Source organism: Hemitrygon akajei, unplaced genomic scaffold, assembly GCF_048418815.1.
Source record: "Hemitrygon akajei unplaced genomic scaffold, sHemAka1.3 Scf000058, whole genome shotgun sequence".
Lineage (NCBI taxonomy): Eukaryota > Metazoa > Chordata > Chondrichthyes > Myliobatiformes > Dasyatidae > Hemitrygon > Hemitrygon akajei.
In genome coordinates this window covers 5,764,834-5,836,922 of record NW_027331944.1, presented here as the reverse complement: position 1 = coordinate 5,836,922, position 72,089 = coordinate 5,764,834, and the positions used below count along the sequence as shown (strand labels likewise).

Sequence of the window (72,089 nt, the reverse complement as noted above, 5' to 3'; positions counted from 1 at the left end):
TATAACTGCATCGATACGTTGGGACCAGGTTAGATCCTCAGAGATCTTGACACCCAGGAACTTGAAGCTGCTCACTCTCTCCACTTCTGATCCCTCTATGAGGATTGGTATGTGTTCCTTTGTCTTAACCTTCCTGAAGTCCACAATCAGCTCTTTCGTCTTACTGACGCTGAGTGCCGGGTGGTTGCTGCGGCACCACTCCACTTGTTGGCCTATCTCACTCCTGTACGCCCTCTCGTTACCACCTGAGATTCTGCCAACAATAATTGTTTCATCTGCAAATTTGTAGATGGTATTTGAGCTCTGCCTAGCCGCATAGTCAAGGTTATAAAGAGAGTAGAGCAGTGGGCTAAGCACACACCCCTGATGTGCGCCGGTTTTGATCGCCAGCGAGGAGAAGATGTTATCACCAATCCACATAGGTTGTGGTATCCGGTTAGGAAGTCGAGGATCCAATTGCAGAGGGAGGTACAGAGGCCCAGGTTCTGCAACTTCTCCATCAGGATGGTGTTGAATGCTGAGCTATAGACGACGAACCCGCCCTGTTGCTGTTGGAATGAGTTAAAAATTGTCCCACGTTCCTCTCCCAGTGGAGGGGAAATACAGAAATCGGAGGTGCGGAGGGCCTCGTGCCGGATCCCCTAAAGATTAACTCGCAGGGTTGAGTCGGTGGCGGTGAAGGCAAATGGAATATGAACGTTCATTTTGTTAGGGGTAATGTTAGGGTTAATTCGAGACTGCCATTACAGGTCAGTAGTGGCTCACGTAATGCGAGGGAGGGGGAAAGCGAAACTGGGGACTCCGCTACACCGAAACTACTAGTGTCACGCGATTCAGTAAACAAAAGAAACAGGTAACTCGTGGGTGTATGGCGTCGGGCCAATAAGATGGACACAAGTGCCCGATATTACCTAATATGTAGCGGGGGGTTGTGCTGGGGGGGAAAAGGGATATAAATAAGAGCAGATTGTAAGGGGAGGTCGGAACGCGCCTTCTCCAGCGACTCCGTCGATTCGCTGTGCCAGTTACGAATTCTGCAATAAACCCAAGTTTTGTAATATTCCGGTGTTGGTTGTCTCTCTTCCTAAACGGACACAGGGCAGAATTTCAAGCCCAACAATTTCCAGAGCACTAGAATATAAGGCAAGGGTGTGATCACAGACACGGGAAACCCCGCGGATGTTGGAAATCCAAAGAAACACACAGACAAAATGTCGCAGGGACTCAGCAGGCCATGGAGCATCTGTGGGAAAGAGGAGACAGTCGATGTTTTGGGGGCCGAGACCTTACATCGGGACTGCGTGGGGAGGGAGCTTCCAGTTATAAGCTGTGGGGTGAGGTGAGGAAGAACTGGCAGGTGATTGGTGAAACCGGGACAGGGTGAAGTAAAGAGCTGAGAAGTTGATTGGTGACAGAGATACTGGGGCTGGAGAAAGGGTGATCGGATTGGTAAAAGAAATGAAGGAGATGGCGAAGGGGGAATCTGACTGGTGAAAGAGATAAAGGGCCAGAGAAGGGGTGATCTGATTGGTGAAAGAGATACAGGGCTGGAGAAAGGGTGATCTGATTGGTGTAAGAGATGAAGGAGATGGCTAAGGGGGAATCTGATTGGTGAAACAGATGAAGGGCTGGAGAAGCGGAGATCTGATTGCTGAAAGTGATAAAAGGCTGGAGTAGGGGTCATCTGATTGGTGAAAGAGATGAAGGGGTTGGTTAAGGAGGAATCTGATTGGTGAAAGTGATAAAGGGCTGGAGAAGCGCTGATCTGATTGGTGAAAGAGATGAACGAGATGCAGAAGTGCGGATCTGATTGGTGAACGAGATACAGGGCTGGAGAGGGGCGGGATCTGATTGGTGAAAGAGATACAGGGCTGGAGAAGGGGTTGATCTGATTGGTGAAAGAGATACAGGGCTGGAGAAGGGGGTGATTTGATTGGCGAAAGAGATAAAGGGCAGGAGAAGGGGCTGGATCTGATTGGTGAACGAGATACAGGGCTGGTGAAGGGGATGATCTGATTGGTGAAAGAGATGCAGGGCTGGAGAAGGGGCGGGAACTGAATGGTGAAAGAGATACAGGGCTGGAGAAGGGGCGGAATCTGATAGGAGAGGACAGAAGAGCAAGGAAGAACGGAAAGTGGGAGGAGCACCAGGGAGCGGTAACAGGCAGGTAAGACAAGGTGAAGGGGGGAACAGGAAAGAGGAGTGGTGAAAGAGAGGAAGTAGGCAATTAACCGGCAGGAGGAATCGATGCTGATGCCACCAGAATGTTTCCTATAGTGTGGGAGTCTAGGACCAGAGGACACAGATAGAGTGGTTGTGGAGAGGATGTTTCCTATAGTGGAGGAGTCTAGGACCAGAGGACACAGATAGAGTGGAAGTGGAGAGGATGTTTCCTGTAGTGGGGGAGTCTAGGACCAGAGGACACAGATAGAGTGGTTGTGGAGAGGATGTTTCCTGTGGTGGGGGATCTAGGACCAGAGGACACCGATAGAGTGGAGGTGGAAAGGATGTTTCCTATAGTGGGGGAGTATAGGACCAGAGGACACAGATAGAGTGGCTGTGGAGAGGATGTTTCCTGTAGTGGGGGAGTCTGGGACCAGAGGACACAGATAGTGGATGTAGAGAGGATGTTTCCCATAGTGGGGGAGTCTAGGACCAGAGGACACAGATAGAGTGGATATGGAGAGGATGTTTCCTATAGTGGGGGAGTCTAGGACCAGAGCAGAGAGATCTTGTGATCCAAGTTCACAGCTCCTTGAAAGCGGCCACGCAGGTCGATAAGGCGGCTAAGGAGGCTCGCTTTTGTTAGTTGAGGTTTTGAGTTCAAGAGTCAGCGGGTGATGTTGCATCTTTATCAAACTCTGGTCAGGCTACACCTGGAGAATTGTGGACAGTTCTGGTCGTCCCAGTACGGGAATGACGTTGCGATTTTGGGGAGGGTGCAGAAGAGATACACCAGGGTGCTGTTCATTTAGAGGGCATGTGCCCTCACGAGAGGCTGGAGAAACTTGGGTTGTTTTCGCCGGAGGCTGAGGGGAGATCTGAGAGAGGTTTACAGGATTATGAGAGGCATAGATAGAGTGGACAGTGGGTATCTGTTTCCCAGGGTCGTAACGTCTAATTCCAGAGGGCAGGCACTGAAGCTGACGGGCGGGGATGTGAGGGGTAATTTTTTTTTTACTCAGAGAGTTGTGGATGCCTGATCTGCCGGTAGAGGCAAATACATTAGGGGCTTTTGAGACGTTTGGAGAGGCACGTGGAGATTAGGAAGGTGAAGGGATTGGTGTTGTTTTTGATTTGAGTTTCAGCTTGGACGGTACGACATTGTGGGCCGAATGGCCTGTTCTTGTGCTACGTTCTATGGTCTATGACACGGGGAGGGGAGTATAAGATGGACTGAGGGAGGGTTTACCGGACAGTACACCGGTCAAAGACCCTCTTCTCCTGTCCTACCTCAGCCTCTCTCCATGATGCCGATCCCGGCGAAGGCGGGCACAACGTTCCTGGTGACGGAGCCCTTGTGTCAGATCCCGGGATTCCCGCCATCCCAAGCCAGAGCGCAGCTCCCGACGGGGACCTACGTGACCCCCGGCCTCGAGGAGGAGGCGACCAGGAGGAGACCAGGAGGAGACTGAGAAACCTGGCGGTGGGTGGCCGGGGGATCCGCCGCGGGGCCGTGCCAATATCGGGAGGTGGGGAGGGAAGGGACACTCCCTACCGTTCACTGTCTGTATCCTACCCTCATACACCGAGGTCCCCCCGTCCCTCGACACTCCCCACCGTTCATGGTCCGTGTCCGACACTCATACGCCGAGGTCGCCCCGTTCCTCGACTCTCCCCGCCGTTCATGGTGCGTGTCCTAACCTCGAACGCCGAGGTCCCCCTGTCCCTCCACACTCCGCACCGTTCGTCACTACTATGTAGCTGAACGACCTGTTCACTGCCTGCACTCTTTGTTGCTGTGTCTACCCCGTCTCGCCCACTCATACCCGCACCCTGCCCCCTCTAACACCCTGTCTCTGTCAGTCCCCACTCATCCCCGTCCCTGCACCTCCCTGCCCTCACTCCCACACTCTCCCTCTCACCCACACCCCCCTTTTCCGCTTCATCTCTCTCTCCCCATCTCCCTACCGCCCTCCCCGTCCCTCACACTCCTCTCCCCCTCCCTCATCTCTGCCCGCTTCTCCTTCCGCCACTCCCTTCCCCCTCAAGCTCCCTCCTCCTCTCTCACCTCCCTCCCTCCGCTTCCTCTCTCTCCTTCCCCCCTCTCTTTCTCCCGCAGTTCGGGCAAATGGCCTTGGGGATCTCCAGCGCTCTGCTGGGACTGCTGATCCTGTTCCTCGCCCACTGGCAGCTGGGTTACGCCATGCTGGTCGGCATTCCCTTGTGGACGGGCGTCATTGTGAGTGCGGCCCCCCGCGGGCAGGGCCGGGTCAACGAGGAGGGAGGCGGCCACGAGGGAGAGGGGCGGAGGGGGAGGCGAGAGGCGATGGAGAGGAAGGGAAAGGAGTGGAAGAGGGGGCGGTGAGGAGGGCGGCAGGAGGGAGTTGATCAGAATTGATCGCCTGACACGGTTTATTCAGTCCACAGTGGCCGGGATGTTAATCAAGGCTGTTCACAAGTCTCCAAACAAATCCACGGTGAGTTTGCAGTTCCCTGTCTCCGTATCCTTCCCCCGTCCCTCTCCCCTTCCCCGCCTCTCTCTTTCTCTCCTTCAGCATTGTCTCTCTCTTTTTCCCACTCTCCCTCCACCACTCTCTCCTCCCCTGCCTCTCTCTTTCTCCCTCTCTCCTTCCCCCTTTCCTCCTCCAGTCTCTCTCCCCTCCCCTTCGCTCTCTCTCTCCTCCTCCTTCTCCCTGTCTCCTCCCCCTCTCTCCTCTTCCTGTCTCTTTCCCCCTCTCTCCCCTTTCTACCTCTCTCCCTCTCTCTCTCCTTCACCTTCTCTCTCTCCCACTCTCTCCCCTCTCACTCTCCTTTCCCCTTCTTTATCTTTCCCCGCTTCTCTCTCTCTCCCTCTCTCCTCTCTCTCTCATTCCACCACCCTCTCTCTCACTTCCCTCTCTCTCTTCTCCCTCTCTTTATCCCCCATCACGGTGTCTCTCACATTTCTCTTCCTCCTCTTCCTCTCTCTCTCTCTTTCTCCTCCCTTTTCCCTGCTCTCCATCTCTCCCGCTTTCTTCATCTCTTCTCTACACCCTCTCCCTCTGTCCATTCTTCTCTCTTCGCCCTCTCACGCTTCCCTTCTCTCTCTCCTCCCTCTGATCCTCCCCGCCTCTCCTCCATTTTCACTCTCCGTGTCTCTCTCCCTTCTCTTTTCCACTTTCCTTCCATCTCTGGGACTACCAATCCGCTCCCCCTTCTCCCTTACCACTCTCCCTCTCTGTCTATCTCCTCGCTCTCTCTTTCTCCTTCTCTATTTTCTTTCTTCCTCTCTCTAGCTCTCTGTCTGCCCCTTCTCCCATTCCACCTCCCTCGCTCCCCTCCCTCTCTATCTCTCCCTTCTCTCTCTCTCTTTCCACCTCTCCCACTTCTCTTTTTCCACCCCTCTCTCCCTCCCGTTCTGTTTCCACCTTATCTCTCGCTCACTCTCTCACTCGCCCCTCTACATTTTGTCACGTACACGCAACCCTGTCAATAGAACAGAATACAGCCGGAGCCCGGTGTTGCTGTTATCAAATCACTATTTTAATCGTAACTACCAAATATAATAAGAAAGTAAACCAAGAGTTAGCAATATTATGCATATATAGAGGTAAAAATAAAGTTCTCAAACTCATTCAAGCTCAGTTGGCAGGAGTCACAGTCCAAAATGGAGGGTTACGGGGTAGTGTGGGTTTAGTACTAATTTTTAAGGATTACATGGGTCGGCACAACATGGAGGGCTGAAGGTCCTGTACTGTGCTGTAATGTTCTATGGTTCTATTCAAAACAAGCTGCAAAACAAAACATTCATTGTCCATCAGATAACTCCACCTCCCTCACCATAGTAAACAAGTCTTTCTTTCCCCCGCCCACCCCACCTCCCTTCCAATTTCTCTCTCTTTCTCTCCCTGTTCCTATCTCCTCTTCCTTTCGACTTTCTGGCGCTCTCTCTCTCTCCCTCGCTCTCTCTCTCTCTTCATCCCCCCGTCTCTTATCTCTCTCCCCCTCTCTTTCTGCATCCCTCTCTGTCTCTCACTCCCTCTCGATTCTCCCTCGCCTCCCTTTTCAATTCCTCTCCCACCCTCACTCTCTGTGTCCCTCCTCCCGCACCGTTTCCCCACACACACTCCCTGTTTTCCCTGCTCAGTTGGTCTCCCCCCATCACTTCCACTGTCCCTTTCAAACTTATCTCTCACGCACTTTGTCTCTTCCCGCTCCCTCACTCTCTCCCTCCTACTCCCCCCTCCTCTGCCTCTTCTCAATTTATCCCTCGCTCCGTCCTCCCACTCTCTCTCTCTCTCTCTCTCTCTCTCTCTCTCTCTCTCTCTCTCTCTCTCTCTCTCTCTCTCTCTCTCTCTCTCTCTCTCTCTCTCTCCTCTCTCTCTCTCTCTCTCTCTCTCGCAGACCATCGCCTGCCTGGTTGCGAATGTGATCTGCGCCCTCGCCTGCACTCCCGCCGTCATCCTGTACTCGCTGAACGTCCGCATCTTCGCCTGCATCGGGTACTGCTACACCCGATGCCGGATGGTCAGTGTTCCGCCCGCCCCCTAACACACACACACCGCGCACACGCTAGTGAGCCAGCCCTCATCCACACACACCCACCCCCACTCACGGCCTTCCCCCTCTCCCGCGGCGCTACCTTGCTCCCCTCACTGTAGCGCTCTCTCACACCACGCAAAAGCCTCCTCCGAACCCTCCTTCCCCTCTGTTGTAGCGGACCCTCTCTCCTCTCCTTCCCCGTCCCTCATTCGACCACTTTCTCCGGCAGCTCCTTCCACAGACGGACCACCTGTATCCCTCTAAACCTTTCCTTTCCGTGTCCCTGTCCGAGTGCCGTTAATGTACCTGCCTCGACCACTTCCTCTGGCAGCTCCTTCCACAGACGGACCACCCGTATCCCTCTAAACTTTTCCCATCCGTGTCCCTGTCCGAGTGTCGTTAATGTACCTGCCTCGACCACTTCCTCCGGCAGCTCCTTCCACAGACGGACCACCCGTATCCCTCTAAACCTTTCCTATCCGTGTCCCTGTCCGAGTGTCGTTAATGTACCTGCCTTGACCACTTCCTCCGGCAGCTCCTTCCACAGACGGACCACCCGTATCCCTCTAAACCTTTCCTATCCGTGTCCCTGTCCGAGTGTCGTTAATGTACCTGCCTCGACCACTTCCTCAGGCAGCTCCTTCCACAGACGGACCACCCGTATCCCTCTAAACCTTTCCTATCCGTGTCCCTGTCCCAGTGCCGTTAATGTACCTGCCTCGACCACTTCCTCCGGCAGCTCCTTCCACAGACGGACCACCCGTATCCCTCTAAACCTTTCCTATCCGTGTCCCTGTCCGAGTGTCGTTAATGTACCCCGCCTCGACCACTCCCTCCGGCAGCTCCTTCCACAGACGGACCACCCGTATCCCTCTAAACCTTTCCTATCCATGTCCCTGTCCGAGTGTCGTTAATGTACCTGCCCCGACCACTTCCTCTGGCAGCTCCTTCCACAGACGGACCACCCCGTATCCCTCTAAACCTTTCCTATCCTTGTCCCTGTCCGAGTGTCGTTAATGTACCAGCCTCGACCACCCGCTCTGGCAGCTCCTTCCACAGACGGACCACCCTCTGTGTGAAAGAGTTTCCCCTCGGGTCCCCTTTTTAAATCTCTAAAATCTGTCCCCTCTGGTTCAAGATTCCCTGACCCTGGTGTTACGGACTCAGCAACAATAAATATATGAGTGAGGCAGGGATTTTTATAACAAATAAAATATTTATTAAATACTGAAAAACAAACTCCCCAAAAGTAAACAAATCACTAACGTAACCGGAAATCAGCTGCTGTGCGGCAGCTTGAAAAGTTCTTAAAACAATAAAGCTTAAACAGTTCTTAAAGTGATGTTGAAAAAAAAACAGTTCTTCAAAGTAGTACTGCAAAAGTTCAAAATGCTTACAGTTCATTAAAGGAGATACTTTTTAGACGATTTAAATTCTCTTTCACGTCGTGTCGTTGCAGTTCCCAGTCGAACTATACTTTTTCCACGGAGAAGTTACGAAGATGAAAATGTAACGGCTTAAAGGCACTAACCTTTCCTTTATAACACTGTACCCAATCCTTTCTGCTACCATTTGCAGGGATTAACATGGGGACAGCCAACGAATTCCTTCCGAATGAGGATCAAACAAGGTCGAACCTGTTTCACAGTCGAAATCGACTTTCCTCGATCTTTCAGCTCCCGAACTCCAATCTTCACACTCCACTGATTTTTAACTGGCAGTATTATAAAGAAACTGCCGGCAATGACCTTTTAAACTTTAAGCATTAAATAAAACTCCATCTTTCAACTAAGCTGCGTCATAATATTGGACTACGCAGTGGCATGAATTCGAAATGGCAAATTCAGCCACGAACTGCCCCTCCTCACAGGGAGGGGTCCTCCTTTGATATCCTGTAAAAAAAAACCTGTCACATAACCTGTACTGGCGGGAAATGACGTCACTCTACAATCACAAGACCACTACCTTAAGTCCAGTATAGCTTCAACACCACTGTCACGTGACAAGTACACTACTGTTACGTGTCACGGGTACGTAACACCTCCCTCCAAAAAAAATATTGATCTGTCAAGAACAAAAATTTTAACAAATATTTACAAGTAAAAAAACAAATGTATAAATTTTATAACATATACAGTATACATAGTATCATTATATAACATCTTACAACTTACAATACAGCAGGATTGTTAGAATTGTAAAAAAAACACTCCATAAAACAATTACATTGTACATTCAACATCGAGACAGACAATCAGCAAACACATTATCTTTACCTTTAATGAGTTATCACAATATTGTACTCTGTAACATCAAATTCCAATTTAATAACCTTCTGTTTTTGTTTTTCAGCTTACTCAGAAACACTAACGGATTATGATCAGTGTAAACAATAAGTGGTTTTTGAGTTGTACCAACGTATACGTCAAAATATTCCAACGCTGAAACAAGAGATAACAATTCCTTCTCTATTGTTGAATAGTCTCTTTAATGCTTATTAAATTTCTTCGAAAAGTAAGCTACTGGATGATCAACCTCATCACCCTCAGTCCTTTGCATTAATACTGCTCCTGCAGCCTCATCACTAGCAACTACAGCTAATGAAAAAGGTTTTTCAAAGTCAGGTGCCTTAAGCGCAGGTTGTTGACATATCATAGTTTTTAATTTCTCAAATGTTCTTGACCAGGCACTGTCCACACAAACTTCTCATTCTTCTGCAAAAGGTTAGTTAATGGAAGGGCAACATTAGCAAAATTCTTACAAAAATTTTTGATAATATCCTACCATTCCCAAGAATCTTCTGAGAGTTTTTTCCCCCCGTTGGAGTGGGAATCTTTAAAATTGTCTGAACTTTTGCCTGAATAGGAGCTACCTTACCTTGACCCACAACATAACCAAGGTAAGTCACAGTGGCATCTCCGAATTCACTCTTAGCTAAATTAACAGTTAAGTTAGCTTTTGAAAGCATTTCAAACAATTTCTCCACCGCAATAATGTGTGCTTCCCAAGTATAATTTCCTGTCACTAAATCATCAATATAAGCATCAGTATTTTTCAACCCCTGAATCACAGAGTTAATCATCCTCTGGAAAGTACCGGGGGCATTCTTCATCCCAAATGGAAGAACGTTATATTCATACAACCCAGATAGAGTTACAAATGCAGAAATCTCTCTACCTCTGTCCGTTAGTGGGAAGACACCAATACCCTTTCAATAAATCAATCTTTGTAAGGAACTTTGCTTTTCCAACTTTATCTACACAATCATCTACTCTAGGAATGGGATATGCATCTGTTTTCGTTACAGCATTCACCTTCCTATAGTCAGTTCAAAACCTAATACTACCATCTTGTTTTGGCACCATAACACAGGGTGAACTCCAATTCGAGTTAGAAGGTCTAATAATATTATTCTCTAACATATATTTAATTTCTTTCTCAGCAAGTTCACATTTTTCTATGTTCATCCTATATGGGTGTTGTTTAATAGGTTTGGTATCTCCAACATCTACATCATGTGAAGCTATAGTAGTCCTTCTCGGAACGTCTGGAAACAAATCCTTATATTTAAAAATTAATTTCTTCATCTGCTGTTTCTGCTCTGGCTGCAAATGTGCTAATTTCTCATCAATATTTTCAAAAATGGTTGAATTTGTTAACCTGACAGAAACAATGTTGGAATTAAAATGAAATTCTGATGAATCATCTATCATGTTCCTAGTTAAATCAAACTCATTATCATTAACCACAACAGTCACAGTATCAGATTGTTTCTCATAATATGGTTTTATCATATTTATATGGCAAAGTTGTGTTGGCCTTCTACGATCTGGAGTTTTTATCACGTAATCCACATCATTGATTTTAGACACAATTTCATAAGGACCATGAAATCTAGCTTCTAAAGTATTCGTTTGCACTGGGAAAAGAACCAGCACCTAATCTCCAGGCTTAAACATCCTCATCCTAGCTTCTTTATCATATCGCGTTTTCATATTCTCCTGAGCCAATTTTAAATTTTCCTTGGTTAAGCTACAAGCTTTATGTAACCTGTCCTTAAATTTCAAAACATAGTCCAAGAAGTTAGTGTGTACTTCCTTACTAATCAACTGTTCTTTTAATAAAGCTAAAGGTCCTCTAACTCTATGCCCAAATACAAGTTCAAAAGGACTGAAACCTAAAGATTCTTGTACCGATTCCCTTACTGCAAATAAAAGTAAGTTTATACCCTCATCCCAATCACTTTCATTTTCCACGCAATATGTCCTAATCACATTCTTGAGGGTAGAATGAAACCTCTCCAAGGCACCTTGCGATTCTGGATGGTATGCAGACGAACTGATTTGCTTAGCTCCCAATTTATAAACTATCTGTTGAAACAATCCAGACATAAAATTACTGCCTTGATCAGTTTCTATTTCCTTACGTAATCCAAAATAAGTAAAGAATTTTATAAGAGCCTATGTCACAGTTTTAGCTGTTATATTCCAAAGTAGTACTGCCTCTGGAAACCTAGACGAAGTACACATGATAGTCATCAAGTACTGATAACCAGTTTTTGTCTTTGGTAATGGACCAACACAATCAATAACAACTTCAGAAAACGGTTCACCAAATGCTGGAATACATTGTAATGGAACCACTGCAGTAACTTGATTTGGTTAACCCACAATTTGACAAGTATGGCACGTTTTACAAAACATCGCCACATCTTTTCTTAGACCAGGCCAGTAAAAATGTTTTAAAATCTTGTCCACAGTTTTCCTTACCCCTTGATGTCCACCTAAGGGCACACTATTGAGCTAAAGTCAAAATCTCATTTCGATAAATTTTAGGGACAAATACCTGGTAAACAATATTCCATTCATCACTTGCAGGAATTGTAGGTGATCTCCACTTCCTCATCAACACTCCTTTTTCCAAGTAATATCCTACTGGCACCTTCTCAATTTGACTATCTGGTAGAGCTTGTTCTCTTAATTTTATAATCTCAGGGTCTCTATTCTGCTCTGCTATCATCTCCTTCCGATACAGAGATAAATCTTCATAATCAGACTCATTCCAAGAATCTTGTTCAAACAAGAAGGTAAGAAAGTCTCTGACACATCCTCAAAACTCGAATCCTGAGTTGAACAGTAATGAGTAACAAACTCATTCTGCGCATCAATCTTTTTAGCCATATCTCTAGTCACAACACAGGAAGAATCTGTATTAGAATTTATCTCTGGTTCCTCTGACTCCATTGCCAAATGCACTTCAGGAAAAACCTGTCCACCTGCCAATTCATTACCTAACAATAAAGAAATATCCTTCACAGGTAAGCTAGGCTGTAATCCTACTTTAAGAAATCCTGTAACTAACACTGACTTAAAATTTACTTTATGCAAATGTACAGGCATAAAATCACTCCCAACACCTCTTATATAATTTACCTCACCAGTATCAGACTCTTCATTAAACTTCAATACACTGTCTAACATCAGTGATTGAGAAGCTCCAGTATCCCGAAGGATTTTTATTGGCACCGGAGTAGATCCTTCATTCAAGGATACAAACCCTTCAGTTATAAAATGATCATATTCCTTTTTAACTTGGTCAGACTCTAACAAAACCTCATCTGTGTTTATCAAACCCTGTAATTTTCCAGGTGCTTCAGTATGTTGCACACACGCCTCTGGAACTGCTTCCTTCTCTTTCTTTTTCAATCGGAAACAGTTAGCTATTACATGGCCAGGTTTCTTACAATAGTTACAAATAGGACCAAACTGTCTTTCCTTCACAGGTTTTCCTTCCTCCTTACCTTTCTCATTAACTTCTGATTTAATTTCTGATTTACCTTGAGTCTCTGTGTTATTTTTCCTCTTAAAAATTCTGCCCTGAGGAAATTTATTCTTATGGATTAAAATATACTCATCAGCTAATCTAGCAGAATCCTGCAATGTATCAGTATCCCTCTCATTTAAGTAGGCCCTTACTTCAGCAGGGATGCTTCTTTTAAATTCCTCCATTAAAATCAGCTCTTTCAATGTATTATAGTCCCCATTTACATTTTTAGAGGAAACCCATCTCTCAAAACACACAGCTTTATCTTAGGCAAATTTCATATAAGTTTTTTCCGCAGCAGTGAAAGATGTATAAACTTGTTGTGCTTTGACTTTAATTACACTTTGTAGCAACACTGACCATTTATCTTTCGGCCACTTTGAAATCTGAGCAATTGTTTCAAAATGTTGGAAATATCTTTCCACTTCTGTTTCACTAAATGGAGGGACCAATTTAATTTATTGACTAGCAATAAACGGTTTTCTAGAACCAGAAGACTGATTCCCAGACCTTAATTACGCCATCGCATATTCAAATTCCATTTTTTTATGATCAGCTTCTAACCTACAACGCTCCAATTCTGCTTTACTTTGTTCCAACTTCATTTGTTGGATTTGCAACTGCATCTCTATATTACTTATTGGAAACGACACTAAAATCGATTCATCAAAATCACCCGAATCCACATAGTGTAACGCGATTTTTCTCTGTATAAGAGCCTTCGATGTACACTTCGAAATACCTTTAAGGTGCAATCTACTAGCTATCTCAGATACCTCAGTTTTTTTCGCCTTAACTAATAACTCCGCGTCTGGCCAAGCCAGAAACTCATCAATATTCATTGATGCCGAATACCACTAACAAGCCAATCAAACAAAAGAATCGAGTATTCCCCTTTTCCAAAACACCGATTCAAAATTTAACAAGCATTTAAACTCAAAAATGATTCATCCCGGATGCAGCCCCCATATTTATATTACGGACTCAGCAACAATAAAAATATGAGTGAGGCAGGGGTTTTTATAACAAATAAAACATTTATTAAACACTGAAAAACAAACCCCCAAAAGCAAACAAATCACTAACGTAATCGGAAATCAGCTGCTGTGCGGCAGCTGAAACAGTTCTTAAAGCAAAAAAAGCTTAAACAGTTCTGAAAGCGATGTTGAAAGAAAACCGGTTCTTCAAAGTAGTACTGCAAAAGTTCAAAATGCATACAGTTCATTTAAGGAGAGATTTTTTAGACGATTTAAATTCTCTTTCACATCGTGTCGTTGCGAGCTATACTTTTCCCACGGAGAAGTTACGAAGATGAAAATGTAACGACTTAAAGGCACTAACCTTTCCTTTATAACACTGTACCCAATCCTTTATGCTACCATTTGCAGGGATTAACATGGGGACAGCCAACGAATTCTTTCCGAATGAGGATCAAACAAGGTCGAACCTGTTTCACCGTCGAAATCGACTTTCCTCGATCTTTTAGCTTCAACACCACTGTCACGTGTCACGGGTACGTAACTCTAGGGAAACTTCTGTTCACGTTCACCCTATCTGTGCCTCCTCTTGGTTTTTTCACACCTCTGTAAGGTCACACCTACTCTCCAGGGAATGAAGTCCCAACCTGCCCGAACTCTCTCTGTAACTCCGTCCCTCGAGTCCTCGCATACCAAACGCCGTCTTCACCGCCCCGTCTGCCTGTGACACCACTTTCAGGGAACCAAAGATCTAGGAAAATCTAGGAATCTAGGATTTAGGAATATTGGTGCATAGTTCCCTGAAGGTGGAATCTCGTGTGGATAGGGTGGTGAAGAAAGCTTTTGGTATGCTGGCCTTTATAAATCAGAGCATTGAGTATAGGAGTTGGGATGTAATGTTAAAATTGTACAAGGCATTGGTGAGGCCAAATTTGGAGTATTGTGTACAGTTCCGGTCACCGAATTATAGGAAAGATGCCAACAAAATAGAGAGAGTACAGAGGAGATTTACTAGAATGTTACCTGGGTTTCAGCACCTAAGTTACAGAGAAAGGCTGAACAAGTTAGGTCTTTATTCTTTGGAGCACAGAAGGTTGAGGGGGGACGTGATAGAGGTATTTAAAATTATGAGGTGGATAGATAGATTTGGAGTGGATAGGCTTTTTTCATTGAGAGTGGGGGAGATTCAATCAAGTGGACATGAGTTGAGAGTTAGGGGCGAAAGTTTAGGGGTAACACGAGGGGGAACTTCTTTACTCAGAGTGTGGTAGCTGTGTGGAACGAGTTTCCAGTAGAAGTGGTAGAGGCAGGTTCGGTATTGACATTGAAAGTAAATTTGGACAGGTATATGGACAGGAAAGGAATGGAGGGTTATGGGCTGAGTGCGGGCCGGTGGGATTAGGTGAGAGTAAGCGTTCGGCACGGACTAGAAGGGCCGAGACGGCCCGTTTTCGTGTTCTAATGGTTATATGCGTATAAACCAAAACTTGGCGTGTTCCTTTAATCAAAGGCTAAAGTTCTGCGTGTCTCACCCCTCTTCCTCTTTCATCCCTCTCCGCCTCTCACCTTGTCCATGTCTCACCCTTTCTGTCTCTGCCCCCCTGTTTTCCACCTTTCTCTACCCTCCCTGTCCGACCTCTCTCATCTCCTGCCTCTCACCTCTCTCTCCCTCATCTGACTCTCATGTCTATCAACTGTCCTATGCCACCTCTCTTCTTTCTCCCCGTTCCCTACCCCATCTCTCGCCCACCCACCCTCTCTTCCTCGCCCATTGTCCAACTCTTCCTCTCGGTCTGGGTCTCCCCGCCGCCTACCCCAATACCCACTCTCCCTCACCCCTCTCTCTTCCCCGGCCATCCCCACCCATGCCCCTCCCTCCCTCTCTCTCTCTCCTCTCTCTCATTCTCACCCCATTTCTCACTCTCTCTCCCCCTCTCCACTCCTCTTTTTCCGTCTGGCTTTCTCCCCGCTCCCATCCTCCGCCAAACACCGAATGTCGCAGAGGTTTGTCAGCGGGATCACGGTGATCTTGCTGGTGAACTGCCTGGTCTCGCTGGTGATGACCGTCCTCACGGCCATCGCCAACTGCAGGGACCTCGAGTGCTGCGCCGCAGAGCCTCCGGTGGTGAGTGGGATCTTGCTGTGCACGGGGGGGGGGGGGTGGGCGGCGAGGGATGGGGCATGGGTACAAGAGATGGGGGAGGTGAACAGCGTGGGCAGGGAACAAGAGAGCGCGACGGGGTAGAGAGAGATGGGGGCAGAAAAGGAATAAAAGTTGGGGAGAGGGATAGAAAGAGGGGGATAGGGTGGGGAGAGGGTTGGAGAGAGGAGGATAGGGTGGGGAGAGAGAGGTGGGGGAACAGGTGGAGAGTGAAGAGGAGACAGAGCGGACTGAGGGAAAGAGAGGCTGAGGGAGTGGGCAGTGGGTCTCAACTCCTCTCCAAACCTTATCTTTCTCCCCTCTCCTCCTCAATCTGATTCCTCCCTCTAACCCACCCTGCAGAAAATGGTGGTGATCCACGTCAACCAGCCCGCACCGCCAGACCTCGCCTCCATCTTCTCCGGCAAGCCGGCGCCCACTCCTGCCTTTGACGGGCACCGGTGACGACACGTCCCCCTACTCCACGGGACAGCCTGAAGGGTTCGGACCGAGCGACCTGAGGCTCAGCCCGAAAAAAAATCAAAGCAGGACTTTCAAGACTGAGGAGGGGAGGGGAGGGTAACGGTGCTAACCTCTTCCCGTAGTCACATTCCGCCCCCGTGGGAACCCCCCAGTTCTTGCTCCCTTGTTACGAGTCGCCCTCTCACACCCTCGGCTCCCGTCACTCCTGAAATACTTCGCTCTCTGTCCCCTCTCTCTCCCCTCTGTCACCGCCCATCTCACCCTGGCTGGCGGCCATTTTGTGATGGTTACCATTGACAACCGCTCTCCCACCATTGTAGAATTTTCCTTTTCCTCACCTTCCACTCACTTCCATTTCTATTTATTCAATCTCAACTCCTCCTTCCTCCTCTCCTTTCCCTCGCTGCCCGATCTCCTGACTCTCCATTTAACCTTCTGCCGACAGCCATTGTGTGACAGTGTGAGACCCTCCTTCCCACTTCCTCCAACACGAAGTGTGTCACTCCCTCACACTCACCATCTTGTCACCCTCCTTCCCATCCCATCGCTCGCAAACCCCTTCCCTCCCCTCGCTGCTCGATGCTCTGCATCGTATGCTGGTTGGCTGCCATTTTGCGATGCCAACCCTCGCCTCTCCTCAACGCCCTCTCTCTCTCTGTTACCCAGTGAGTCACTCCCTACTCACCCCGTCACTCCTGACACCCTTTCCCCTCTCTGGCCCCTTGCCCTTTCTCCCGCCATCCACCACATTTTGGTGAACATTTTCTGATGGGAAATTTCGCTCCCCCACCCAATCCCTTCTCCCCCGTCCGTTGAGTGAGTCGCTCCCCTCTCCCTCGTTGAGACAATGAACTCCCCGACCCATCTGCCCTGACCGCGTCCCCGACCCTTACTCCCCCTTTCTCCCGCCCACGCCCCACTTTTTTCAGCTCGTCTTATTTGCGAAGGAAATGTCACCACCCATTCATCCCCCACTATTAAAAAAGTCACTCTCCCACACCCCACATCCTGTCCAATCAGACCACTCCCTCCCGTCCCATCACTTCCCCTCTCCCCCCGTCCCATCACTCCCGCTCCCTTCCTGTCGATTCACTCCTCCTCACCCCGTCTTTCTCTTCTCCATGTCGGCCACCAGTTTGTGACAGGGACTTTCGCCACTCCCCTTTTCCGTCCCCTATTGAGTCAGTGGCTTCGCCACGTTCACCGTCTCATCAGTCAACTCATTGTCCCATCACTCCTCTTCCTCTCAAACCCCTCACCCCTCCTCCCCAAAACCCACATGTATATGTGTATGTGTGAATATCTGAGATATATACATTAGTTTATTCAATGACAACATTATTAGAATTAAAATATATATACAATATGGAAGACGATATAAAACACAAATTAAAATACCGTTATTACAATCAATAACACACTTGATCCCGGGATTGTATCCGTGGGCACCGTATGTTCCTTCACCATAGATTCTGTGTGTGACAGTGGTCATTGTAAGTCAGTGTCTCACTCCATCCCTGGCGGCCAAATTAACAAACGATTCGCCCATTTTAAACAGCGCGACCCTCCCTCTCTTGTGCTCACTTCTAGCAAAGCCGCCACTCCCTCCCCAGCGACTATTTCAAGTGAAGCGTCGGACATCCCACCTCTCCCGGAAGTTCCGGGAGTGTCCCGCATATTGATAGCCGCTCCCTGATGCCAACGAATTATATACAATATCCTGGAAATCGAATTTTTTGAGAACGAGAGAGAGAGAGATTGAGAGAGAGAAAGAGAGACAGAAAGAGAGAGAGAGAGAGAGAGAGAGAGAGAGAGAGAGAGAGAGAGAGAGAGAGAGAGAGAGAGAGAGAGAGAGAGAGAGAGCCATGGCAGAGTATTAAAAAAAAACGTACTTCACCCCAGACTACACTAAAGTGTACACATGCCTAATAGGGGTCAGGAATAATGACAGTGTCACTCTCTGCACTGTTTCCAACAGTGACTTTTCTATGGCCCATGGTGGGTTAAATCACTGTTGAGGTGAGTTTAACGGGTGTTATTCGTTCAACGCTATTTAAACTAGCTGGCTGGCAGCTAAGGTGCTACTCTATTGCAGATATCCCACCTCTCCCGGGAGTTCCGGGAGTCTCCTGCAAATTGATCGTGCCTGCTTCCCAGAGATGACATTTTGCAGGGTGGAATTAATTGAGTGATGGAATGGTGCAGACGGAGCTTCACTGTGTGATGGGACGGTGCGGAGGGAGATTCACTCTGTGTCTGATCCCGGGAGTGTGTGATGGGACGGTCTGGAGGGAGATTCACTCTGTGTCTGACCCCGGGAGTGTATGATGGGACGGCGTGGAGAGAGATTCACTCTGTGTCTGCTCCCGGGAGTGTGTGATGTGACGGTGCGGAGGGAGATTCACTCTGTGTCTGATCCCGGGAGTGTGTGATGGGACGGTGTGGAGGGAGATTCACTCTGTGTCTGATCCAGGGAGTGTGTGATGGGACGGTGCGGAGGGAGTTTCACTCTGTGTCTGACCCCGGGAGTGTGTGATGGGACGGTGCGGAGGGAGATTCACTCTGTGTCTGACCCCGGGAGTGTGTGATGTGACGGTGCGGAGGGAGATTCACTCTGTGTCTGATCCCGGCAGTGTGTGATGGGACGGTGTGGAGGGGGATTCACTTTGTCTGATCCCGGGAGTGTGCGTTGGGACGGTGTGGAGGGAGCGTCATTCTGTGTCTGACCCCGGGAGTGTGTGATGGGACGGTGCGGAGGGAAATTCACTCTGTGTCTGACCCCGGGAGAGTGTGATGGGACGGTGCGGAGGGAAATTCACTCTGTGTCTGACCCCGGGAGTGTGTGATGGGACGGTGCGGAAGGAAATTCACTCTGTGTCTGACCCCGGGAGAGTGTGATGGGATGGTGCGGAGGGAGATTCACTCTGTGTCTGACCCCGGGAGTGTGTGATGGGACGGTGTGGAGGGAGATTAACTCTGTGTCTGACCCCGGGAGTGTGTGATGGGACGGTGAGGAGGGAGAGTCACTCTGTGTCTGACCCCGGGAGTGTGTGATGGGACGGTGAGGAGGGAGATTCACTCTGTGTCTGACCCCGGGAGTATGTGATGGGACGGTGTGGAGGGAGATTAACTCTGTGTCTGACCCCGGGAGTGTGTGATGGGACGGTGAGGAGGGAGAGTCACTCTGTGTCTGACCCCGGGAGTGCGTGATGGGACGGTGTGGAGGGAGATTCACTCTGTGTCTGACCCCGGGAGTGTGTGATGGGACGGTGTGGAGGGAGATTAACTCTGTGTCTGACCCCGGGAGAGTGTGATGGGATGGTGCGGAGGGAGATTCACTCTGTGTCTGACCCCGGGAGTGTGTGATGGGACGGTGTGGAGGGAGATTAACTCTGTGTCTGACCCCGGGAGTGTGTGATGGGACGGTGAGGAGGGAGAGTCACTCTGTGTCTGACCCCGGGTGTGTGTGATGGGACGGTGTGGAGGGAGATTAACTCTGTGTCTGACCCCGGGAGTGTGTGATGGGACGGAGAGGAGGGAGAGTCACTCTGTGTCTGACCCCGGGAGTGTGTGATGGGACGGTGAGGAGGGAGATTCACTCTGTGTCTGACCCCGGGAGTGTGTGATGGGACAGTGTGGAGGGAGATTCACTCTGTGTCTGACCCCGGGATTGTGTGATGGGACGGTGAGGAGGGAGAGTCACTCTGTGTCTGACCCCGGGAGTGTGTGATGGGACGGTGTGGAGGGAGATTAACTCTGTGTCTGACCCCAGGAGTGTGTGATGGGACGGTGCGGAGGGAAATTCACTCTGTGTCTGGACCCGGGTGTGAGTAAATTTTCAAATGTAAATTAAACAATGTGTGTGAGCTGCTGACGTGCGGGAATAACTGAGCTGCTCCCGACTCACTCACAGTCACACACAATTAATTGACCGGCGACAACGGGTGACCGGTTGAGTAATCAGTCCCGTTTCTCACCGTCACTCTTCATCGGGGAACCGATGATTATAGAATCACACTTCAGGGCCGTGTCCGGGATCGCTGCAGATCCAGGGTCACTGCCGAGGGATTTGTCCATTTAACATCATTATATCGGACAGGCTGCCGAATGCACCGTCCTCAGCAAAGGGAGCAAAAGGATTCTCTCCCGGGATCATACCCCCCCCACCCCGGGACACCGGTGTCCCAGACTGAGCCCCGGACCCCGGGCTCTTCCGGTCCGGGTAATTCCCCGGGGTGTCACGTGGGGAGTCTCGAACCCGCACATCCTGCGCCACCGGACAACATGTCACCGAGCTCGCGACTGGAGCCGGTTCCGTTAAAACCGTTGGGAATCATCCCCGGCGCGCGGCCGTTAAAGGTAAGGGCGGGAGTTAAAGGGGAGAGCGGGGAGTCGGCCAAAATGTCCCCATCCCGCGGGCGGGGATGTTCACACATTCAGATGTTCACAGATACACTCTCAGTCCGGGTCTGTGTTCCTGCAGAGATCCCAGTGCCTTCCTCCCGGTCTCATTGAACCGATTCCTCGCCAGCCTGAAACAGATGGGAGAATAAAGATGAAATAAACAGATTACACAACAGTGTCAGTAACAGGGGACCGGGGCTAATGTTTCAACACCACTCACAGACAAATATCACCAGAAAAATCACGGATCCACTAATATTTTATCACATTGAACATTAACACAAACACTCACCCGATCCACTCCAGATTCGGGAGAGTCGGCATGAGGCAGCGGAGAGCGAGGACAGATCCGTCTGTCAGAGAGTTTGATCCCAGGTCCAGCTCCGTCAGTGATGTGTTTTTACTTTGATCGGAGGCGAGATGGTCGGCACTAGAATCTGTGAGACCGACACCCCACAGCCTGGAGATGAGAGAGAGTGAGGGTGAAGGACACAGAGAGACAGGAGACAGTACAAATCCCCAGTGTTTATCAGTGACACAATTACTGATCACATTAATGTTCAGTGTCAGACTCCCAGTGACTGTAAACACAATCTCCCACAATCTGGTACTTACACCAGTTTCTGTATTTTACACTCCGGGTTCCTCAGAGCCGCAGACACCAGTTTCACTCCTGAATCTCCCAGGTCATTTCGCCCAAGTCTAAACACAAACAGACAGATTGATGAACAAAGTGATTCAAACCGTGGGTCTGGGGGAATTTCTCTCACTCGGATATTTCAGGAAACATTAAACTCTTCAGTAAATCACTGATCGGATTTCCCATCACTGTCAATGTCCCTCACTGCCCAGCTCCAGGGTATTCGCCGAATGTCAGTAATTTCGTCTGTCGGTGTGACCTTGTAGACTCCACATATTCTGTCAAATTCCCCGATAGAGAAAAAAGAGTTCCTGGCCGAAATGTAGAAATGTCAATGGGATACAGTGAAATAGACCCACCCGAGCTAAAAGGATGGGGAAGACAGATCCCACCGGAGTAAGGGGGATTGGGAACAGAGGACCAACAGCGGGATGCGGAAGAGAAATCCTTCAGAAGGATCGGGGATGCAGAAGTGAGATCCCACAGGAGAAAGGGGGATGGGGGAGAGAGATCCCACAGGAGAAAGGGGGATGGGGGAGAGAGATCCCACAGGAGAAAGGGGGATGGGGGAGAGAGATCCCACAGGAGGAAGGGCGATGGGGAAGAGAGATCCCACAGGAGGAAGGGCGATGGAGAAGAGAGATTCCATAGGAGGAAGGGGGATGGGGAGGAGAGATCCCACAGGACGAAGGGGGATTTGGAAGAGAGGCCCAAAAGGAGAAAGGGAGATGGGAAAGGGAGATCCCACAGGAGGAAGGGGGTTGTGGAAGAGAGATCCCACAGGAGGAAGGGGGATGGGGAAGAGATGTCCCGCAGGAGGAAGGGGGATGAGGAAGAGAGATCCCACAGAAGTAAGTGGGATTGGGAAGAGAGATCCCACAGCAGGAAGGGGGATGCAGAAGACAGATCCCACCGGAGTAAGGGGGATTGGGAACAGAGGACCATCAGCGGGATGCGGAAGAGAAATCCTTCAGAAGGATCGGGGATGCAGAAGTGAGATCCCACAGGAGAAGGGGGGATGGGGGAGAGAGATCCCACAGGAGGAAGGGCGATGGGGAAGAGAGATCCCACAGGAGGAAGGGCGATGGGGAAGAGAGATTCCATAGGAGGAAGGGCGATGGGGAGGAGAGATCCCACAGGACGAACGGGGATTTGGAAGAGAGGCCCAAAAGGAGAAAGGGGGATGGGAAAGGGAGATCCCACAGGAGGAAGGGGGTTGTGGAAGAGAGATCCCACAGGAGGAAGGGGGATGTGGAAGAGAGATCCCACAGGAGGAAGGGGGATGGGGAAGAGAGATCCCACAGGAGGAAGGGGGATGGGGAAGAGATGTCCCGCAGGAGGAAGGGGGATGAGGAAGAGAGATCCCACATAAGTAAGGGGGATTGGGAAGAGAGATCACACTGAAGGAAGTGGGATGGGGAACAGAGGCCCAACTGCAGGATGCGGGATGCGAAAGAGAGATACCTCAAAAGGAAGGGAAATGGGGAAGAGAGACCTCACAGGAGGAAGGGGGTTGGGGAATAGAGATCCCACAGGAGGAAGGTGATGGGGAAGACAAGTTGCCACAAAAGGAAGGGGGATAGGGAAGAGAGATACATCAGAATTAATGTGGAGGGAAAGGACAGATCCCACAGGACGTGTGGTGATGGGAAGAGAGGAATGTGGATGAAGAGAGATGACACAGGATGAATGGGGGATAGGGAAGAGATCGCACAGGAGGATGTGGGATGGGGAAGAGAGATCGCACAGGAGAAATGGGGATGAGTAGGAGAGATCCCTCATAAGTATTGGGGGACGGGAAAGAGTGATCCCACGGGAAGAGTGGGTTGGGAAAAGAAGACCCACAGGAGGAGGGGGGATGGGGAAGAGAGATCCCAGAGGGGTAAGGGGGATGGGGAAGAGAGATCCCACAGCAGGAAGGGTGATGGGGAAGAGAGATCCCACAGTAGGAATTTAATGGGGAAGTGAGATCCAACAGGAGGAATGTGGATCGGGAAGTTTGATCCCATAGGAGGGTGGGGGAATAGGAAGAGAAATCCCACTGGAGGAAGGGGATGGGGCAGAGAGATCCCACAGGAGGAAGTGGGATGGGGTGAGAGATCCCACAGGAGGAAGGGGAATGGGGGATAGAGATCACACAGGAGGAAGGGGGATGGGGGAGAGAGATCCCACAGGAGGAAGGGGGATGGGGGAGAGAGATCCCACAAGAGGAAGGGGGATGGGGAAGAGAGATCCCACAGTAGGAATTTGATGGGGAAGTGAGATCCAACAGGAGGAATGTGGATCGGGAAGTTAGATCCCTTAAGAGGGTGGGGGAATAGGAAGAGAAATCCCACTGGAGGAAGGGGATGGGGTAGAGGGATCCCACACGAGGAAGGGGAATGGGGAAGAGAGATCCCACTGGAGGAAGGAGCATGGGGAAGTGAGATCCGACAGGAAGCAGAGGACTCACAGGAGGAAGGGGGTAGGGAACAGAGGCCCAACAGCAGGAAGCGAGATGCGGAAGAGAGATACCTCAGGATGAATGTGTATGGAAAAGACAGATCCCACAGGAAGTGATGTGATGGGAGCAGAGGCCCCACAGAAGGAAGGGGGATGGGGAGGTGGGATCCCACAGGTGGAATGGCGGTGGGGAAGTGAGAGCCCACAGGAGGATATCGGATGGACGAGCGATCCCGAAGTAGGAAGGAGGATGGGGAAGAGATATCCCACAGGTGGAAGCAGGAAGGGGAAGAGAGATCCCACAGGAGGAAGGGGAATGCTGAGGAGAGATCCAACAGCAGGAAGGGGGAGTGGGAACAGAGAGCCCAGAGGATGAATGGGGGATGGGAAAGTGAGATACCACAGGTGGATTGCTACCCGTGCCACGTGCTAGTGAGGCTAGAAATAATGCAGCTAAATACGTGGCTGAGGGGATGGTGCATGAGGGAGGGGTTCATGTTTCTCGACAATTGGGCTTTCTTCCAGGGGAGGTGGGACCAGTTCGAATTGGGCAGTTTGCACCTGAACTGGAGGGGGACTAACATCCTTGCCGGTAGGTTAGCAAGTTCTGCTCCGGGAGTTTTAAACAAGGTTGCAGGGGGAGGGGGCAGAGTGTTAGAGCAGATAGCGATGTGGAGGGGGATAATGGTCATGCGAGGACTGCCTGTATAGACAGATATCAATGGTTTGTACGTGATAGAAATGTTCTCAGGTGCATCTATTTCAATGCAATGAGCTCAGGGCGTGGATTGGCACATGATGATTTCGACATTATTGCTATTAGTAAGACTTGGTTTGCAGGAGGGGCAGGACTGGCAGCTTCATGTTCCGAGGTTCCGTTGTTTCAGATGTGATCGGGGGCAGGGATGAAAGGGGGAGAAGTGGCATTACCAGTCAGGGAGAATATCACAGTTGTGCGTAGATGGGGCGGCCCGGAGGTCTCGTCTACAGAGGCCGTATGGGTGGAGCTGAGGAACGGGAAAGGTGTGACCTCACTAATAGGGTATTATTATATACGGCCCAATAGTCAGAGAGAATTGCAGGAGCAAATCTGCACAGAGTTAGCACACCATTGTAAGAAACAGAAAGTTGTAATCATAGGGGATTTCAACTTTCCACATATTGACTGGGACTCACACTTTGTGAAAGGGTTAGATGGCGTGGAGTTTGTCAAATGTGTTCAGTAAAGTTTTCGAAATCAATATATTGAGGTACCAACGGGAGAGGGTACAGTACCTAATGTCTTATTAGGGAACAAGACAGGTCAGGTGACAGAAGTATGTGTAAGCGAACATTTTGGGTCCAGTGACCATAATGTCATTAGTTTCAAGATAATAATGGATAAGTATAGGACTGGTCCACCAGTTAAGGTTCTGCATTGGGGAAGTGCCAATTTTGTGGAAATGAGAAAGGATCTGGGAAGAGTGGATTGGGATAAGTTGTTTTCTGTCAAGGATGTGTTCAGTAAGTGGAGTTACTGAACTCAGCTTACATCCAGAGTTTGCATGTTCCTGCCAGGATTAAAGGCAAAGTTAACAGGGATAGGGAACCTTGGTTTTCAAGGGATATTGGCGATCTGGTTAAGTAGGTGTTCAGCAGGTACAGATAACAAGGAAAAAAATAAGATACCTGAAGAGAATAGAAAATATAAGGGAATACTAAAGAAGGAAATCAGGAAGGCAAAAAGAAGACATGAGGTTGTGTTGGCAGATAATGTGAAGGTAAACCCGAAGGGTTTCTACGAGTATATTAAGAGTAAAAGGATAGTAAAGGACAAAATTGGTCCCCTAGAAGATCAGAGTGGTTGTCTATGTGGTCGATGTGTAGAGCATCATGAGATGGGGAAGATCTTAAACAGTTTTTTTGCGTCAGTGTCTACTCAGGAAACTGGCATAGCGGATATGGAATTAAAGGAAACAAACAGGAGTGTCATGGAACGCGGCCAGTGAGTGAGTGGGCCAGTGAAGGAGTGGAAATTTGAGGCTTTGACTCGAGAGATTCTGGCAGTTTTGGCAGTTGGACTGTGCAAATCAAGACAACCAAGATTTGAATAGCTCAGACTCAGCAGAAATCAGCTGATTGACCAAGCAGTTTGAAAAGCTCAAACAAATAAATAGAGGGGTAGCTCAAGCTGAGCGGCCTGTGGAAAGCGGCCAGTGAGTGAGTGGAGATTTGGGGTTTTGACAGGTCTTTACAATGCCTCCTGAGACGGTGATGTGCCTCCTCTGTGAGATGTGGCAGTCTTGGGGGAACTCCCCTCTCCCGCAGAGTCACATCTGCCAGAAGTGTATGCGGCTGGGCGATCTGGAAGACCGTGTGAGGAATCTGGAGCAGCAGCTGGATGACCTTCGACTCATAAGGGAGAATGAGGCAGACATAGATGAGAGCTACAGGGAGGTAGTCACACCTAGGCTGCCGGAAGCAGGTCGTTGGGTGACAGTCAGAGGGGGGAAAGCAAAGGAGAGTAGACAGGAGGTGCAGAGCACCCCTGTAGCCATTCCCCTGAATAATAAGTTTACCGTCCTGGATGCTGTTGGTGAGGACCACCGACCAGGTGTGAGCCACGGTGGCAGGGCCTCTGTCACTGAGTCTGACCCTGTGATGCAGAAGGGTGGGACGGAGAGGAGGAGAGCTGTCGTCATTGGAGACTCTATAGTCAGGGAAGCAGACAGGAGATTTTGTGGACGTGAGAAGGAAACCCGCATGGTTTGTTGCCTCCCGGGTGCCAGGGTCCGGGATGTGTCTGACCGGGTACATGACATTCTGGTACGAGAGGGAAAGCAACCAGAAGTCGTGATACATATTGGTACCAATGACATAGGCAGGAAGAGGGATGAGGTCCTGAAGGGTGAGTTTAGGGAACTAGGCAAAAGGCTGAAGAACAGGACCTCAAGGGTGGCGTTCTCAGGATTGCTGCCAGTGCTACGTGATAGTGATGGTAAGAATTGGAGGAGATGGCAGTTGAATGCGTGGCTGAGGAGTTGGTGCAGGGGGCAGGGTGTTAGATTTTTGGACCATCGGGATCTCTTCTGGGGAAGGTGGGACCTGTACAGATTGGATGGGTTGCACCTGAACTCAAGGGGGAGCAATATCCTTGCTGGTAGGTTTGCTAGCATGGTTCGGGAGGGTTTAAACTAATTTTCAAGGGGGATGGGACCCAGAGCGATAGAGCAGTGAAAGAAGTGCATGGAGTAAAGCCAGATCTGACACATAGAGAGGCTTTGAGGAAAGAGCAGCAGAATAAAGGGTATAAAGGCAGTAAGGTAGAAGGGCTAAAGTGCGTGTACTTCAATGCAAGAAGGATCAGGAAGTGATGAGCTGAGAGCTTGGATACATACATGGAATTATGATGTAGTGGCCATTACGGAGACTTGGCTGGCACCAGGACAGGAATGGATTCTCAATATTCCTGGATTTCAGTGCTTTCAAAGGGATAGAGAGGGGGGAAAAGGGGAGGACGGGTGGCATTACTGGTCAGGGATACTATTACAGCTACAGAAAGGATGGGTAATGCAGCAGGATCCTCTTTTGAGTCAGCATGGGTGCAAGTCAGGAACAGGAAGGGAGCAGTTACTCTACCGGGGGTATTCTATAGGCCCCGTGGTTGCAGCAGATATACCGAGGAGCAGATTGAGAGGCAGATTTTGGAAAGGTGCAAAAATAACAGGGTTGTTATCATGGGTGACTTTAACTTCCCAAATATTGATTGGCACTTGATTAGTTCCAAGGGTTTAGATGGGGCAGAATTTGCTAAGTGTGTCCAGGATGTATTCCTGTCACAGTATGTTGACAGGCCGACTGGGGGGAATGCCATACTAGATCTAGTATTAGGTAACAAACCGGGTCAGGTCACAGATCTCTCAGTGGGTGAGCATTTGGGGGACAGTGATCATCGCTCCCTGGTCTTTAGCATTATCATAGAAAAGGATAGAATCAGAGAGGACAGGAAAATTTTTAATTGGGGAATGGCAAATTATGAGGCTATAAGACTAGAACTTGTGTGTGTGAATTGGGATGATGTATTTGCAGGGAAGTGTACTATGGACATGTGGTCGATGTTTAAGGATCTCTTGCAGGATGTTAGGGATTAATTTGTCCCGCTGAGGAAGATAAAGAATGGTAGGGTGAAGGAACCATGGGTGATAAGTGAAGTGGAAAATCTAGTCAGGTGCAAGAAGGCAGCATACATGAGGTTTAGGAAGCAAGGATCAGATGGGTCTGTTGAGGAATATAGGGGAGCAAGAAAGGAGCTTAAGAAGGGGCTGAGAAGAGCAAGAAGGGGGCTTGAGAAGGCCTTGGCGAGAAGGGTAAAGGAACACCCCATAGCATTCTTCAATTATGTGAGAAACAATAGGATGACAGGAATGATGGTAGGACCGATTAGAGATAAAAGGTGGAAGATGTGGATGGAGGCCGTGGAAGTGAGCGAGGTCCTCAGTGAATACTTCGCTTTAGTATTCACCAATGAGAGGGTACTTGATGACGGTGAGGACAATATGTGTGAGGTTGATGTTCTGGAGCATGTTGATATTAAGGGAGAGGAGGTGTTGGAGTTGTTAGGACGGATAAGTCCCCGGGGCCTGTCGGAATATTCCCCAGGCTGCTCCACGAGGCAAGGGAAGAGATTGCTGAACCTCTGGCGAGGATTTTTATGTTCTCGTTGTCCACGGGAATGGTACGGGAGGATTGGAGCGAGGCGAATGCTGTCCCCTTGTTCAATAAAGGTAGTAGGGATAGTCCAGGTAATTATAGATCAGTGAGCCTTACATCTGTGGTGGGAAAGCTGTTGGAAAAGATTCTTAGAGATAGGATCTATGGGCATTTAGCGTATCATGGTCTGATCAGGGACAGTCATCATGGCTTTGTGAAGGGCAGATCGTGCCTAACAATCCTGATAGAGTTCTTTGAGCAGGTGACCAGGCATATAGATGAGGCTAGTGCAGTGGATGTGATCTACAAGGATTTTAGAAAGGCATTTGACAAGGTTCCACACGGTAGGCTTATTCAAAAAGTCAGAAGGCATTGGATCCAGGGAAGTTTGGACAGTTGGATTAAGAATTGGCTTGCCTGCAGAAGGCAGATGGTCATGGTGGAGGTAGAACATTCAGATTGGAGGGTTGTGACTGGTGGTGTCCCGCAAGGATCTGTTCTGGGACCTCTACTTTTTGTGATTTTTATTAACGACCTGGTTGTGGGGGTGGAAGGGTGGGTTGGCAAGTTTACAGACGACACAAAGGTTGGCGGTGTTGTAGATAGTGTAGAGGATTGTCGAAGATTGCAGAGAGACATTGATAGGATGCAGAAGTGGGCTGAGAAGTGGCAGATGGAGTTCAACTCGGAGAACTGTGAGGTGGTACACTTCGGAAGGACAAACTCCAAGGCAAAGTACAAAGTAAATGACAGGATAGTTAGTATTGTGGAGGAGCAGAGGGATCAGGAGATACATGTCCACAGATCCCTGAAAGTTGCCTCACAGGTAGATAGGGTAGTTAAGAAAGCTTATGAGGTGATAGCTTTCATAAGTCGAGGGATAGTGTTTAAGAGATGCGATGTAATGATGCAGCTCTATAAAACTCTAGTTAGGCCACACTTGGAGTACTGTGTCCAGTTCTGGTCCCCTCACTCTCGGAAGGATGTGGAAGCATTGGAAAGGGTACAGAGGAGATTTACCAGGATGCTGCCTGGTTTAGAGAGTGTGCATTATGATCAGAGATTAAGGGAGCTTGGGCTTTACTCTTTGGAGAGAAGGAGGATGAGAGGAGACATGATAGAGGTGTACAAGATATTAAGAGGAATAGACAGAGTGGACAGCCAGCGCCTCTTCCCCAGGGCAATACTGCTCAGTACAAGAGGACATGGCTTTAAGGTAAGGGGAGGGAAGTTCAAGGGGGATATTAGAGGAAGGTTTTTCACTCAGAGAGTGGTTGGTGCGTGGGATGCACTGCCTGTGTCAGTGTTGGAGGCAGATAAACTAGTGAAGTTTAAGAGACCACTAGACAGGCATATGGAGGAACGTAAGGTGGAGGGTTATATGGCAGGCAGGGTTTGAGGGTCGGCACAACATTGTGGGCCGAAGGGCCTGTAATGTGCTGTACTATTCTATGTTTTATGGAACATATAGAGATTAAAGAGGAGGAGGTGCTTACTGCCTTACAGCAAGTAACGGTAAATAAATCCCCCAAGCCTGACATGATATTTTCTCGGACCTTGAGAGAGACTAGTGTAGAAATTGCAGGGGTCCTGGCAGAAATATTTAAAATGTCCTTCGCCATAAGTGCGGTGCCGGAGGATTGGAGGGTAGCTCATGTTGTTCCGTTGTTTGAAAAAGGCTCCAAAAGTGCACCAGGTAATTACAGGCCAGTGAGCCTGACATCGGTATTAGGTAAATTATTGGAAGGTGTTCTGAGAGATCGGATATACAAGGATTTGGGCAACCAAGGGCTGATTAAAGATAGTCAGCATGGCTTTGTTCATGGCCGATCGTGTTTAATGAATCCTGTAGTGTTTTTCGAGGAGGTTACCAAGAATGCACATGAAGGAAAGGCTGTGGATGTTGTCTACATGAAATTCAGAAAGGCTTTTGACAAGGTCCCATATCGGAGGTTAGTCCAGAAGTTTCAGACAGTAGGTATCCATGGAGAGGTTGTAGATGGGATTCGAAATTGGCTGTGTGTGAGAAGACAGAGAGTGGTAGTGGATCATTGCTTCTCAGACTGGAGGCCTGTGACTAGTGGTGTGTCTCAGGGATCTGCGCTGGGAACATAGTTGTTTTTATCTATATCGATCTAGATGATAGTATGATAAGTTGGATCAGTAAGTTTGCTGATGACACTAAGATGGAGGTGTTGTGGACAGCGAGGAAGGCTTTCAAAGCTTGAAGAGGGATCTGGACCAACTGGCAACATGGTCTAGAAAGTTGCAGATGGAATTTAATGCAGACAAGTGTGAGGTGTTCCATTTTGTAAGGACAAATCAAGGTAGGGCATACACAGTAAATGGTAGGGCACTGAGGAGTGCGGAGGAAGAAAGGGATCTGGGAGTTCAGATACATAATTCCCTGGAAGTGGCGTCACAGGGAGACAGGGTTGTAAAGAAGGCTTTTGGCATCCTGGCATTCATAAATCAAAGTTGAGTATAGGAGTTGGAATGTTATGGTGAGGTTGTATAAGACATTGGCGAGGCCAAATTTGGAGTATTGTGTGCAGTTCTGGTCACTGAACTATAGGACGGATATCAGTAAGACTGAAAGTGAGCAGAAAAGATCTGCGAGGATGTTGCTGGCTCTTCAGGAGTTGAGTTACAAGGAAAGATTGAACAGGTTAGGACTTTATTCCCTTGGAGCACAGAAGAATGAGGGGAGATTTGATAGAAGTTTACACAATTACAAGGGGTATAGACAGGGTAGATGCGAATGGGATCTTTCCACAGGGATTAGGAGAGATAAATTACAAAAGGACTTTGCTTCAGGGTGAAAGGGGAAAGGTTTAGGGGGAACGTCCTCACTCAGAGAGTTGCGAGAGTGTGGAACGAGCTGCCATCTGATGTGGAAAATGCGGACACACTCTTCAGTTTTAAGAATAAATCTGATAGATGCATGGACGGGAGAGATCTGCAGGGTTATGGACTGGGTACAGGTCAATGGGACTAGCGGAATAAGGTTTTGGCACAGAGCAGAAGGGCCGAATGGCTTGTTTTCTATGCTGTAGTGTTCTATGATTTTACGATTCTATGAAGGAATATGGGGAGGTCAGTTCCCACAGGAGGAAGGGAGGTGGGGTAGAGAGATCCGACAGGAGGAAGGGGGATGGGGTAGAGAGATCCGACAGGAGGAAGGGGAATGGGGAGGAGAGATCCAACAGGAGGGAGGGGGATGGGGAAGTGAGATTCCACAGGAGGGAGGGGGATGGGATAGAGAGATCCGACAGGAGGAAGGGCAATGGGAACGAATACCACTGGAGGGAAGGGAATGGGGCAGAGAAAACCTACAGGAGGAAGGGTGATGGGGAAGAGAGATCGGACAGGAGGAAGGGGAATGGGGAGGAAAGATCCAACAGGAGGGAGGGGGATGGGGAAGTGAGATTCCACTGGAGGAAGGGGGATGGTATAGAGAGATCCGACAGGAGGAAGGGGAATGGGAACGAATACCACTGGAGGGAAGGGAATGGGGCAGAGAAAACCTACAGGGGGAAGGGTGATGGGGAAGAGAGATCGGACAGGAGGAAGGGGAATGGGGAGGAGAGATCCAACAGGAGAGAGGGGGATGGGGAAGTGAGATCCCACAGAAGGAAGGGGGAAGGGGAAGAGAGAACCCACAGGAGGAAGTGGAATGGGGAAGAAAGATCCCGCAGGAAGAGGGGTGGGGAAAAGACATCCCACAGGAGGATGAGGAAAGGGTAATAGAGAGCCGACAGGAGGAATGGGGATGGGGACGAGATCCCTAAGAATCGAAGGGGGATTGGGATAAGAGTTCCCACAGGAGGATTCCAAGGGAAAACGATAATCCTACAAGACGAGAGGATGCAGAAAATTTTTGTACGCGTGTGTTGGGTCTGAACAGAGACCCAGAGGAGATGCGGCCTCGCTCTCTATGTATCTGGTAGTGAGCAAAGTCACACACTATCAAGGGCAGGGGAGGACAATCTCACAATGGTATTTCTTTCCTTCTCACTGGGTCAGTCGGCAGACGGTCTCTTGTCCCTCACCGGGAAGGGGGTGTGAATCTCTGACCCACCTGCTGCAGTCAGTGTCGGTCTGGGTGTCAGTAACAGTGAGAAGGAACATTGTCAATGGACGTGTCATAGGCAGCAGGAAACACGGCCATTCCTGTGATTTACTACCATTAAACCAATGGTCGTTGTTCACTGATCTGATGAAGTCTCCAACACCCCTTCACAAGGAACCACAGAACCCTCCTGTCCTTGGGGAATTACTGACCGATCCCCTGGGCATTTGTCACAATTCTTCACAATCTGATTTATCACAGTTTAACCCAAATCTCTTTACATTGAAATGACACAATAGAACAGTTTCACAGTTCCGAGTGAGAGATAAATCAAGTTACCTCAGCTCCTGGCACTTGTGCAGCCCGGGTCCCAGCCGCTGGATTTCTTCACACTGAATGTGGCAGCCCTCCAGGTCTAGATGTTTTATTGTATCACAGAGTCTGATGACATGAGACAGGACCGCGCAGTCAATCGGGTTCAACGTCATTCCACGGAATGAAAGTGTTTTCACAGATCCCAGTGTTTCCTGAGCCAGTCTACGATTCTGAGACTCAAACAGGTAGTGCAATGTGTTCAAGAGGCTCCTTTTACCAGCTTCACTCTCTGTGTTTCCACTCTGACGTTTAACCTCCTCCCTCACCCAGTCAATCACCCGGCAGGTTGTTTCATTTGGAAATGGGCCCAGAAACTCCACCTGGCCCAGAGCTGTCATTGGGGAGGACAGACCAGCAACAAAACGGAGAAATACCTCAAATTTTCCATCTGTCGTGTTGTGGGCATCAGTGAGGAATTTCAGGATTTCCCCGGGATGTATAGTCAGGAATTGTGCGACTGCAGCTACAAACTCTTGGATGGTGAGGTGTGGGAATGTGTACACCACGCTCTGGGCAGAATCCTCTCTCTCCAAAAGCTCCATCAGGAACCCGGACAGGAACGGGGAAGGCTGCAGATTGTACTTGATCAAATCTCCATCTGTAAACACAATTTTGTTCTCGGACACTCCTCTGAAGGCCATTTGACCAACCCTGAGTAACACATCACGGGGTCTCTCAATATCACGGCGGTGGTTTTTCAGGATGTTGTAAATATAGTAGGAATACAGTTGGGTGATAGTCTTGGGAACTCGCTGTGGGTCCCTGTCTTTTTTTGTGAAGAAGGGGCCCAGTGTCAGAGCGAGGATCCAGCAGTAGGAGGGGTTGTAGCTCATGGTGTACAGGATCTCGTTCTCCTTCACATAATTGAAAATAGCTTCCGCCACCGTCTGATCTTCAAAATGTTTGTTGAAATATTCCTTCCGTTCCTCATCAACAAATCCCAGGATTTCAGCCCGGACACTGATCTCCGCCTTTTCCAATAAATGTAACGCAGTGGGACGAGTGGTCAACAGCACTGAACACCCTGGGAGCAGCTTGCCCTGGATTAAACTGTACACAATGTCAGACACTTCACACCACCACTCGGGATCTGGGCACTGGTGCTTGGGTTCTGTATCTCTCCGACTGTCCGCAAAATCGATTTTTTGTTTGAATTCATCCAAACCATCAAATATAAACAGCAGTTTCTCTGGGTTCTTCCAGACCTCTTTCAGGATATTCCCAAAGTAAGGATATTGATCCAGAATCAGTTCCCTCAGGTTTATTCGACAGTTAATGGTGTTCAAATCTCGGAATTTGAAACTGAAGACAAACTGGAATTGTTGGTATATATTCCCCATGGCCCAGTCATAAACAATCTTTTGTACCATCGTTGTTTTCCCGATCCCCGGATTTCCGGCCACTGCTGCTGAACTCACAGATTTGGATTTACTCCGGGAAAAGCTGCTCTGGAATAACTGATCAGTACGGATTTTTTCCAGCTGACTGCGGAGTTGTTTCTCTCTATAATCCTCATGGTCTCTGCCTCTTGCCAGCAGCTCATGTTCCACCAGTGTCCGATCTCGAACAGTAGAAATGACCGTGAGCTCAGCGTATCGATCAGCCAGCTGGAAAACCTTCACCTTCTCCGTCATCAGGATCGTGTTCACTCTCAGTGTTTCAGTTTGTGCCCGCAAAGTCTCCTTGTGTTTCTGTTGAACATCTTCCATGGGAACAGAGAACATATTCAAAACGTTAAATGGCTCATCTGACAAAGAACTTTATAACGGTATTTCAGCATTCAGTGTTTGAGATTACATGAATAAATTCAATGCTTCCATGGATATTAGCACAGAAAGTAAAATTCTGTTCACAGACACGGAATTGACAGCAATGGATGTCCCTGAAAATGTCCAATCCTCATTTTCTGGTTCTAATTATTTGTGAAGGTGAACATTCCCCTGATTGCACTGTCTGAGGAAGCTTAAACAAGCATCACTCCCCACTAACATCTTAACTACATTCTACAGAGGCGTGGTTGAGAGTGTGCTGACCTTTTGCATTACAACCTGGTACTCCAGCTGCAGTGCTGCCGACAAAAAAGCCTTGCAGGGGGTGGTTAGGGGAGCAGAGAAGGTTATTGGGGTCTCCCTACCTTCTGTCCAAGACCTCTTTCTGAGTCGATGCCTCCAGAAGACACGGAACATCATTAAAAACCCCTCACACCCTCTCCATGAACTGTGTGTTCTTCTGCCATCAGGTAAACGTTACAGGAGCATCAAAACTAAAACCACAAGGCTACTAAACAGCTTCCTCCCACAGGCAGTCAGACTGCTAAATAGCTGCTCTACCTGACTCTGCTTTGGACACTTTTAACTGGCACCGGACACTTATAACTTGATTTAAACCGACATGTGGCTGTTGTGTTTTACTATTTATTGTAGTGTTTTTTATTTAGTGTTGCGTTTGTTATGCTATGATTGCACTGCCCCTGGGAAACGCTGTCTCATTCTACACTGCAGAGCTGATGTACGGTTGGAATGACAATGAAGTTTTTGAATCTTGAATATTCTATTGCAGTCCTGACTGCACTCCCGTTACAACAACATTTCACTATATTTAAAGCATTGTTTGCCTCATTAACAGAGGATGTTAATGTTGATCTGGTGTGGAACTATGGAGAGCAGGACACTGTGCATTTTGGCCAATCTGCACACTGGGGAGTCACAGGTGTCCACTGCTCTTGCATCAAAACAGGAGCAGAATACGCGGGAAATACTCAAGTCGGGCAGCGTCTGGGGGAGAATCACAGTGAAGTTGCGGATCGATAACCCATCGGAATGACAGGAATGAAAATGGGTCGTTTTCAATCGCGGTGATGGAGGATTGGTGGAAAGATGGAATCTCTGTTAATGGAAGAAGCCACAAGCATCTGTCTCAGTGATGTACATCGTGTCTGTGGGAGAGGGTGGTGAAGTCTTGGTAACTGCTACTCATCAGTCTTGCTGTGGGGGTGTGGGGCTCTGTCTAATGAGGCCTCCGTCTGTCAGAGTCGACCATGGATGTCCCGCCCCTGCAAGCCGGACACTTCGATATGGAGAGGGAGCTTCTGTCGATGTAGCAAGCTCCCTCTCTCCATGCATCTGATGTACACAAAGGAACGGCAGAGACTGACACAGCTTGGCACCAGAGGTGTCGCAGGAGATGCCAGTCTGCGTTGAACACCATTTAACACTGACTCAGGGACTCCAGCTTCAGGCTTGTCCCATTGGGTTTTCTCCCAAACTCTTCCCCATGAGGGGTTACAGTTACAAGGCAGTGGAGTTTTGAGATCAGAGTTTTCTTGTTTCTGGGTGAGCTGCCAATCACAGCCAACAAACCCCATCTGCCCAAAGCGACTGATTGTAAGGCACCAGTAACCCACCTCTGCCCCTTCTCCTGTGGGAAGAAACGCTTCCACCGGGATTAGTGGCTAAACCGCACGTGAAGGCCAAGAGCTGGACAGAGGCTACTCGCCACTGGGAGCATTTAATAGTTCGCGGCAGCTCATCCGCACTGTCACTCCCCTTCCCCCCGGTTCTAACAATATTAAGCAACCAAGGGGCGCTGTATTATTGACAATGAATCGGTAAATTGGTTTATTATTGTGACATGCACCACTGTAAAATGGAAAACGTTTCTGCATGCGATCGAAATAGATCATTACATCACATCGGTGCAATGAGGTTGTACAAGGAAAAATGGAACAGAATAGTTCAGGGAAACAGTGTTTCAGTTGCCGAGAAAATGCAGTGCAGGCAGACGATAAGGTAGAAGGCCAAAGGATCATTGGGAGGTCAGCGTTGAGATTTTTTGGGACTATGTTCCTAAACTGTAGAATTCAACACCTTAAACTACAGTACTGTGCAGAAGTCTGAGGTGTATATTAGGACTGACACATTTTGTCTTTTATTTTCTAGTTTGCACTTTATCCCGTTGTGATGCGGTTTGAACGGCATCGTCTGGATGAAAGGTGCTTTATAAATAAGTTATTATTATGATTATTATTATTATTATTATTATTATTATTATTATTATTATTATTATTATTATTATTATTATTATTATTATTATTAATATTATTATTTTCATCATCATCATCATCATCTTAGCCTAAACTGGTAAAACTTGAGGTACAGGTATAGCCAAGCACACTCATGTCTCAATTGATAGGAGATTTCAGACTATTCTCGTGGTGTATAGTGTTATGGGTTTTCGAAGATTTACACTAGTATCGCCGTGTGGGCCGAATTTATTAATACTATTCTGTAAAGCCTTTAGGATGATACCAGTTATTGATATTACGATTGGGATAAATAATACCCTGTTCGTGTTCCATAGTCTTTCATTTTGCCCTTTCAATTCAACATATTTCTGGTATTGTTTTTTACTAATTCATTTCTGTAAGTTATGTGTGTTTGGAATGGCTATATATATTTCAAAAGTTGCTTTTGCTTGTTTATCCTGTAAAATTACATCCGAACGCAGATCATGTATTATCCTATCCGAAATAATGATCGGACACAGTATGATATGAAGGACTCTAACCTAAAAGTGGAGCAGGCTTGTACTTATTGTAGGTTATCGTGTTTTTCATCAGTTGTAGTTCAAGCAAGCTTTTTAGGAATGTTGTCCACCACTTGATTGTGCTTGTGCAAGTCATGAGATTCAGTTAAATTACTGCAGGATGTTGTAAAGTGTTGGATTGTTTCTGGTTTCTCTTATAATTTTCAGCATATATCGTCCTGGATCTATTAGCCGTTTATTCTGTATTATTGATAACTACATGTGTCAACAACCTTGTCCTGTATTGCTACAATGATCCCTTCTGTTTCTGGGAAGAGGTCTCCAACTCTGAGCCAGGGGCTCGACGCTTCCTTGTCGACATCTGATCGGCTCAGATCGTGGGGATGTCCTCCGTGGGGAGTCAGACTCTTCCATTGGTTAACGTTTTCTACTTTTATGATAGTTTCTTCTCTTTTATGGGTTATGTTTTCATTTACGTTCAGTGATGTGTACCCCTTATTGGATTTGCATATGCGTGTATGGAGTGCTGAATCCTGCTTGCGTTATGAAAGTATGTCAAAAGAGCTAATTGTGGATTTCAGAAAAGGCAAGATGAAGGAACACGACACACCAGTCCTCATAGAGGGATCTGATGTGGAAAGAATGAGCAATTCTATATTCCTGGCTGTCAATATCTCCGAGTATCTAACCTGGACCCAATATATCGATACAGCTACAAAGAAGGCACAACAGTGGCTATAGTTCATCAGGAGTTTCCAACATCACTCGAATATTTCTACAGATGTAACTTGCAGAGCATTGTAACTGGCTGCATCACCGTCTGCTTCATGGGGACTACTGTACAGGATCGGATTAAGGCGCACACTCAACGATTCAGAACAACTTCATCTCTGCCATCCAGTTTCCGAATGGACGTTGAACCCATCGATAGTGACTCACTAATCTCTTTTTAAATTTCTATTTCTGCACTACTTATTTAGTTTAATATTTCATATAATCACACAGACATGCACAGCTATATATGTTCAATTTCCAGGCCCTGAAGCCACTTCGCTGCTCAGCCAGATTCTCCGTCTGACAGGCCACATGTCTCGCATGGATAACTCCAGGTTACCGAAAGCAGTACTCTACGGAGAACTCCCTCAGGGCGAGAGAGATCGTGGTGCCCCGCGCAGGAGGTACAAGGACCAAATTAAGCAGAGGCTCTCTCAGGTAAATATGGAGGTCAACGAGTGGCAGCCGCTGATCCACGGAAAAGCCAGGAATTTTGAGGAACCCAGAAGAGCGACTGCTGAAAAGAAGAGGGGATGAAAGAAGGATCCAACTACCCAAGCGCCTACATCCCAGCTGTCCCTCTGTCCCAACTGCTCCCGAGTCCACAGATCCAGAATTGGCCCCTACCGTCACCAACGATCGTGTCGTCATCCAGTACCACCCCCCCTCACAGACACACACACACACACACACACACACACACACACACACACACACACAGACACACACACACACACACACACACACACACACACACACACACACACACACACACACACACACACACACACTCACCTATACCTATTTGGGAAGAGAACAGGATTTAGGGTATGTTTCATGATCATTAATGCTTGGTGGAACCCCGGAATGTCCATGCCCTCAAATCCTTTTGTTCCCCAGATCTGGAGTACCTGGTGCTGCTGTGTAAACCTTTCCGGCTGCCAAGGGAGTTCCCGGCTGTTATTTTCACAGCTGTGTAATAACAACATCCCCCAGTTGTGTGTTGTTGTCACAGAGGGGAGATGATTTCCTTCAGAAATCGGTCAGGACTTCCCAAACCACAAAATTTGTATCAACAGTTCTGTGTGAACAGCACTTGCCGTGTGACCGACTGCTTACATTGCCGGTGATCAGCAGGAGCTCAAGAAATTCAGCTCCGATCTGTGCAAAGTCATCCAGGCAGCGAAACGACAATACAGAGATCGTATTCAGGCACAGCTCTCCACCAACAACACACACAGCTTATGGCAAGCTCTGCACCCCAATGCAGACTTCAGAGCTAAGTGCAGTGGTGCTGCCAACATCGCTGCCTGTCTCCCAGAGGATCTAAGTCTCTTTACGCTCGGTTCGATATCGCCAACACTGAGACCCCGAGGAGAGCCGACAAAGCAACCTGCACATTGGTCATCTCTGAGGCTGAAGTTCGCAGGTGTTTCCAACGAGTGGACAGTCGCAAGCCTGCGGGACCGGACGGCGTCCCAGGGCGGGTACTCAGGATGCGCGAGGCACGACTGGCAGGTGTATTTACAGATATTTTTAATCTCACCCTCTCCCAGTGTAGAGTTCCCTCCTGCTTCAAATCATCCACCATTGTTCCTGTACCTAAAACAACTAAGGCAACATGTCTGAACGTCTGGCGTCCTGTCGCACTCACCTCAATAATTAGCAAATGCTTTGAGAGACTGGTCAAGGATTGCATCTGCAGCTTGTTACCACCCACACTGGACCCCCTACAATTCACCTACCGACACAACCCATCAACAGATGACACAATAGCCACTGCTCTGCACACCTCCTTAAACATCTGGAGAAGAGGGATGCTTATGTGAGAATGATGTTATTAGTCTACAGTTCAGCATTCAATACCATCATTCCCTCCAGGTTTGACAAGAAGCTCAGAGACCTCGGCCTTCACCCTGCCTTGTGCAGCTGGATGCTGGATTTCCTGTCAGATCGCCAGTAAGTGGTAAGAGCGGGCTCCCTCACCTCTGCCCCTCTGACCTTCAACACAGGAGCCCCTCAGGGCTGTGTCCTAAGCACCCTCCTTTACTCTCTGTATGCGCATGACTGTGTCGCTACCCACAGCTCCAATCTGCTAATTAAATTTGCTGAGGATACTACATTTATTGGCCAAATCTCAAATAATAACGAGGCAGCCGACACAGAAGAAGTCACCACCCAGACACAGTGGTGACAAGAAAACAACTTCTCCCTCAATGTCGCAAAAACAAAGGAGCTGGATGCAATGTTGCAAAGACAAGAGGAATGGAGATAGGCTAACCCCTATTGACATCAATGGATCTGGGGTTGAGAGGGTAAACAGCTTCAAGTTCCTCGGCGTTCACATCACTGAGGACTTCACGTGGTCTGTACACATCAATTGTGTGGTGAAAAAGGCACAACAGCACCTCTTTCACCTCAGACAGATCCATAGAACCATAGAGCATTACAGCACAGAAACAGGCCTTTCGGCCATTGTCTGTGCCGAACCATTTTTCTGCCTAGTCCCACTGACCTGCACCTGGCCCATATCCCTCCATACACCTCTCATCCATATACCTGTTTGAAGTTTTTCTTAAATGTCAAAAGTGAGCCCGCATTCACCACTTCATCTGACAGCTGATTCCACACTCCCACCACTCTCTGTGTGAAGAAGCACCTTCCCCAATGTTCCCTTTAAACTTTTCCCCCTTCACCCTTAATCCATGACCTCTGTTTTTTTTCTCCCCTAGCCTCAGTGGTAAAAGCCTGCTTGTATTCCCTCTATCTATACCCATCATAATTTTATACACCTCTATCAAATCACCCCTCATTCTCCTATGCTCCAGGGAATAAAGTCCTAACCTATTCAACCTTTCGCTTTAACTCAGTTTCTTAAGTCCCGGCAACATCTTTGTAAACCTTCTCTGCACTCTTTCAACCTTATTAATATCCTTTCTGTAATTAGCTGACCAGAACTGCATACAATACTCCAAATTCGGTCTCACCAATGTCTTATACAACCTCACCATTACATTCCAACTCTTATACTCAGTACTTTGATTTATAAAGGCCAATGTACCAAAAGCTCTCTTTACGACCCTATCTACTTGTGACGCCACTTTTAAGGAATTATGTATCTATACTGACAGATTCCTCTGTTCTACTGCCCTCCTCAGTGTCCTACCATTTACCTTGTAGGTTCTAACCTGGTTTGACCTTCCGAAGTGCAATACCTCACACGTGACCGCATTAAGCTCCATCTGCCGTTTTTCAGCCCATTCCTCCAACTGGTCCAAATCCCTCTGCAAGCTTTGAAAACCTTCCTCACTGTCCACTACACCTCCAATCTTTGTATTATCAGCAAATTTGCTGATCCAATTTGCCACATTCTCATCCAGGTCATTGAGATAGATGACAAATAACAGTGGACCCAGCACTGATCCCCGTGGCACATCACGAGTCACAGGCCTCCACTCAGAGTAGCAATCCTCCACTACCACTCTCTGGCTTCTTCCATTGAGCCAATGTCTAATCCAATTTACTACCTCTCCATGTATACCTAGCGACTGAATCTTCCTAACTAACCTCCCATGCGGGACCTTGTCAAAGGCCTTACTGAAGTCCATGTAGACAACATCCACTGCCTTCCCTTCATCCACTTTCCTGATAACTTCCTCGATTAACTCTAATAGATTGGTTAAACATGACCTACCACGTGCAAAGCCATGCTGACTGTTTCTAATAAGTCACTGTCTATCCAAATACCTGGAGATCCTATCTCTTAGTATTCCTTCCAAGAATTTACCTACTACCGATGTCAAACATACCGGCCTATAATTTCACGGCTTACTTTTTGAGCCTTTTTTAAACAACGGACCTACATGAGCTATCCTCCAATCCTCTGGCACCGGATCCGTGGATATCGACATAATATTTATGCCAGGGCCACTGCAATTTCAACATTAGTCTCCTTCAAGGTCCGAAGGAATACCCTATCAGGTCCTGGGGATTTATCTGCTCTGATTTGCCTCAAGACAGCAAGCACCTCCTCCTCTTTAATCTGTATAAGTTCCATGACCTCCCTACTTGTTTGCCTTGTTTCCTTAGACTCCATTCCAGTTTCCTCATTTAATAAAGATGCAAAAAACCCATTTAATATCTCTCCCATTTCAGCTGGTTCCATACATAGCCGACCACTCTGATCTTCAAGAGGATCAATTTTATTCCTTACTATCCTTTTGCTCTTAACATACCTGTAGAAGCTCTTAGGATTATCCTTCACCCTGACTGCCAAGGCAACCTCATGTCTTCTTTTAGCACTCCTGATTTCTTTCTTAAGTATTTTCTTACTCTTTTTATACTCCTCAAGCATCTTATTTCCTCCCTGTTGCCTATACATGTTATACATCTCACTCTTCTTCTTTATCAGAGTTCCAATATCCCTCGATAGCCAAGGCTCCTTATTCTTATTCATTTTGCCTTTAACCCTGACAGGAACATACAAACTCTGCACTCTCAAAATTTCTCCTTTGAAGGTCTCCCACTTACCAATCACATCCTTGCCAGAGAACAACCTGCCACAATCTACGATTTTTAGATCCCTTCTCATTTCTTCAAACTTGGCCCTTTTCAGGTTTAGAATGTCAACCCGAGGACCAGATCTATCTTTATCCATGATCAAGTTGAAACTAATGATGTTATGATCACTGGAACCAAAGTGTTCCCCTACACACACTTCCGTCACCTGCCCTAACTCATTTCCTAATAGGAGATCTAATATTGCATTCTCCCTAGTTGGTACATCTATATATTGATTTAGAAAACTTTCCTGAACACATTTTACAAACTCTAACCCATCTGGACTTTTAACAGTATGGGAGTCCCAATCAATGTGTGGAAAATTAAAATCCTCTACAATCACAAATTTCTGTCTCCTGCAGTTGTCTGTTGTCTCTTTGCAGATTTGCTCCTCCAATTCTCGCTGACTATTGGGTGGTCCATAATACAACCCTATTAATGTGGTCATACCTTCCTGTTTCTCAGCTCCACCCATATGGCCTCAGTAGACAAGCCCTCTAATCTGTCCTGCCGAAGCACTGCTGTAATATTTTCCCTGACTAGCAAAGCCACCACCCACCCTTCATCCCTCAGTCTCTATCACGTCTGAAACATTGGAACCCTGGAACATTGAGCTGCCAGTCCTGCCCCTCCTGTAGCCAAGTTTCAGTAATGGCTATGATGCCATAATTCCACGTGTCAATCCAGGCCCTCAGCTCATCTGCCTTTCCCACAATACTCCTCGCATTAAAATATACAAACCTCAGAAGATTGTTACCATCACATCCAACCTTACTATTTATGACTTTGCATGAACTACCAACATCATTTATTTTTACCCTCGTTCCACTATCCACTCTGGCACTCTGGTTCCCATCCCTCTGCCAATCTAGTTTAAACCCTCCCCAATAAAACTAGCAAACCTCCCTGCAAGTATATTGGTCCCCTTGTAGTTCAGGTGTATCCCGTCTCTCTTGTACAGGTCCAACCTGCCCCAGAAGAGGTCCAGCTGATCTAGAAATCTGAAACCCTGCCCCTTACACCAGTTTCTCAGTCACGTGTTCATCTGCCAGAGCATCGCACTCTTACCCTCACTGGCACGTGTCACAGGCAGCAATCCGGAGATTACTACCCTCTATTTTTTTTTTTCAAGCTCTCTGTACTCACTCTTCAGGACATTCTGACTCTTTCTACCTATGTCATTGGTACCGATGTGTGCCACGACATCTGGTTGATCACCCTCCCACCTCAGAATGCTGTGCAGGCGATAAGAGACATCCCTGACCATGGCACCCGGGAGGCAACAAACCATCCGGGAGTCTCTGTCACAACCACAGTATCTCCTGTCTGTACCCCTGACTATGGAGTCCCCTATCACTACCGCTCTCCTCTTCCTCCTCCCTCCTTTCTGCACTGCAGAACCAGACTCAGTGCCAGAGATCCCCCCCCCCCGCCGCAGCTTGACCCAGATAAGCCATCCTCCCCCCCCCCCCAACAGTATCCAAATTGGTATACCTATTTTGAAGGGGAATGGCCACAGAAGAACCCTGCATTAACTGCCCTTTCCCCTTCCCTTGCCTGACGGTAACCCAATTACCTGTGCCCTGTTTCTTAGGTGTAACTACCTCCCGGAAGCTACTATCTATAAACTGCTCAGTCTCCCGAATGATCTGGAGGTCATTCATCTCCTGCTCCAGTTCCCTAATGCGGTCTGTTAGGAGCTACAGCTGGATGCACTTCTTGCAGGTATCGTTGTCAGGGACACTGGATGTCTCCCTGACTTCCCACATCCTGCAAGAGGAGCATTCCGACATCCTGCCTGGCATATTCTCTAGTCTGAACAACAAAAAAAGAAAAACAGAAAAACAGATGGTTGAGATGGTTGAGGACGTTTGGGATGGGCCCCTAAATGCTAACGATTTTCTATAGGGGCACAATTTTGTGCATCGTGACTGGCTGCATCACTGCCTGGTATGGGAACTGTACTTCTCTCAATCGTAGGACTCTGCAGAGAGTGGTGCGGACAGCCCAGTGCATCTGTAGATGTGAACTTCCTACTATCCAGGTCATTTCAGAGATAGGGGGTAAAAAGGGCCCGAAGGATCATTCTGGACCCAAGTCTCACCAAGCACAAACTGTTCCAGCTGCTATCATCCGGGAAATGGTACCGCAGCTTAAAAGCCAGGACCAACAGGCTCCGTGACAGCTTCTTCCACCAGGCCATCAGACTGATTAATTCACGCTGATACAATTCTACAATTTCCACAATTGTATACATAAATACAGACTCACTGCAGACACTTTACTGTAATCGTGCTGCTGGCGCTGAAAAACAATTTTCACGACATGTGTCCATGATTTTAACCCTGATCCTGAAAATTTTTATCTGGCTGTTGTCTCATTTTTTAGATTTGTTATTCATCATCCTCATACTGCCCTCGTTGATATCAATTCAAGTGCGCTTCAGTGCACGTGGGGTTTTCCAGAAATTGCTATTTAAGTTCTTATTGTTTTTCATATTTTCCAGATCTGTTTCAGACCAGAGTATTTTACCAAAATTATACGTCAATTTGGGCACAGTGAGTGTTTACTACCTTCGTTATATTTTTACTGTTCAGCTCAGTTTGGCAGATTTTCTTGATCCTTGATGTAAATTCAAAGTTTGTTCAGCCTAGCAGTAAATTCAGATTTTCTTCAGCCTTGAAGTAAATTTTGTTGGAAGGTTTTCCTTTATCACACTATTGTCTATTTTCTTTGCTTGTTGATATCCTAAATATACGTTTCATATTCTGTTGCATTGTATCCTGATGCTCTGTTTGAAATTCTACCGGCTCTATTGCACCTTTCTTTATGTTTAATCATGTTCTGTACTTTCCTAGTCTAAAGTTCATGCTTATATATTTGGAAATTAGTTCCAGTATTTGAATTGTTTGTTTCAGCTTTACTGATGCAAGAGCAAATAATTTCAAATCATCAATGTATAGCTGTGTCAAGGTATAATTCGTATTTTTTTCTGATTAGATACCTGATTTTTGTCTGTTTCAGTAAATTATGAGTGGGCTTAAAGCTAGACAAAACCATAGTGGGCTTAGTGAGTCGCTCTGGAAAATCCCTCTATTTATTTTGATAGTGGTCGTTGTTCCTCTGTGGTTGTTAATAGGATGATTATTTTACGCGAATTCTTCATCAGTTGTAGAAATTTCACAAATATTGTATGAATTTTATATATATTTAGAACTTCTCTTAAGCACACGAGGAACAGAATCAGATGTGGTTTTTGTTTTGATTGACAATATAACACTGAAAGTTTTCTGCTTTCCACAGGGTTTGAAATAGAATTACATAATCTGTTATCTGTTGTTCAAACCCGAATGGTATACTGTCTGCTCTGCTGTGAGTATATTGTGGTTATCTAAGTTGTTACCTGAGTTGTTATTAGTTACGAGATGTACGATGCTATAATTTTAGATATAAAATTGTCTTATTATTTTTAAGAGCCAATAATAACATAGTAGGTGACCATTTAGTAGTCTTATAAATGCAGAATAAAGTTGTCGTTGAGACTGGTGGTACATACCTTCTGCCTTTTATATGTTCTGCCCCATGGGAGTAGGACGGAGAGGATGTATGAGGTGGTTTGGGGTTCAGTAACAAGGCTTTGCGTTGGGTTTGTGTCTTGCCAGCTTGATTGAGTTCCTCCAGAAGGTGACAAAGGTGATGGATGCAGTTACACAAGGATATTGTCTACTTGTATATTGGTAGAGTGTTTGACAAAGTCCCACATGGGAGGCTCATACAGAATATTTACATGCTTGGGAACTGTGGGGAACTGTCCTGGCTGCCGGGGACACAAACTGGGAGAAATGTCTTGGCTGGCGGGTGGTTAATCTGTGAAATTATTGTCATAGACGGCTGAGGAAGACACTTCATTGGATATATTTAAATTGCAGGTCGATATGTTCCTGATTAGGAAGAGCGTCAACGTTTACTGGGATAATGGGGTAGAGAGGAATTGAAGAGCAAATTCACTGAGCCGAATGGCTTAATTCTGCTACTAGGTCTTATGGTTTTAAGGAGCATCTGGAGTATTGTGTTCACTTCTGATTGTCCAGGTCTTGGAAGGATTGGAGAGGGTGCAGAACAGGTTCATCAGGATGTTGCCTGGATTCGGTGACATGTGCTACAAGTAGAGGTTTGATAAACCTGGTTTGTTTATTCTGGAGTTAGAATAGAGATCTGACTGAGGTGTACAAGTTTGAGAGATATGAGTCTGGGTCGACAGCCTGTATTTTGTTTGTTACTTATTTTACATATGACTGTTGTCTGATACCAGAGGGCATTTGGTTAAGGTGAGATGGGGTAAATTTACAGCAATTGTGGGTAGTTTTTTAACAGAGTTGTGGGTGCCTGGAATTTACTGTCTGGGTCAACATGGCTTTGTGAAAGGAAGGTCGTGCCTCATGAGGGTAACTGAGTTTTTTGAAGAGGTAACAAAAAGCAATTGATGAAGGTACGGTAGTAGATGTGGTCTACATGGATTTTAGCAAGGCACTTGACAAGGTCCCTCACGAGAGACTCATCCAGAAAATCATGAGGCACGAGATAAGTGGAACCTTGGCCGTTTGGATAAATAATTGGCTTACAGGAAGAAAGCAGAGGGTAGTAGTGGAAGGAAAGTATTCTGCCTGGAGGTCGGTGACTAGTGGAGTACCGCAGGAATCTGTCCTGGGACCCCTGCTATTTGTGATTTTAATAAATGACCTGGATGTAGAGGTGGAAGAATGGGTGAGTAAATTTGTGCATGACATGAAGATTGGAGGAGTTGTGGATGGAGCTGTAGTTTGTCGAAGGTTACAAGAGGATATAGACAGGGTGCAGATTTGGGCAGAAAAGTGGCAGATAGGGTTCAATCCGGATAAGTGTGAGGTGATGCATTTTGGAAGGACAAACCAGAATGCTGAGTACAAGTTTAATCATTGGTTACTTTAGAGTGTGGAGGAACAGAGGGACCTTGGGGTTCAAATCCATCCATCCCTTAAGGTCGCTGCACGGGTTGATAGGATAGTTAAATAGGGCTATGGGATGCTAGACTTCATTAATAGGGGGATTGAGTTCAAGAGTAGAGAGGCCAAGTTGCAAATCTACAAATCTCTGGTGAGACCGCACTTCGAGTATTGTGTTCAGTTCCGGTCACCTCATTATAGGAAGGATGTGGAAGCTATGGAGAGGGTGCAGAGGAGATTTACCAGGATGTTGCCTGGTTTGGAGAACAAGTCATGTGAAGCAAGGTTAGCAGACCTGGGACTTTTCTCTTTGGAGCGTAGAAGGATGAGAGGGCACTTGATAGAGGTCTAAAAAAATATGAGAGGCATAGATAGGGTGGATAGTCAGTACCTGTTTCTCAGGTCACCAATAGCAAACACTAGAGGGCATAGGTACAAAGTTAAGGGAGGGAAGTTTAGGGGAGACATCAGGGGTAAGTATTTTACAAGGGGTTGTGGGTGCCTGGAACAACTTGCCAGTGATGGTGGTGGAGGCTAAAACATTAAGGGTATTTAAGAACCTCTTGGACAGGCACATGGATGAAAGAACAATAGAGGGTCACGGGGTACTGTGGGTTTAGTACTCTTTTTAAAGGAATACATGGGTCAGCACAACATCCAGGGCCGAAGAGCCTGTACTGTGCTGTAGTATTCTAGTGTCTAGAGTCTAGTGACTAGGGTCATGTCGGAGGCAACTATGTTATAGATGCTCCTAGTTATACATGAATGTGCAGGAAATGCAAGGAAATGGTCAATAATATAAGAAAGGATACCAAAGTTCTTTTTTTTCTTCCCCAGATACATAAAGAGTGAAAAAAAGGGAGAGGGTCGATATCGGACCACTAGAAACTGCTGTGTAGTTGCAGTAACGGGTGAAAAGGAAATGCCAGACAAACTCTGTGCTAGTCACTAGCAGAATTCCAAAAGGTAAAGATCATCAGCAAACAGAATTGCGTGTAGTGCTATTACAAAGGAAAAGGGGCTTGGAAGATGAAAGGTGTGAAGATAGAAAAGTCACCTGGACTGGGTCATACAGAGTATCAGGAGCCTGCCTGGGGTGTGTTGGGATTCCCAGAGCATTAGGACCTGGAGTGAAGGCTTCAGCAGAACCAACAGCTGGATTAATAGAAAAATATATTGTAGAATATTCAGGCTGCAAAGAGAGATATTTTGAATTGTTACTTGATTCCAGAGATCAGCGAATGTTCAATGGCGAATTTTGATTCCCAGGTTTTGCCAAGTCACAGACTAACACTTGAGATGTGGTTGGAACTGTGTGTTTCATCACTCACCGATCAGCTGAGTGGGTAATTCCGATAAACCTTGGGCGATGTTCATGTATTTCTGTGGATCAGGACCTGTTTAAATATTAAAAAAAATCCATGGAAACAGAGCTAAAGTAATTAAAATAACTTAAATGTTTATCTCAATGTGCCTTTGTGTTCAGTGCGTGTTTTTAACATACCGAGTTCCTGTATTTCCCTCAGTATTCTGTCCAACTTCGGTAACTCAGTCCTCCACATCAGAAAGGATTTCCACATCGCCCTCCGGGCCTGGGAGCCTTTGTCCATCACCAAACTGACGAAGAGTCTGGAACTCTCTGCCCGGTTTCCCTTCTCTGTCAGTTCAGTGACTTTCTACAAAAGGAAACAATGGACTTATTGTGGAGCAGACAGACAGACATGGAGAATGTGCAGGAAAGTATCTGTTCATGGCCCCAGTAGCTTCAGAACAGATGCAGTCACTGGGCTGTTGCCTCATCCTCTCTGGGTTCAGTCATTAACAGAGAAACAGTAACTGAAGGAAATTCTAAATCAATAGTGAGTAAGAATAAGGATTTCCTGACACCCTGCAGTAGATGCAATGTGATTAATTTCCTTGATCTGTCAATGTGCAGCATTACATCAACAAGATGTGACAACAAGAACGGAAGAGAGGGGAGAGAGAGCAAAAACAAATGGATGGCGGGCATCACTGAATCGTGGCTGACAAAAGTTTATAGTTGGGTACTTAAATCCAAGGATAAGTATTGAATCGGAAGGATACGCAGGTAGGTGAAAGTGTTGGGTTGAAGCTGCTGTCATTAAAAATGAAAAGTCCTGAGAAAGAGGTGATGTCGGATTAGACGATGTGGATGTTAAGAAACTGCGTAGGTAAAATGACCCTGATGGAAATTATATACAGGCTTGTTAACAGTAGCCAGGATTTGGGCTACAAATTACAACGGGAGTGAGGAGAGGCATGGAAAAAGGTCAATGCTAAAATTGTCACGGGGAGTTTCAATATGCAGGTAGCTTTGGAAAATCAGGTCGGTGCTGAATCCCAAGTGAGGGAATTTATAGAATGCCAATGAGATGGCTTTTGAGAGAAGCCTATGGTTGAGCCCACTATAGGAAAGGTGGATCTAGATTCTATGTTGTGTATTGAACAAGATTTGATTAGGGAGCTTCAGCTAAATAAACCCTTAAGAGGCAGTGATCATAAAATAGCAATACTCAGCCAGCAGGTTGAAAGGGAAAAGGTAAAGTTAGAGGTATCAGTGCTACAGTAGAATGAAGGAATTACCTCGGCATGAGAGAGGAGCTGGGCAATAATAAATTCGAAAATGACACTAACAGGGACAATGGCACAACAGGAATTTCTGAAGTTTCTCGGAGCAATTCAGAAGGTGCAGGACAAATGATCAGAATGATGAAGAATTATTCTAAAGGGAGGATGATCAACCGTGGCTGACGAGGTAGTCAAAGCAGCACAAAAGCAAAGGAGAGGGCACAGAATATTACAAAATATAGTAGAAAGCTGGAGGACTGGGATGTTTTTACAAATCAACAGAAGGCAATTCAAAAACCGTAAATAGAGAAAATATGAAATAGGAAGGTAGGCTAGAGAATGATGTAAAATAGCTTACCAAAACGTCCGTCTGATATATGAAGATTGAAAGAGAGGAGAGTGGATATTGGACCACTGGAAAATGACAGTGGAGAGGTACTGTCAGGGGACAAGGAAATGCCGGAAGATATTGGTCGGCATTTTGCGTCAGTCCTCACTGTAAAAACACTAGAACGTGCCAGATATTTCAGAATGTCCGGTGGCAGAAGTGAGTGTATTTGCAATTATTGCGGAGAAGGCGCTTGGTAAGCTGAAAGTTCTGAAGATAGATGAGTCCAGATCAACTCACCCGATTGCTTCTGAAAGAGGACGCTGAAGAGATTGTGGAGACATTAGTAATGATCACTCAAGAATCACTAGATTTTGGAATGGTTCCGGAGGACTGATCATTTTAAACTATAGGCCAGTTAGTCTGATCAGCGTTTGGGAAGATGTCAGCAGTCGATAACTGAGGATAGGGTTTCGGGGTATTCGGACGCACATGATAAGAAAAAGGCCAACATCCATGGAAGGGAATCTTGCCTGACAGAACTGCAGAATCCATTGGAACTGACAGCTGCGGAGATCAGGTCATTGGGTATATTTAAAACAGAGGTTGGTACCTTCTTGACTAGTCTGGTCAGCAAAGTTCACTGGGCGAAGGCAGGAGAATGGGGTTGAGAGGGATAGTAAATCACCCATGATGTAATGGCGGAGCAGAATCGATGGGCCTAATGGCCAATTGTGCTCTGATGCCTTATGGTCTTATGAAATGTAAAGACAAAAGAAGATTAAGGAATGTCAGTGCGGCTATCTTATAATGGAGATGGTTACTGCCTGGCACTCATACCGTAAAATGGTAATGACTTCTTGAATGCAGGCATGGGCTTCCTGATTAACTGAGGAATTATGAATTAATCATTGAATAGTCTTCAAGCAACATACACCTATGATGGAATTAAGATAACTGAATATGGATGGGCTTAGAACATCGCTCGGAGAAATAAGAGAGGCAGTGTTTAAGGGTAAGCACAACATTGTATGCCGAAGGGCCTGTACTGTGCTGTACTGTTCTATGTTCTATGTTCTGTGTCCCGGATTTGAATGATTGATCTCCTAGAACAGATATCAGTAGGGAATTGGTAAGGTTTTCCATAACACGAATAATGGACAACAATTATGGAACAAATCAGCATAATTCCGTGATGGCCCACTGCACTGTGAAATAATCCCTCAGTTTCACTGCTACCATGTCTGAGGAGTTACAGTTGTGAAGGAAATTTAACCAGTAAAGCAGACGTCTCCAGATGAGGAATTTATAGATCAGCATCATATTTACAGATTACCTCTTGCCTTTGGATAATGCCTGTGTGATTCATTACAGACAGCGCCAATGAATCCCAACGAGAACAGGGTTACTCACGGGTGTAACACACTTGATTTTCTAATACCACTCATGGCAGAATAGGTCAGATCTAGGACAAGACAATCACTGTTTGTGAGCTCCACGGAGAGTGACCTGAAATGGTGTGTCCCTGTCTCTCATTAGTCAGATATTCAGCAAGTTAGCAGTTGTTTTTTTTTTGTTTGTCCCTTCCCTTTCAGGACAACCTGTTGATTTCTTGGGATCATGAGATATCAGCCAGTCAGCAGATTTATGTTTTGTGCTTTCTTCTGCCCTTTTAGATCAAACTATTGATGTTTGTGGTCATACGATATCAGCTTTGTGAGTGATCTTTCACATCTAATCAATCTCAGAGTTTTTCGAGGAAGTTACCAGGAAAGTTGATGAAGGCAAGGTTGTGGATATTGTCTACATGGACTTCAGCACGGTATTTGACAAGGTCCCGTATAGGAGGTTGGTCTAGAAGATTCAGTTGCTTAGCATTCAAGATAAAGTAGTAAACTGGATTAGACACTAACTTTTTGGAAAGAATCCGGAGTGTCACTATAGACTGTTGCATTTCTGATTGGCGCCTGTATCTCGTGCAGTGTCACGGGGATCGGTGCTGTTCCCGTTGTTGTTTGTCATCTATATCAATGATCTGGATGAAATTACGCTTAACAGCATCAGCAAATTTGCTGATAACTCCAACATTGGGAAGGTTCAGTGGACAAAGAGAAAGATTACACGAGCTTGCAGTGAGGTCTGGACCAACTGGAGAATGGACTTTTAAGGGGCCGATGCAATTTAATGCAGACAGGTGCAAGATGTTACACTTTGTATGGACCAATCAGGGTAGATCTTACACAGCGACCGGTAGAACAAAGTGATCTGGGAATACAGGTACATAAGCCATTGAAAGTGGCAGCAAATGTTGATAGGCTCTGAAAGAAAGTTTCTTAGCGCATTAACCTTGGTAAATGAAAATATCGTGTACGATATGATGTTGTATAAGACGTTGGAGAGGTCTATGGAGAGACAGATGGAAATAAGTTTGAAACAGTACAGAAAAAAAACATTACAAGGATGTTACCTGGACTGGAAGACGTAAGTTATAAGAAAAGAGTGAACTGATTAGGACTTTATTCATTGGAACATGAAAGACTGAGCGGAGATTTGATAGAAGTGTTCACAATTACATTGGGATATAGATAGGATAAATGCAAGCAGGCATTTTGTACTGAGGTAAAGAGGTACTACAAAAAGAGATTATCACTAAAGGCTGAAAGGTGAGAAGTTCAAAGGGTACAAAGGTGAAACCTGTTTACTCAGAGGGTGCTGAGAGTGTGAAACTAGCAAGTAGTGCAAGTGGTTAAGAGAATTCTGAATAGATGCTTGCGTAATGAGCGTATAGAGCGCCATGGCCCGGTGCAGGTCAATGGGAATAAGTAGATTCTGTAGTCAGGCATGGAATAGATGGGCCAAAAGGCCTGTTTCTGTACTGTGCTTTGCTGTGACTATGACAAGTCAGCCACACATTGTTTGGGAACTCACTGAACCAAGACAAGCTGTGGTTAGCTGGTTTCCCTCCCTCAGGTACCGCAGTGAAGCCGGTTGGCCCAATTGACAGTTTAATACTCATCCTGGATTAATGAGATGATGTGAAGCTACCCGACGGTTCAGCCAAGATTTGAAATTAGTTTCAGACCGAATGCCTTTTGGAAGTCCAGATATGCAGCCACTGCTCTTACTTCACACTGATAAATACAGCAGGTGATACAAGAAAAGGTGATGCTAAACCTGCAGTTCCCAGTGCTCCCCACCTTAAAAACTGAAACCAGATCTGCGAGAGACAAGTCAGAGATCAAAGTCTCCATTCCCAAGTCGATCTCCTAAAACGTGCAGGAGATTAATGTTGATCACTATTCCCTCTGATACCAGCAGATCAGTGTCAATACACGAACTGCACTCACCTCATTTTCTTCTCTACTGAAATGTCCCTCCTCGGTCAACATCCAACCGAGTCTCTCAACCTTTTCTTCAATTGCTTGTTTGAGTCTGTCTCTGTAGAACTTTGTCAGTTGGTACAGTCGATATTCCTCCCCCTGTGCCAGGAGGTCGTAGATTGTAAACTCTGGCTCTGTGAATATAAAAAGGAAAATGTAGGCTTGAACTCAGATATCCCTCGTCTCCACCGCTGTCACCCAACTCAGCAAAAAAACCATGTCTTGAACCTGCCTCCAGATACAAAACTGGATTAATTCTCCATCTCCAACACCATCACACTGAGCACGGAGTCCACCTACGGCTGTGTGCACAGACCACTGTTGTTCACTCTGCTGACCCACGACTGTGCTGCAACACACAGCAAGAACGACGAGTCAGCTTACAGAGAGGAGGTGCAGCAGCTAACGGACTGGTGCAGAGCCAGCAGCCTGTCTCTGAATGTGAACAAAACAAATTTCTTGGTGTTCATCTAGCGGAGAATCTCACCTGGTCCCTCAACACCAGCTCCATAGCAAAGAAAGCCCAGCAGCGTCTCCACTTTCTGCGAAGGCTGAGAAAAGTCCATCTCCCACCCCCCATCTTCATCACATTCTAAGGTGGTTGTATTGAGAGCATCCTGAGCAGCTGCACCACTGCCTGGTTCGGAAATTGCACCATCTCAGACCGCAAGACCCTGCGGCGTATAGTGAGGTCAGCTGAGAAGACCATCGGGGTCTCTCTTCACGCCATTACGGACATTTACACCACACGCTGCATCCGTAAAGCCAGCAGCATTATAAAGGATCCATGCACCCCTCATACAATCTCTTCTCCCTCTTGCCATCTGGGAAAATGCACCGAAGCATTCGGGCTCTCACGGCCAGACTATGTAACAGTTTCTTCCCCCAAGCTATCGGACTCCTCAATACCCAACGCCTGGCCTGACACCTTACTGCCCTATTGTCACGTATATTATTTATTGTAATGTCTGCACTGTTTTGTGCACTTTTTGCAGTCCTGGATAGGTGTGTAGTTTAGTGTAGTTGTTGTGTGTTTTTTTTTTTCTTTTCCTCTGTTGTTTTTTACGTAGTTCAGTCTAGTTTTTGTAATGTGTCATGTAACACCATGGTCCTGAAAAACGACTCATTTTTACTATGTACTGTATCAGCAGTTCTGGTCGAAATGGCAATATAAAAGTGACTTGACTTGACTTGAATCTAACACTTGCCTTAAAGCCTACCCAACAATGTTCTAGGCATTACGTAATAGAAGGACCACATTTAATATAAACCAGTCCATCCCCCATCAGACCCATTCACCTATTTAAATTTGGATGGGCATAAACGTTGGGATTGTTGGTAATATTCGCTTCCCAGAGATACTGTCTCCATCCTGGCGAATACATTTCCCCTGATGCACATCCCGGAAACACTCTCCTCATCTGGACAGCTGCATTTCCTCCAATTCACATCCTGGAAATCCTCAGAGCAGGTAGTACATTTCCTTTAGTGGGATAACGGCTGCCCAGTGCACCACATGTACCACACCCACACATTTTCCCTCTCCTCTGACCAACCCTCCAACAAGGCCTCACCTTTACCCTCTACCCTGCCGCATTCTGTGAGCTCATCACCCTCATATTTCACTCACCCGCTCCTTCTTGGGGACTTGACAATTCCGTGTTCAATGAGCTTCCGAGCTGACAGGCAGTCACCTCACTTGTGCCGGTTCCAGGGTCCTGATCGGTGTCTCTGACGTCACTGTCTCTGGGCTGACAGGCAGTCACCTCACTTGTGCTGGTTCCAGGGTCCTGATCGGTGTCTCTGACGTCACTGTCCCTGGGCTGAATTTGCTCCTCCTCCTCTGTGGCCGGACCGCATTCCATTGGGACATCGCTCTCAATCTGACCCAGCTTTGGTACCTTGCTTTCCGTGTCCCGGTCATCTTCCATCGATGATCCGCCTGTTAAAATCCTCTTCAGTACTTTCCCTACTAGTTTCAATTTCCCACCTGAAATAAGTGATGAATTGCAGGTTATACAATTATGAATTAGAGATGAGCAAAACTGATTAAGACTGCAATGGAGCCGAGACTCTGGCTGACCAGATTTGGAGTGGAACTGTGTTGGTTAATGTGAACCGTATATCCTGTCAGGTGACCATCCCGATAAGCCGGTGACCGGACACATTTACTCCCAGTAAAATAGCACGATAGGCACAGTGATACTAATCACAGCAGTTGAACGCACGGATGACCACGGGATCATAATGCACCGGTGTCCGGTGATACTGGGAAATATCACTGTGATTATCTTCCACAAGCTAAAATCTCCCTCGGTCACTAACTGTCCAGTAGTCTGTGTCACACAAAGACCAGCAACGGGATGACACATGGTCCAGTCTGCTGGATCACACATTCTCCAGTTGCTTTGTCACACGAAGGGCTGGAGACTGGACAAGGGGACTGGAGTTGCTTTCTCCAGTCCCCTTGGTCACAGACTGACCATTCCCTTGAGACGCACGTCCTCCGGTCCCCTGGGTCGCAGGCTGAACATTCCCTTGCGATCTATGCTGTCCTCTCCCCTGGTTGCCATCTTATCCCCCACCAGCTGATCATCATGTAACAACTATGCATGTCATTGGCAAAGTCTTGGTTATAGAGCTTTGTGTGTAGTTGCAGTTGCTAATCTATAGGATTGAGGTGATGAAGCTGGAAAGTGTGAAGTGAAGAATGAACACTACGGTACTGGGCTAGGGTGTTGTTTTTTGTGTTATATGGTTGGGCTGGGACAGCTTGCCCTGGAGCTCAGGAGCTTGAAGGGTGACCTTACACACACACACACACACACACACACACACACACACACACACACACACACACACACACACACACACACACACACACACACACACACACACACACACACACACACATACAGTAATCAGGGGTGCAGATAGGATAGATGGTCAGAGTCCTTTTCCCCGGGTAGGGGCGTCTGAGACTCGAGGGCAGAGATTTAAAAGGGACCAAACGGGCATTTGTTCACGTGGTGGCTGATGGGAATAAATTACATGCATCCGGAGGAGGCCGCAAACACAAATAAAATTACAAAATTGAGAACATGTGGGCAGGAAAAAGGGGAGAAGTTTACTAGGGAAATTTGGGAAAACTGCAGGAAAATGGGACATTTAGATCAGCATGAATTATATGGGCCGAAGGACCCGTTTCCAGGCTGGAGCATCGTTTTTATTCCAGCTGGAATCTCAGATTTGAGCACAATCACATTGTCTACAGGTGACAGAGACATTTGGTCATTGGTTATGCCTGGTTTCCCAGCCAAGATCCTGGGAATTTAAATTCATGTGGAAGATCATATCAAGAGGGAAATATTTAGAAAATCAGGTTCACCATTTCTCCACAGCCCAGACATTCACTGGGGTGTTAAAACTCCAAAGCGGATCACAAGTGTATCTACAATGAGCTGCCTCCTGATCCTCAGCCATTCCCAGCACCGGCAATGATCTCCGCTCCGCTACAGAAAACAGATTTCGGTGACACCCCTCCTCCTTTGCGTAGCAGGCAAGAAAAACCAGGGGGGAGTTGGTAGCTTTCCTTCCAAAACCTGAAATGCTGTGTTATCATAGAATCTCTGAAATCCCGGAAATGCTCCTATCATCTGCTTCTGAATTTTATAAGTGAAAGTTGAGGATGTCTTACACATCAGGGCCTGTCTGGAGGTGAAATGGTCCCTGACCCTGAACATTTACATAAACCACAAGATCGCTGTCACATTCCTGTCTGTGTTTCACTCACAACCACCTGATTCAGGAGCCTCTGCTCCTTTCACTCAGCTGAAGCTTTGTATGGTGAGCGGAGTGATTCGACCATTACTGGTGTCAGGTCCCTGCGCTGGAACTGTTGGGTTGATCAATTACTCAAGGCCGCTTTACCAGTGGGATAAATTACACTGCTGGATGAAACTTTTCTATGCACTGTTAACACCTGTCAGTTTTTTCATCTGAACTATTGTGTACAAACGCGATAAAAGTTTAATTCAAAGATCCCTGTGATCATACCTTTGTCCATTCTGACTCTGACTGGCGATTGTTGATTGTCGTCGTCTTGTTTACACTTTGGTCGCTCTGCAGGACAGCTCCACCTGCTGGGGAGGTCTAAATTTCAGAACAAGCAGACAGTGAGTCAGAGAGTACGACCACTTTGCATATAATACAGTATTTCCATCCCCGGTAGCATTTGGCATGGGGACCAAACATTCCCTGTTAGTAACCACTTCCACACCATATCTGTCCACTGATACCTGGCGCATCTACTGACAGAGTCACAGAGCAATAAAATCCAAATTCAGAGCGTTCAGCCCAACGAGACAATGCCAACCACAGTGCCCACTGAGATGGTCACAATTTCCTGTGATGGGGCCATCTCCCTTCTGGCCTCTTCACTCCATCTACACACCCCAACTGCTTTTTGAATTATGCAACTGCACCTGCCTCATCCACTTCCTCTGGCTGTTTCCTCCACATGATCCCCAACATCTGCATGAATCCGCTGCTGATCAGATTGGCTTTGCAATCTCTTTACCAGCCCCTGTCCATTTAGATCCCCTAGATGCTACGATAATCTTCTCTGTGAACAACAACTACTAATGTTGTGCGTTCTGCAAACTTACCAGTCAAGTAATCCTTGTGCAACCGCATCCAAATCATTGCTATAAAATAACGAATATCAAAGGTCCCAACTTGTAGCCTCACGGCACACCGCTAATTACTCGCCTCCATTGCGAGGAGAAACCTTCAACCGGCACTTTTCGCTTGCTACCTTGAAGCTAATGTTGAATACATCCAATTTGCTCTCTCCGGACAGCATGGGACCTGATCATCGAGACCAAGCTGCCTTGTGACACCTTGTCAAAGGCTTTGCTGAAGTCCCATGCACAGCATCCGTGGGAAAATAACTTTGAATTTCCACCTCTGCTTAATGTCACGTTCACAGGTTCTGACAATGTAATTAGCAGAAAAGTACTTGATGAGCCCAAGGTATGTCAAGGTAAATTATGGGTTGCCATGTGCTAGTTAGGACTGAATAAAATGCAGTGTTGGGATATTTTGCTTCAGAAATGGTCTGTTCTCAGCAGAGGCCTACGCGACGATATATTCGAGGGTAAGTATACCACTGCAGATTGCAATAGCCAGAGGGATCAAGGGCATGTTGCTGCAGTTCATGGTAACTCCACATTTCTACAATCACTACAACACGACACACTTGGGGCTTCTTATAAAGGGAGAAAATTGTCAACGCATTTTAAGATGATTATAACGTCAAAAGGAAACATCAGAACTAACCAAAAGCTTCTTCAGATGATGCAGGATCTTCAAATGAGCAAAGACTGAGAGAATGTGAGTGACTGTAAAGAGCTGGGCTTCTGAAAGCACACTACCAGACCTGGAGTGATTGCAACTGGGACTGACAGAGGCATTACACCTATTTCGTACCTTCCTTTGTAAAGATATGTAATGTTTACAGGACCAGTGTTCGAGTGAATGAGACTCACCAAACTTTCTCCTGACTGAATCAATGAAAACTCTGAGTCAGAGGGTTCTCTTCAGTTGGTACTCTCAGTCCTCGGGCTGGTTCACTTGTCGCTGTTCCCTCGTTCTCAGTCGTGGCATCTTTCCAGCTGTGGGCTTTTCTTCCATTAAATCTCTCACCGCAGGTCTAACTTTAACCAGAGAGATAATGAAGCACATTAACAACACAAAGGAGAAAAAATATTTCTGCTCAATTTTTTAAAAAGCGAATCTCACTGAAATTTAAATGCTGAAGACAAATAAAAGAATCTCATGGAACAAATCTGTAATTGTCTCTCATACGTCGCAAATCCTGATACGGGATACGAAGGACTCATCATTCAGTCATAAGATATCAGAGCAGAATGAAGTGATTCATTCCATCGAGTCTCCTCCATCATTCAATCATGGTTGATTTTTTTTCGCCCCAATGCCATACTCCTGCGTCCTCTTATAAAGTGCTGGAAACTCCGTTCGTGGGAGCATTTTGGTTATGCAGACGCGCAGTTTAGAGGGAACAGTGACGGGTCTCTCTCTCCAGATTATCCCCACCTTATAACAGTGTTTTGTCCACTGCCTTGACAGCGACAGCCTGTTGTTACAAACATGCAAATCGTCAATAATCAGGCCCAGATCTCATCCGTGTTCATATTCGAGATGGGTGAGGGTTTGCGTAAATAAGAAATGCAGTAAATGGCCTCTTTGTTAGGTACAAGGGTATACCAGCTCATTAATACGAATCTGTTAATCATCTGCTTGCAGTTCAAAGCACAAACACATGCAGATATGGTCAACAGGTTCAGTTGTTATTCAGGCCAAACATCTGAAGAGGAAATAAATGTGATGTAAGTGTCGTTGACCGTGGAGTGATGGCTGGTGCCAGACCGGGTGGTCTGAGTGTTACGGAAACTGATCAGCAGCTTGGATTCTCAAGTATAAATCTCTCGGTTTACTGAGAATGGTCCGGAATCAAACCAAAGGAAAATCCAGTGAACAGCGGTTCTAAAGGCCGCGTTAATGAGAGAGCTCAGTGAGATTGGGCAGACTGATTAAATCCGACAGGAAGGCGGCAAGAACTCAAATAACCACGCACTCCGACAGCGGAGTGCAAGAGAGCGTCACTGAGCACCTAACATAGAATGTGGACGGGGTGCAGCCGCAGTAAACCCCGAGCATTCACTCAGTGTCACATCATTAGGTACAGGGATACATAAAAACGTGCCCCTGAGTGTAGACTTCCATACTTTTATCAACTGTCAGTGAGATTTATTACAGGAATTTTTATCCTAAATATCACTGCCGGATATATAAAGTTTTTGTTAAAAAACACACAGACAGAATAAAACACACATATTCGTTAATCCACGCAACCCTAAGGACAATATTGAACTGATAGAAACAAGAGCATTACTAGGGTGACCAGTGGGCGTAATAAAGCACCATAGCATTTCCCCTATGACCCTGTCCTTACCTGGTGCTGGGCTTCTGATTCTGTTTCCAGCGAATCCGAACATCTGAATTTTATGTCCCTACCAGTAAGTGAACACACCCTGAGCAATGTTCAGTTGATAACTCGCTCATAAACCTGATCTTCAGCCTATTCAGCATGTAACGCCACCCCTTGTTCCACAACGCTTGTGTTAAACTACATAAAAGCTTAATTTCCATGAACAAGTCACTCTTACAAGGGGTCTGAACCAGAATTAATACTACAGTGCAAGCGGTGCAGTAATTTCCTCTCTCCAGAATACTTGATCTGCTCTGGAGAGGAATCGCAACCCGCATCCTGGTCCGGTTGGGTTGGCGTCGTCACTTCAATTTATTGTACCAGTTCGGGCCAGTTTATTGTCAGATTATAAACTCCAGCGACAGCTCAGGGCAAAGATCGCTGTGGGTTTATTGCACAGAGACAACAGAAGGAAGGGCGCTCTCAACTCTGATGGAATATTATGTATTTGGAATAATGTTCTCTTTTGAACAGGAGGCATTCCTTTTCTCCAGATTTTACTGTGACCCCTCTGCCTGGAGCAGACTTCAAGGTCATCCTGTTTATAACGAGCCATCTTTAACTGTAGTCCGCAGTTGGACCATTGCAGTAATGGGCCGACTGGAGAGCAGCTGTCCCGAGATAACCATCTCCCAGTGATAACTACCGGTCAATGTCGACAGCAAGATATGGACGCCCTTCTCCTTCAGCTTATTGCTCACTTACTGGAAACAGGTTACCACATCAGAGTAGCAATCATATGGAATTATCATCATATCCCGCTAGCGAATTTGCCTGGCAACCCATTTACTTCACACATACATCCACTAGCTTAGCATTTATTTTAAAGGAACTTGTATCGTTCCTCGTCAGAGAACGATGGGTAAAAACATTAATTTCACTGCGTTTCTTCTCTGTCAGAGTGTGCTGCTGGTTTGTTGAATTAGTAACAGGACATTCGCCCCCTCAGTCCTGTTCCGTCATTCTCTATGATCACAGCTGGACTGTGATCTCAGTGACCCATCCCTGCCACCACCTCGACCAATTCACTCCTTTGTCTGTCAAAAATCTCTCCGCTGCGGAATTAAACTCACTGAAAATAATCCCTGCTTCTCATTTCCTTTGAGGAAGAGAATTCCAAACACACACAAGTTTCATCACATAGAGTGTGGAATTAGTAACAGGACATTCGTCCCCTCAGTCCTGTTCCGCCATTCTCTATGATCACAGCTGGACTGAGAACTCAGTGACACATCCCTGCGACCGTCTGCAACACTTCACTCCCTTGCCTGTCCAGAATCTGTGTCCTGCGGAATTTAAAACATTGAAAAAACCAAACCCTGCTTCTCATTTCCTTTGAAAACAGTTCCACCTCATAAAAATAAACTCATCTGTCTTCACCTGTTTCAGCTTCCCCTGGAACAGCAACTGATAGTATTGATACGGTAGAAAAACTAAAAGTACTTGCCGAGACAAGTGGGCTTATTGAAACACCATAACACAGCCCAGTACAGTCCCTGTTCTTACCTGGTGCTGGACTCCTGAGTCTGGTTTCAGTGAATCCGAGCATCTGAATTTTATGGCGCTACCAGTAAGTGAACACACCCTGAGCAATGTTCAGTTGATAACTCGCTCATAAACCTGAGCTTCAGTCTATTCAGCATGTAACGTCACACCCTGTTCCACAACGCTTGTAGTGAAAAACGCAAAAACTCGTTTCTAACCTGTAGTTCGAGCCAAAAGTACGACTTCACTGCCCGATGCAATAATTACCTTTCTCTCGAAAATTTGATCTGCTCCAGGGAGGGAGCACAACCCGTATCCTGGCTCGGTTCTGTTGGTGTCGTCCCTTTGATTTATTGTTCGACTTGGGAGCAGTTTATTGTCGGATTATAAACTCCAGGTACAGCTCAGGACAAAGATCGCTGTGGGTTTATTGCACAGAGAGAGCAGAAGGAAGGGCGATTGTAAAATATTATGCATTTGGGGTCATATATATATATATATTTCCTTTTGAACACCGGGCATTCACTGAGTCTGCCCCAGCTGCCTGGAGCTGACTTGAAGGTCAGCCTGTTTAGAAAGAACCATTTTTAACAGAAGTCCGCAGTTGGTCCATTACAATAATGGGCCGATTGTGGAGCAACTGTGCCGAGATAACCATCTCCCAGAGATAACAACCGGTCAAAGTCAACAGCGAGATATGAACGCCCTTCCCCTTCAGTTTATTGCTCACTTACTGGAAACAAGTTACCATGGCAACCTAGAATCAGATGAAATTATGACCATGTCCCGCTGGCCAATTAGGCAGGCATTGCACTTATTTTACAAATACATCTACCGTTCCTCGTCTGAGATCGAAGGAAAAACTTCAAATGTTAAATACACCGGGTCTCTTTTTCGTCAGAGTGTGCTACTGGTCTATTGAAGTAGTAACAGGACATTCGTCCCCTCAGTCCTGTTCCGCCATTCTCTATGATCACAGCTGGACCGTGATCTCAGTGACACATCCCTGCGACCGGCTGCAACACTTCACTCCCTCGCCTGTCGAGGATCTGTGCGCTGCCGAATTAACCACATTGAAAGAAAACTTCTTCTCTTTCCCTTTGAGGAAAAGAGACACTAGTTTCACCTCAGTGGAACAAAAACTGTTTCCCCTTACAGCAGCAAACATGTCCCCACATTCCTGTTCGGAATCCAGGTGATGTTCGATGTCTCCAGCATAAGCTTAATTCATTTGTGTAACCACCAGCGGATAAAATCTCCTCAGCTTCATCTAAATGACAGCGAATACAATCAACTCCCCGTCTTTATCGAGTTCCAGCGAACACAGAGTAGAGGTCAGCATTGAAGCGAACGGGTAACAGCAGCAGATGCTCCCGGACATGCACTCAGTGGCCACATTATTAGGTACAGTAGGTACATAGTAAAGCGCCCACTGAGTGTAGAATTTGCTATTTTCGTCTACGGCCAGTAAGAATTATCACATTATTTGTTAATATAAATATCACGGTCAGATCTACCTCGTCTTCGCTGAAAAAACACATACAGAATAATCGAGCGCGCAGATCCGTGAAGCCGCGCGATTTCAATGGTAATATTGATATGGTATAAATATTAGAAATACTGCCGTTAGAAGTAGGCTTATTAAACCACCATAACATTCCCGAATACAGTCCATGTTCCTACCTGATGCAGGACTCCTAGGTCTGGTTTCAGTGAATCCGAGTATCTGAATTTTATGTCCCTAACAGCAAGTGAACACACCCTGAGCAATGTTCAGTTGATAACACGCTCATAAACCTGAGCTTCAGTCTATTCAGCATGTAACGTCACACCCTGTTCCACAACGCTTGTGTTAAACCACACAAAGACTCACCTTGCTTGAATGAGTCTTTCTAACTTGTGGTCCGAACTAGAATTAATACTTCAGTGCACGACATTTTACCACCTCCAGAGAGGAATCATAACCCGCATCCTGGTTCCGTTCGGTTGGTGCCGTCGCTTTGAGTTGTTGTTCACCTTGGGACCAGTTTATTGTCAGATTATAAACTCCAGCGACAGCTCAGGGCAAAGATCGCTGTGGGTTTATTGCACAGAGTGAGCAGATGCAAGGGCGCTCTCAACTCTGATGAAATATTATGCATTTGGAATAATGTTCTCTTGATCATCGGACATTCCCTTTCTCCAAATTTAACTGTACCCCCGTAGCCTGGACCTGCACTGATTTTAAGTTGGCCAATTGAAAGCCATCTTTAACAGTTGCTCGCAGTTGTTACCTTTGGGTAATGGGCAATTGGGGAGCGGTTGTGTCGAGATTGCTATCTCCCAGAAATAACAACCGGTCAAAGTCGACAGCAAGATAAGGATGCCCTTCTCCTTCAGTTTATTGTTCACTCACTGGAAACAAATTACAGGATCACAGCGCCATCATTTGAAATTTAGACCATTTCCTGCTGGTGAATTTGCCTGATATCGCATTTACTTTATACATACAGCAACCGTTTTTCATCACTGAGTGGTGGAAACACTCGAAATATTAAATTCACGGTGTCTCTTATTTGTCAGAAGTTGTTGCTGGCATATTGAATTAATAGCAGGATATTCGGCTATTTTTATTTGAATAAAGAACAAGCAGGATAGAGAGAGGTGAATACGTTGATATTGGGTACTTGGAGTTTCGAAAGGCCTGTGACAAGGAGCCACACTCGAGGCTGTTTAACAAGCTAGGAGTCCGTGGTATTACAGGAAAGATTCCAGCATTGATAAATCAGTGCCTGATTGGCTGCAGGTCTTATGGAAATGCAGCTTCCCTGGAGGTGGAGGAAAGAGGTGGAAGGGCCAGTGGGAAGACATGGTTTGTCAGGGCTGGAGGTGGAGGAAAGAGGTGGAAGAGCCAGTGGGAAGACATGGTTTGTCAGGGCTGGAGGGGGAGGAAAGAGGTGGAAGAGCCAGTGGGAAGACATGGTTTGTCAGGGCTGGAGGTGGAGGAAAGAGGTGGAAGAGCCAGTGGGAAGACATGGTTTGTCAGGGCTGGAGGGGGAGGAAAGAGGTGGAAGAGTCAGTGGGAAGACATGGTTTGTCAGGGCTGGAGGGGGAGGAAAGAGGTGGAAGAGCCAGTGGGAAGACATGGTTTGTCAGGGCTGGAGGGGGAGGAAAGAGGTGGAAGAGCCAGTGGAAGACATGGTTTGTCAGGGCTGGAGGGGGAGGAAAGAGGTGGAAGAGCCAGTGGGAAGACATGGTTTGTCAGGGCTGAGAACGGGTTGAATGGACCATAACCTTCAGACTGAATCAGAAAACCATTCTGAGGGTATTGGAAATGTCAGAAGCAGGGGAGATGTGATCACATGTGTTGGGGGCAGGGGTTGTGTCTCCATCAGACCCTCAGTGAGATGGTTCAAGTTACAATATCCATGGAAATGTGCAGATGAACGCATAGTGTTTGGAGCAGGTATAAATCACTGATTCTGACACAATGAGAGTGATAGCTTTGCTGTAAGGAAGCAACATTAATGGAAGAAGACTAAGGAACTTCATCAATTGCCAGTTGTTTAGCTGAAGAGTCCAATCTGTATGTTACCTTGACAGAAACACATATTCGCAGTGGTAACAAAGGGGTTCAGTCAGGTTTATTTCAAATTGGAGAGGGATGTGCAGTTTTGAAATCAATGCCTTGTGGTGCCAGTATCTTTAATTCAGCGTGTTCGGAGTGGCGGATCACACAGCACGGGGACAGCCTTTGGCAGGCCTTACCTGTTCTGACCATCCACCCACTGTCTACACTGGTCCCATTTATCAGCACTTGGTTTATAGCCGACTGTCTCTCGGCAGTTTCAATGTTCATCAGGATTATTCCCTGGATCACGTCTTGAATGACGGATCAATATGAGGTACTAGCCAGTTCTCCCGGAGTTTGCTTGTGGCTAGGCCGGTCACAAGTGTATTGGTCAAGGCCCCAGCAATCTCTTCACTTGCCTCTCTCTGTAACGTGTGGTATATCCCATCAGGGCCTGGAGACTTATACGCCTTAATGCACTCTAAGAGACCCAACACTGTCTCCTCCCTTACTTCAAAATGCCTGTGTATACTTGTACTCTCCGCACTGATCTCCCTATCCTCCTTGTCTTTCTCCTTGGTAAATATTGATGTCAGTTACTCATTAAGGACCTCACACACATTCTCGAGGGCTCTGTTTGATTCGACCTTCCTGAGCTTTACATACTTTTCCGTTTCCTCCTTGACTAAATTCATCACTTCTCACGATATTTAAGGTTCTCTGACGCTGCCGATCTTGTCATTTCATCATACTAGAATATACGCGTCCTATACTCCGTGCAGATGGACTTTAAACACCCTCCACATCTCAGATGTGGACGCCAGTGTTACGAAGGATGAACAGCTCTGATGGGCAGAAGGGTGCAGATTTGCCCATGTCCCCACCACCTTTGGAGAAACACAAACCATTACTGTTGCTATGCTGCTAATGAGAGAGAGAGATGTAAGAGAAAACATGCTGGAATTGGAACATCTGCTACAGATAAGAGAGAGATAAAGCAGGTGAGTGAGACTTGTTGATCCACCATATTATGACTTCTGAAATACTTATGGCTTCTGAAAGGGTCGTTTACCTTGTACCATTCTGTTCATTAAAATTCCTCAGTGGACAGCTGGAGTGGGCTGGTTTGATGGACACAGCCATTCAAAATTGATGGACAACTGAGACCCCGTGAGTAGGGATAAAAATGAGGTCTGGGGAGACTCCCTTCAGACACACCAGGAGACACACTATTGAGCACTGCTTGAGTGTTGGAACGCACGTGAATATGTGGGGCATCGGAGACCGAACAAAGGGATCGGTCAGTTTAACTCACGGTGTCTATAGCAGGGCCGGTGGGGGCTTGTGCGTGAGTCCACTCATGCCAGAGGTGACGAGTCCACCAGAGAAGAACGGTCTAGTGGACAGAGGGAGTAATACCTGGATGGCAACAACACATCGACGGGATCAAGAACGTAAAGGAAGGTTTTGCCTACCTGTAGCTGTTACATCTTGCTCTCTCTCTCTCTCTCTCTCTCTCTCTCTCTCTCTCTCTCTCTCTCTCTCTCTCTCTCGTCTCTCTCTCTCGTCTCTCTCTCTCTCTCCTCTCGTCTCTCACTCTCTCTCTCTCTCTCTCTCTCTCTCACTCTCTCTCCTCCTCTCTCCTCTCTCTCTCTCTCTCCTCTCTCTCTCTCTCTCCAACAATTACAACACAACGACCAACATCTACCTCAGCACGTTTTGAACTGAACTGAACTTTATATTCACATATGACAATTCATTATCCACTAGACATTGATAGAGCTTGTTTATTAACTGATTATTATTTATACCCACACTTTTTGGTTTAGTATTGCTAACGTGTATTATCTATATATTTGCATTATTGATATTGATTTGTGTATTTTACTAATAAAAACTGTTTGAAAATAGTACCACCAGACGCCAAAGGATTCTTCTTTCTCTGCTGGTTAGACACCCAGTTACGGGGTACGTAACAAATTGGGGGGCTCGTCCGGGATTTTATCATCAAATTGGGGGGTCCAGTGAATTGGGCTATAAGTCCATTATCTGATCTGGTTGCGTAGGTAACCAGACGGGAACCAGAAGAGATGGAAATAGACAAATTTATAAAGAACCCGACTTTTGGGGGCATTGGAGAATGCGCCAGGAAGGTGGAGTTGGTGAGTGTTGCGAGACGATTAAATCTCTCGGCGGTGAAATCGTCGATGAGAAAGTGGGAGATACAGAGGGCCATAGCCCAGCATTATATAATCCAAGGGCGTGTTCGCGCTTGATGCATTGAACCTGTTCCCTGAGAAGTAACCATTTGATGTAACCATCTCAGTTAGAGATGGAAAAAATTAAGGTTGGAGATGGAGAAGAAGGAAAATGGAGTATGAGATCCTGCTAAAGCAGTTGGAGGCGAAAAGGGAGAACGAAAGAGCTGAGTTGGTTGAGAAGGAGAAGCAGAGGCAGCATGAACTTCAGATGAGGCAGCTGGAAGCAGAGGAGGAAGAAAGGAAAGCTGAAAGGAGGAAAGAGGAAACTGAAAGGAGGATGGAGGAGGAAGAGAAACAACGGCAGTTCGAGAGGGAGAGATGGCAACATGTGGGTAGCGGGGCAGACCCGAGCGGAGAACTTTAATGTTAGTTAGGGTGTTTAGGTTAGTAGCTCCGTTCGTGAAGAGGGACGTTGATAGTTACTTCTTGCATTTGGAAAAGGTGGCCGTGAATCAGAAGTAGTCCAGAGATCAGTGGGCGGCTGCTGTTACAAAGTGTATTAAAAGGAAAGGTTCAACGGGCATATGCGGCATTGTCCATGGAAGATTCTGCACAGGATCATTTTAAAATGTGACCTGGTATCTGGACCTGTTGAAGTAGGGGTGTGGTCAGAATTACCGAGAGACGGCGTGGACGTCCTTCTTGGTAATGATTTAGCAGGCGGTGACGTGTGTTCAGCAGTGAAGCTGAGATGCAAGCCTGTGAGTGCTGAGGACCCGCCCCTAGATTCTAAGATCTATCCCGCATGCGCAATCACTCGCAGCATGTCGAGAAAGGCGGCTGAGAAAGAAGAGAGTTTAAATGAGTCCACTGTTGATTTGGCTGAGACGTTTTTACCGACCCTGTACCTAGAGGGGTTAGGGGATGTTAAAGCGGAGAATAGGGAGGTGAAAGAAGGTAAGGAGAGGAGGTAGATTTACCATGAGCCAGGAGGGAATTTTTAGAGGCACGGAGTAAGGATGAGAAACAGATGAGGCAGTTAGAAGGTCCAGTTTTGGACACGGATGATCTGTCTGGCTTGACAGAACTGTTTTGAAGAAGTTGAAAAATTTAAATGTATTCCCGATAATGATATAGGGGGCAGTCCTAGATGAAAGGATGCCATTACCTTGAAGGAGTCTGCTGGGTTAGCAGACGGGATTGTTTTAACCCGCAAGGTTGAGTTTACTCCGAAGGGGAGTTTCCCAGAGAGTAACTGGGCGGATCAGGGAAACATAGAATTTGAAAAGGGGACTGGTATTGAAAGTCTGGAAGAGGTAGATGTCCCGTTTGCATGTGTTCAGGTGTGAAGGGTGTGGATGCACAGGGTACTGAACCTAGTATTGAAACTCAGAAAAAGTCTGAGGTATCTGATTTAGTTGAAAAGGAATGCAGTCCTTTTGGGTCAGATGGACTTGGTTTAGTGAAGAACGGGTTAACCTTGGTACCAGTGGAAAGTGAAAATTCTCAGTTGTTTGTATTAAAAGGTGTGTTAGAAAGTTAGTGAGGAGATGAAAGCTGGTGATGTGAATATTATTGAAGGAGAAGGGAAAGGTGTTGTTCCTAAATTGAATAAAGAAATTTTAAAGTCTGGATGGTTTAGAAGCAGTAACCAGGCTGAAGGAAAAAATGGCTTGTTAACAAGGTGCCTGTGAATCAATTACAGTTTGTTTTGGAATTTAAAGGTAAACAACTGCCTGATGTTATTCAAGGGAGGTGATTTGGAGAGTCAGAACCAAAAGTGTTGCTTTGACAATAGAGGGATGTTAAACTGAAAACTATAGAATGAAGGGACCTGCAGATAGAATTAATGATTTGCTCAAAAAATAAAGAATTGTGTTGAAGTTCAGAGAATGGGCTGAGTTTGGAAAATATTGGTGATAAGATAACTCCTATGAAAGGAGTATGTGAAGGCCTATTCCATACTGGTGAGCAAGCAAACCATGTGAGAGTTCAGTGGAAAAGGGGCAAAGGTTGACCAGGGTGCCACGTTGAATGGCAGGATCTGGTTTTTGAGGGAATTTGACAAAGCATGTGAATAATCAAGACAACACCATGGAATATTGACTGTTGGGTTTGAAAGTAAAATGGAGATTGGTATTTGCACAAACTGCTGTAATGTACCACAGTATAGTTACACATGCATTGGTTCACATTTTGTAGTGAGCACTTGGGCTAGGATCACAGCCCTTTGGTATTTTGTTTTTGCTGACGAAAAGAAAGGAGGTGGGCGGTTGTTGGATTGGAGTCTGATGCTACAGGAATTTGATGTTAAGATACAACATATTAAAGTTGATGCTAAGTTAAATGTATAATTGTATTACCTTTGTAGTTAAGAACTCTTCTGTATTTTTGTTAAACTCTGTAATCCTGTAAGACGCTGTATTAGTTAATTTTCACCTTAGTGAAAATTCTAAGAAGTATGAGGGTGATATGAAGGACTGAACAGCTCTCTGATGGGCAGAAGGGTGCAGGAGTTGCCCATGTCCCCCCGTTTGGAGAATCACAAACCCTTACTGTTGCTATGCTGCTAATAAAAGAGAAAGATGTAACAGAAAACATGCTGGAATTGGAAACAGTCTGCTGCAGATAAGAGAGAGAGATAAAGCAGGGGAGTGAGACTTGTTGATCCACCATACTTATGAATTCTGAAAGACATGGCTTCTGAGAAGGTTGTTTATCTTGTACCATTCTGTTCATTAAAATTCCTCAGTGGACAGCCGGAGTGGGCTGGTTTGATGGACACAGCCATCTCAAAATTGATGGAACAACTGAGACCCCGTGAGTAGGGATAAAAATGAGGTCTGGGGAGACACCCTTCAGACACACCAGAGACACAATACTTGAGCGCTGCTTGAGTGTTGGAACCCACGTGAAGGTGTGGGGCATCGGAGATCGAACACAAGGGATTGGTCAGTTTAACTCAGTAGTGTTACAGCAGGGCCGGTGGGGGCTTGTGTGTGTGTCCACTCATGCCAGAGTGACGAGTCCACCACAGAAGAACGGTCTAGCTGAAGGACAGAGGGGTACATACCTGAATGGCCCACAACACATTCGACGGATCAAGAACGTAAAGGAAGAGTTTGACTAACTGTAGCTGCCCTGTCCTCGCTCTCTCGGTCTCGTCGCTCTCTCTCTCTTCTCCTCTCTCTCCTCTTCTCTCTCTCTCTCGTCTCATCTCTTCTCTCTCTCTCTATCTCGCTCTCTCTGCATCCCTCTCTTCTCTCTCTCATCCTCTCTCTCCTCTCTCTCTCTCTCTCCTCTCTTTCTCTCTCTCTCTCCCCAACAATTACAACAAAACCACCAACAACTACCTCAGCACGTATGAAATGAACTGAACTTTATATTCACATATGACAATTCATTATACACTAGACATTGATAGAGCTTGTTTAATATTGATTATTATTATACCCACACTTTTAGGTTTAGTATTGCTAACGTGTATTATCTATATATTTGCATTATTGATATTGATTTGTGTATTTTACTAATAAAAACTGTTTGAAAATAGTACCCACCAGACTCCAACGGATACTGCTTTCTCTGTTGGTTAGACACCCAGTTACGGGATATGTAACACCACAAACACTTGTCTCCCATTTACTTTCCATAGTTCTTGCTTAGCGAATTAGTAATTTACCCTGATCGAATTCTTTACTCTCCCGCAAAGTCTACACTTTCCTTCTCTATAGCTCTCTTAAACTTAAGGAGTACTGCCCTAACAATTCACCGACCAAATGGTCGTGTATCTAGCTAGCATAATTACCCAACATCAGTTTCAGTACAGCTCCTGCTTTTGTTAGACTATCTACATTCTGATTTAAGATGAAATCCTAGATAGAAAAAAATAGT

At 46.5% G+C, this 72,089-nt stretch overlaps 1 protein-coding gene across 1 annotated transcript; it reads right to left on the bottom strand.

The window, feature by feature from the left end:
- Window positions 1–20,799: 20,799 nt before the first annotated feature.
- LOC140721628 (NACHT, LRR and PYD domains-containing protein 3-like) lies at window positions 20,800–49,310 on the bottom strand. Its single transcript, XM_073036440.1, has 4 exons — window positions 49,095–49,310; window positions 32,694–34,431; window positions 21,127–21,213; window positions 20,800–20,971 (listed from the first exon to the last, which is right to left on the bottom strand). The coding sequence occupies exons 1-4, from the start codon at window positions 49,198–49,200 to the stop codon at window positions 20,800–20,802; spliced, it is 2,103 nt and encodes a 700-aa protein (XP_072892541.1). The 5' UTR covers window positions 49,201–49,310.
- Between the last annotated feature and the right edge of the window lie 22,779 nt (window positions 49,311–72,089).

Excerpts from the sequence above, each read along its gene's own strand:
- LOC140721628 (XM_073036440.1), bottom strand. The coding sequence starts at position 49,200 with ATGGACAAAGGCTCCCAGGCCCGGAGGGCGATGTGGAAATCCTTTCTG. Across the intron at positions 21,214-32,693 it reads CACAAGTGCCAGGAGCTGAG|ACTTGGGCGAAATGACCTGG; the intron begins GTAACTTGATTT and ends GTTTGTGTTTAG. Across the intron at positions 20,972-21,126 it reads TGTAAAATACAGAAACTGGT|GCTGTGGGGTGTCGGTCTCA; the intron begins GTAAGTACCAGA and ends TCTCATCTCCAG.